Source organism: Salvia hispanica, chromosome 4 (assembly GCF_023119035.1).
Source record: "Salvia hispanica cultivar TCC Black 2014 chromosome 4, UniMelb_Shisp_WGS_1.0, whole genome shotgun sequence".
Taxonomy (NCBI): Eukaryota; Viridiplantae; Streptophyta; class Magnoliopsida; order Lamiales; family Lamiaceae; genus Salvia; species Salvia hispanica.
Genome location: NC_062968.1, coordinates 13665180 through 13719778, shown reverse-complemented (window position 1 = coordinate 13719778; position 54599 = coordinate 13665180). Strand labels below are relative to the sequence as shown.

Sequence of the window (54599 nt, the reverse complement as noted above, 5' to 3'; positions counted from 1 at the left end):
ATAAGAGATACAGTCAAGCTTTAGTGTCCTATTTCAGAAAGACTGGCCCTTTTTAGTTACTCTTTTACCCTTTTGTCTTCTTTCTGTATAGATTTATGCAATTATGCTATGGCAAAAAATGGGGGAAGTCATTAGGATATAGTAGTATATCATATTGTAAAGCAGCTTATAGTTTTTTTCTGTTACTGTTGTAGCTAAAGATTAAAATCATTATTAATTACCTATACTCTCTATTCCTTAGTTTAAAGAAGGAAGTTCAATCTTAAATAGAAGTGTTACTAAATACTACATGGATTACTTTTGCATAAATGATGAACAGGTAGGAGTATGAGATGACTTTTTTTTCCTGAACTACTAATTGTTAGTACATTTACTGTATCTTCATGTTGGAATCATTCCTTTTACCGACATATATTCCTTTTCCTCTTGCAATTATCTTTCCTTTTCAGTGTTGAAGTTTTTGTTCTTGCTGTTGTGTGATTAGATAGAAGAATGTTGTTCATTAGCTGCCTTAGTTTAAGGCTTTGGTAGATAAATTCAATGAGCATTCACTTCTCTCAATAAAAACTCCCTATTCAGGCAGACATGGCTGCGGTGTTCACCAACTTTTGACAGTATCACTACGAAATATCCCATGCATGGAGCTAATTTTGTGGCACAACTTGTACAACCTACTTCACAAAATTATTGGATTGAGTCATAGGCTTGATAGGTTTGCAGTGTGTGGAACGCTTTTGTTGATAAATTAATGATCCAGATGTGTGATTTCTAGGATGGAAAATTGCAGATTAAGTAATAATGTGTGTTATGAATTGTTGTTGTATGCAACACTCATGGATATAATGATGACGCACAAAAAATTTAATTAGCTATTTTACAACTATTTCGTATTTATTGAACTTTTCATTTCAAAGGATATGCTAGGTAAGGGAAGAAAAGGTTGCCTTTTTCGTTGATGTACATGTTTAATGTGTGTGTGCTGCTGGGTTGAGCCACGCATTACTATTTTTTCTTATAAGATTATTTTACGTTTAGTTATATATTTAAGAGAGTGTTACATCAGAAATAACCAATTTTATTTTCCATTTCATCCATTCTTTTGAAATCAGAACTTTGGGTCTTCAGCTCAAAGAATTGATTCCAACAAAAGACCTTGTGCCGTAAATATTATCCTTTTTCATGTATGCCATTTGTGAACACAGCTCAGGCATTGACATTTACAGTCTGACCACGCCTGAACTAAAGCCTCAAATAGTCAAATTTTGCAGAAATAACCAACCTAATATTGTTTGAGGTTTCTGTTACCTCGGGAAAATTGGTCACATGTATACGGTTAATACTTTTTGTATTAGTTGGCTTGGTGGAACAATATCCAGCAACACCATGTCCTCTAATTATGTAAAAAAAGTCAGAGTTTTAGGAGTGTATCTAGAGAAATCCCAATTATTTTCATTCATTGGGCTGTCATGTGACTGTAACTACTTGTTCCGCATTTACTGCTTCAAAAGACAATTACACTTATGCTTATAACAGCCACTTTGCTTGGTAAGTTGTAGCACTACAGAGCCCAGCCTAATATAGAAAGTGACATCAGGGATAGTAATAGATTGAAATATGTTTTGGGGGGGAGGGGGAGATAATGGTGCACTTTTTTTGCCACGGTTATATTTATTATAATAATGTCGTCCAAATCTTGTATTGTGCAGATTATTGCAATCAGAGATGTAATTCCACCACCACAAAGGGAGGTTTTTAATGATGTCTACATTGCATATGAGCTTCTGGATACCGATCTCCATCAAATTATTAGATCTAATCAACCTTTGTCAGAAGAGCACTGCCAGGTTCAATTTAGCATTATTCATGTTATCAGTAGCTATTTTACTGGATCTGTGTTTTCTCATTTAGCATAGTATACAATTTATTGACTGGGCACCATTCCTTTGTTTTCTCTTATGAATCATGATGCAATTAGTTAGCAAGGAATCATGAGTTCAACTTTTGTTTAGGGTTTAGACTGCTTATACACCTACTCGTTGGCTTAACTTTTAGCTAAACTGATTTGGAAAGGTACTTTGCAATTTATTCAAACTAGTTGGACCAAAAAGTGTGCATAATATTGGGTTGATTACAATCATTAAAGATTCTCATTTTCAACTATGGCAAGTCAACTCAACCTTACTCATTGTGACAACAGATAAATAAAGTTGATTTGTAGGTTGTTCCTCCACCTGGCTCTCTGGTAGTATTGAAGTATATATAATATGTCAAAGCAATTGGTTAGTGAGAGCATTGTGAGGTATAATTTGGAGACCCATACGTACCAAAGTGTAAAAAGAAATCTCTCTCATTGTTAGAGACTTAGAGTTATGGATTGAGGAAGATAAGCTGTTGTTTATGTAACACGTTTTATACAGAGAGAGAAATTTTGATTGAGGTCAGAAAGGTAACTCCTTCAAGCGAAGGCTTCGACTTAGACAATGCCTTTCAATAAAATATTCTAAGATAATAATAATCCTCTTCAAAGATTATATAAGATCCTACCAAAAGAAGACAATGATTTATTCAATATTATAAGTAATTAAAGTTGCACTGAGAATCCACCTCTTCTGCTACCATGTAACCAATCTCTCATGCCCACCAAGGCACCACTGCCGATGTCTGCTCCATCATCCTGAAACGTCTCCTAGCCATAACACAATCAGAGCAACAGTCATCAAAACATTCACTTCCATCCACTCTATTTCATACGTCCTCCAGTACCTCGCACATCCTCCACAACATCCCTTCATTTAGCTGAATCCACCACCTTTCGGCCACCTCTCCAGTACACCGACAATGGATGTGTATCAATTGGCTGCCCCTCGGAAGCAGTCTTGTCCTCCAAGGCTGAAATAATGAAATTGTTCTCGCACGTTGATTTCATCCATCCAAGACACCTTCTCCTCCGCCAATCCAGTGCACTTGATCTTACGGAACCTCCTTCCCTTCATGATGCACAATCCTATAGGCTACAGCGGCTTCTAGCAAGAATGGAGGATCCACATCGGCCATTTTCTTCAGGCTACTTTGTCTGTGGTCAACATCTGCTCTAATCGCCTTCTTGAGCAAAGAGACGTGGAACACGGGGTGCACCTTGGACTCGCTAGGTAACTGTAGGCAAGCCACTGATCCAATCTGTGCAAGCACTTCTTCGAATGGTCCAAAAGAATGCAGTACTAACTTGTGAATTCACGGTGGAAACTATGAATATTTGGAGAGCTTGGTGGACCAGGGTAATTTGGTAAAAATCCAAGGCATGGGGCGATGGGGCGCACGCCCCACGAATGAGGGCGCACTAACTGTTCATCTATAACTCAACAGATTATCACTAACGAAGTGAGAAAAAATGTTCAGATTTTGTCTAGGATTGGGTGGGGATGGTTTCATGGAGCCTAAGATTTTTTAGATGGATAATATAGGCTATTTATTACTTTAGAATATCAAAAAAAATAATTGGAAGTGTAAATGATACTATTGAATATATACATTTAATAGTTTATTTCAAACGACATTAATAGTTTAAACGGCAGCCTTAGTTTCAAAAGGCAAGTTTTCTTTTTTAATTGGACAAAGGCTATTAATTAGGTTGTTATTGACGATATCAAAAGGCACATTAGTTAGATATAAATAACAATAATATGAACCTATCTTCTAACTTTCTATGCACACCATCGCCCCAGCTGCTCCCCCTTGCACCCTGCTCACCTTAGCACCTTGGGGCGACAGCAGGCGCGCCCCTAAAAACATTAATATAGACCAACTTCCCCATGTCGATCTGCATTTCACTTCTATGAATGTTAGCTTCCCCAACCATCCTCTGATGTGCTCGTTCTAAAAGAGAATGAAGTTGCTCCAAAATTGCATTCCTTGTCCGTAAGACCTCCGCAACCGATTGCACTCTAACTTCACCCAGTATTGCTAAAATATTGCACTGCTGCCATCGCGCCGAGGTGGTTGTGGTGAGCAGGGTGAAGGGGGCACAAGTGGGATTAAAGTTGATTGAAAAATAGTAGGAATTAAAGTTGATCACTTTCCTTTCACTTTATCAAGCTTTTATTATCGTGGTCAATATTTTCATAGTCATCTTGCAGTCCATAACTTTCTGCGCTTACAAGAAGGATGAAAGATTCTCAATTAGACCATTACCCACTTACCCGCCCTCTTCCCAAACTATGTACTATAGTTGTATGTTTGTGTCTGTGAATAAGTTGTTGTTTCCGTATTCTTATATTTAAACCAAAGTTGTAGTTGTGGTTTTCATGTAAGTTAAGGGATCAGGATTGAAGAAAAATTAGGGGCTGACCTGTGTCTGGGGTGGCACTTACTTTTTTGGAAGAAATTTATGCATTCATTGTTAGAGATTTGATGGCAAAATAACTCATATCTTCATTTTTGCAGTATTTTTTGTATCAAATCCTCCGCGGGTTGAAGTACATACATTCCGCAAATGTCCTACACAGGGATTTAAAGCCAAGCAATCTTCTTCTGAATGCAAATTGTGACCTAAAGATATGTGATTTTGGATTGGCACGAGTCACGTCTGAAACTGATTTTATGACTGAATATGTCGTCACAAGGTGGTATCGGCCACCAGAACTTTTGTTAAATTCATCCGATTACACTGCAGCCATTGATATATGGTCAGTGGGATGCATTTTTATGGAATTGTTGGACCGGAAGCCATTGTTCCCTGGTAGAGATCATGTTCACCAGTTACGCCTGCTCATAGAGGTATCTCTCGTGTATCTAAAATCTAATTTCAGATAAAGTCAGTGAATTATATTGTAAGTCATTCTTTGCCCTAGCATGGGGTTGCCTTTTAGCATTTGTATGTGAAAGTATGACTTTCTTTCTTTTTCCTTCTGGAAACTGCCACAAACATCTTAGATTTTGCATCTTCCATTGAAATAATGAGATAAATAAAAAATAAAGAATATATTGAGTTGATTCTGTAAATAATGTTGCAAAAGAAATTTGCCTCACATTTTTTGATTTCTTAATTAAAGTTTTCTCAACTGTAGTCACTCTTTGAGATCGATTTGTTCAATAACAGTCAGCCTGGTGTTGCATGTCTATTTCTATCGTCGTTGCATTTTTCATCTGCTTTGAATGTGGGTACATTAGGTGGTCATGTAACATGTTAGGTTTCATTGAAGGGGATTTGCTCGTCCATACTCACTCTTTTGTTGGAATGCATGCATTTGATTATCACACACATATATGTGTGTATTAGTTATCCGTGCTTTTGGAATGCACTTATGGATCATATCTCTTGGAAATTAGAACTGCGACTCATTGAAAACCATTTCAGGGTTAGGCTCCGTCAGGGGGGAAGATTGATGGATTTTACTTATTTGTACTGATGTCTGGCTTAGATGTCGCTGAGCTGTATCACTGCTGTCACGACGTATTCTTAAAATTCATTTCAAGCTAATTACTATCTAAGTATGACTACTTGCTTGGTTTGCAGCTGATTGGTACTCCAACAGAGGCTGAGTTAGGTCTTCTGAATGAAAATGCAAAACGATACATCAGGCAACTCCCTCCTTATCGTCGACAATCATTCACCGAAAAATTCCCTCAGGTGCACCCCCTTGCTGTTGATCTCGTCGAGAAGATGCTGACATTTGATCCTAGGCAACGGATCACAGGTTAGAACTGTCACTTTCCTAAGGCCTACAGTCTTGGAAGCTGTATTAATCATCATCGTATAAGGGAGCACATTTACTAAACGTAGTAAATTGTTTGCTTCACTCTCCGTGTTGCCTTAATCAAATCTGTTTCTTGTTGTTTGTGGTGAATATCCATCGTGGCTTCCAGTTGAAGGTGCATTAGCCCATCCATACCTGAACTCGCTCCACGACATCAGCGACGAGCCCACTTGTTCGAGCCCTTTCAGCTTCGACTTCGAGCAGCACGCTCTCACGGAAGATCAGATGAGGGAGTTGATCTTCCAGGAGGCACTCGCGTTCAATCCCGACTACCGGCGCACGTGAAGAAATTTGTTGGTCTGAGATTCTGTATTTAAGTAATGAATGATGTATGTGTTTTTTTATTGGGTAGTCTCAGTGGTGTACATACTCTTCCTTCCCAACTGGATGGCTTCCATTTTTAGAAATATTTAACGATGCCATAAAACAGCCATTTGATGTACTCATGTACTGCTTCACACATTAATAAAACTCATTTCAATTTTCAATTTTAATACCCCAAAATCACAAGGCTATTGTTCTCAACTTGTCTTTTTTCTGATACAGTGGTGAAGTCAGCCTTTCAGTTTAATTTGAAGGGAATTTGTGTTGATTTAATGCTTCCAGATAACATCCGTTACAAGAAAATAAAAACTACTCCATAACCTACTTTTTCTTCTCTGTCATTATTAATGGGCATTTTCATTTTTCTCAACTGGGAGGGGTGAATGAAAAGGAATTTGTATTAAGCTTAGAGTTTACCAAGTTTGTAGTAAGATTGCTATAATGTGCCCATTTCGATTTATGCTCATTGTGATTCTCCCAAAAAACTCATGCACTTTGATCAACAAGACTTCTGTGACATCGATGATGATGAGCGTCAATAATTTTATCTCCTCCAACGAACACTTCTTGTAGCTTTCACCCACAATAGAAGAGAAATCTTATTCTCTTGAAAGGATTGGTTGTGCATCTCATCCACTTGGTGGCGACAAAAAGCGGTAATACCACTTCTTTTAACCATGTGAAAAAAATATTTATAATTGTGCGACGCTGTATTCGGAATCCTTGAATTATATGGATCTTAACCCTTTTGTTGACAAAACGTTATGACACTATGACATCCTAGGCCAAGTCTGAAACTGAAAATATTGAATTATTTAACACTATGAATCTTAAGTATTTACTTACTTTTTATTACTCATATAGTTTTTTGCAAATGAACGTTATACTTACATACTATTTTATTCATTTTTCTTTATATTTTTTATACTAAAATCAAATCAAAATAAAATAATTAATCACAAACAAAGCATCTATATCATAATTGGAACTCCTTTTATTTCATAGCAGTGGAGGCGTGTCTTTTTGGCACGCAATTTAAAAAGAATTATGTTAAGTGGGTTAAGTAATGAAATAATAAAATAGAAAATGGAAAAGATAGAGAGATAAAAAGAGAATAAAGTAAAAAGAGAATAAAATAAGTGAAGAAATATTTTGAGTTTTAATAAAAAGAAAAATTACCCCATTACTATGAAACAGATGGAGTAGTACTCTATCACATGGGGGAGCCAGAAATATACAAAATTATGAACCCACTATCCACAAAAATATACTTCCTCCGTCCGCCATTAGGAGTCCCGGTTTACCATTTTAGTTCGTCAGCCATTAGGAGTCCCGATTCACTTTTACTATAAATGGTAGGTATACCTCACTTTCCACTAACTCATTCCACTCACATTCTATTATAAAACTAATATATAAAAATGGGCTCCACCTTCCACTATCTTTTCTCATCCACTTTTCTTTATATTTCTTAAAACTCATGCCGAACTCAAATGAGACTCCTAATAACGGACGGAGGGAGTACAACATTATGCACACACTATCCACAAAAATATAACAAAATTAGACAGAGTAAGAGAGAAATAGGAAAAAGTAAGAGAGTGAGAGGAAATGTAGTAAAATGAATGTTAGTTGATTATGGTGTTCATATTATAAATGACGTGTAGAATTATTATTTGTTGAAAACTTTCCATATTTACACTTAGTATAATTTTAGTGGACATCCCAAAATGAAATAGGAAAACTAATATAAGTATATTTTTTGTGGGCAAATTGAGTATATAAAGAAATTTTTAAGAAAGGACAAACAAGAAGAAATTTAAAAAAATTAATTCAAAAAGTGTATACCATCAAAATATTTGGTAAGATTATAAGAGCATCTCCACGGGGAGAGGTAAATGGAGGGGTAAAATTATATAACTACCATATTTACCTTTTCTTCATGAAAAATCATTTTCCAATGGGAGAAGTATTTGAGAAGGTATTATACCCTTTTCCATTTTGAGGAGGTATCTTTACCTCTCATCAATAGAGAGGGATGGATGGAGAGGTAAAATCATATAACCACCATATTTTCCTTCTTTTCATGAAAAATCATTCTTCAATGGGGAAGGTATTTGAGAAGGTATTACACTTTATGTTTTTTAATGCATTTTGTACTATTATTTTATTTTTTTTAAATGATATACCTTTATATATATCTTTTTCTTTTGGAATATATTACTTTTTGGAAATATATATTTCACTTTTTGAAAAGGTAAATAGCTGATATACCTCTTTCATTTACCTTTTCCTTGTTGGAGATGCTTAAAGGGGCATTTTCCCCCATCTAACCATAAAGTGGATCCACCCATAACCCGCAACACTCCCACACCATGCATTGCGAATACACTTTTAAAACACTACACATGAATAAATATCAGGACTTTTTAATTTATTAATATCCCAGAAAAAAAATATAAGAATGGTATTATTACAAGTTACTCTCTCCGTCGCACTTAAAATGCGTAAAGGATCACCTACTCCGATACTCCTATTTCATTCCTACTCCAACACTCACGACATAATAAAATGATGTTATAAACATGTAAGTGGCGGTGGGATATTATAACATTATTTTATTATATTATGAATGTTGGCATAGAAATGAAGCTGCAGTGTTGGAGTACGAGATCTGTATTTCCTTTTTAGTTTGTCCCAAGTCCCAACTAAGATGATACATTTCCTTTTTTGAAAATTTTCTCTTCAATTCATATATTCAACCATTTTTTCTCACTCCTATTAAAATAATAGAACTCATTTTTTTTTCTCTCTATTTTAATAATTACACCCATTTTTTCTATCTCCAATTAAACACATTAACAAATAACAACTCCTAAACTCTCGATCGCGAAGACCAAGAAATGTATCATCTTAACTGGGACGGAGAGAGTACAAGTTTATAACCTAATAAAGGATTGAATAGGGATGAACCGAATATTGTTTTACCAAGAACATTAATAAATACTACCAAGACAAAACACATTATAATTTTAGAGAGAACATTTTTTTAGGTCTACAAACTTTGTTAAAGTATCATTTTAGGTCCGTGAACTTTGAATATATCATTTTAGGTCCGTGAACTTTAAAAATATCATTTTATGTCCGTGAACTACAAGTTAATACTCCCTCCGTCCCATAAAAGTTGATACAAAACTTTTAGGCACGGAGATTAAGAATTTATATTAAATAAATAGGAGAGATGAAAAAAGTAGGAAAGATAAGAAAGAGTAAAGTAAATGATGGAATAAAGTAAGAGTGATTTGATGTTTTGTCTTTTGTTAAAAAAGGAAATGACTCAACTTTGTTGGGACGGACTAAAAAAGGAATACGACTCAACTTTTATGGGACGGAGGGAGTATCATTTGAGGTATTTAATCTTTTTTCGGACGAAAATACCCTTAAGGCCTTCAAAGGGCAATTTGGACAATTCTTTCGCTACTCATCTTGCGTCAAAGACCTAGAGTCCAACAATTTTTTTACTACTATTTAATTCAGTTACCATCCAAATTGAATTTAAATATAATTAAAAATTTTCGTAAAAAATGTGTTAGTTTTTCAATTATTAGATGACTAATTACTTAATGATATTGAATTGGAACTTGATACTTTATTTTATTTTTTCAATCTAAACTGCATTTTATTAACTTACTATACGTGATGTGTGAACTATATTTAGTTTATTTTTAAAAAAAATTAGATAGCTATTACTCCCGCCGTCCACGATTAAAAGTCTCATTTCTAAATGGCTCGAGTTTTAAGAAATGTTAAGAAAAGTGGGTGGAAGAAAGTTAGTGGAATAGGAGTCTCACTTGTATATATTAATTTTAAATGATATGTGAGTAGAATGAGTTAGTGGAATGTGGGATCTGTTTACCATTTATGGTAATTATGAACCGAGACTCTTATTCGTGGACTGACCAAAATGAAAAAACGAGACTCTTATTCGTGGACGGAGGGAGTAATTTGGATTGTCATTCGGAGATGAAATTTCAAAATGGAGATCAATTAACATCTAAATTGAATTTAAATATAAAAATTTTCCGTTAAAAATTGTTGGATTCTATGTCTCTCGCAAGATGATTGACGCAAGAATTGTCCAAATTGACCTTTGAAGGTCTTAAGGGCATTTTCGTCTAAAAAAAATTCAAAATACCTCAAATAGTATTAACCAGTAGTTGATGGACAAAAATGATATTTTCAAAATTTACGAACCTAAAATGATATTTTGACAAAGTTCGTGGACTTAAAAAAAAGTTCCCCCATAATTCTATAGGATCAAACACATTGTGCATTCACATAAACATCAGTAGGTTATAATATTACACAAAGGTGAGGAGATTTCCAATTTGCAGCAAATAAAACAAAACATTGTTTCCATATCACCCCACAAATAAATTCAAAATTTGAGGGAGATTATGAAAACACAGCCTTGTCAAATCACTGGACAAAAATCCTAACCATTACACAAATCATCCAACATTTTTCCTACAAGCAAACTCCACACACACACACAGCAACCTACATTACCTAAACCTCATCATGAGAGAGATACTCTACTAGGAGTAATTAGTACGAAACCCTAACTCCTCGCTTGGTTGATCAGTCTACCGACGACCACCGGAGAAGTAGCGTTGGTTCCACCACGTGGTGGATCGAACACCGCCGGCAAGAATTCGGGATTGTCACAACGAAAGGTGGAGCTCTCGAACCTTTTCACTAGCCTCTCTTTGCCCTAAAAAATCATATGGAGTGCTCAATTAATTGTGTATGTATCAAACTGCAGTTAAGCAACTAAAATTCAAATTAAGGTAGTACTCCACGTTATTAATTGTACCTGAATTCTTGCCCATGTTATGGCACAAATTTTCCTAGATGTGAAGATGCCCTTGTCCGTTTCCAAAGGTCCCCATTTGAAACCCTGAACTATTTTCTTGAACTTCAATGCATCTCCACCCTTTGTGAAGTTCACGAACGCATACCCAAGATTGTCCTTGCTCCTATCAATTCCAATTTAATTACAAATTAATATAAATCACAAAATTGGAGTCCAAATCATGACACCAATATTTAAAGCAGAATATTTCCATCATAGTATTTGATAAATAATCTCATAATTTTAAAATAAATCAATAATTGTGATATATAACAGCAATTAAATAAACAGGTTACCTGAAATCCATTGGGAGATACATGAAATCGTACTCCAAAGACTGTGAGGTGCAATAGCTATCCAGAAACTCGAGCATGAACTCCCTCCTAACACATTTACACAATCATGAAAAATCACCAAATTATTCTCAGTTGATATGGAATTTAAAATTTGATTTAAAGATGTTGAGACTCTGAAAAGTAAATTGATCTACTACTAGCTAGGAAGGCCTGCATTTAATCACTTGTGTCACATAATTAAAATTCACACGGTGCATGACATATACAACAGGTGGCATAGAATTGGAAATGAAGAGTCTCGATCTCCTAAAAAAAATACTACTAGTAATCATTTCTTATGATAAATGACAATTGAAACAGAATATTTATGAGATTGGAGATTAAGCGGCTGCCATTAACCTTCATCGGTATTTTTTTCTTTTTTTTTAAAATGCCCCCTTTTTCCAGTGAAATTGAATTTTCCTCAAACAATAGTAAAATACTCCCTCCGTTCTTCCACTGTAATAGACTTCGGCCAGCAATAAAGATATTTTATTTTCTGCACTCATTTTAAAAAAAAATAATAAATAGTTAAAGTGGACAGAAGAATTTTATCTATAATATTTTATCTTTTATTTTACTTTTTCTCTATTTTAATTATATATAATTATTTTTATAGGACGAGGCATTTTATTTTTAGCACTCGTTTTAAAAAAAATGATACTAATAAATAGTTAAACCGAATAGAAGAGTTTTATCAATAATATTCTCTCTCTTACTTTAATTTTTATTAACTTTAACTATTTATAATTATTTTTATAAAACGAGTGATGAAATGCGTCTATTACTATGAATTGAGGGACTAGTGCATTATGGTACTACAAATAAAGCCAAAAATTATGTTACTCCACCTCCTAAGAAAATTCATCTTTTTGCCTTAAAACTATCATATGGCGTAGGAACATTCATTTCATTACTACAATTTTACAAGAACACTCAGCCCTAAAATCCCAGAATAGTTCCAGGAAAGAATTAATTAGATGTCGGAAAAAATACCTTAAAACTTACTGAAAATAAGGTTGCAGCTATTGATTCAAAAAAAAAGAAAAAAAAAAAGAAGAGGATATATATATGTACCTTAACTGATTAGGAATGTTTCGCAGCATAACCGTGGTTCTTGATGAGGATGATGAAAAGTGATGAGTAAGATGAGACGCCTCTTTGTTCTTGGGTGGCTTAGACACACCTGATTTTTGGCCTTGTTTGACGATGGAGCAGTCCGATTTCTCGGAAGCATTCTTCCCCTGGCCGCTAAAGGGGATGGGCGGCGGTGGCGGAGGAAAGGAGTGGTAGAAGAAGTGAGGCAAAGCGCGTTGAAAGTAAGGCATGGGATGGTATTGATAGCAGTGTGGTTGAGGAGGAATATGCCATAGCAGTTTGTGAGGAGGAGAGGGGATATGGTTGAGTCTAGTTGGGCGCCATTCTTCAGCTTTAGGGTTTAGTGGTGGTGTAGGTCTCAACAGTGGAGAACTCTTGCAAGATTTGATACACATGATGATGCGGATGGTGTTAGAGAATCTCAGATTTGAATGTGATCGCAAGGGTTTGAGCTTTGTTGATGGTGGTAGTGATCGTTGCTCGAATATATAGAGAGAGGATGAGTAAAGCATAAACGTTGGAGTAGTAAATAATTAAGTTGGAGTAGTAAATAATATGGCAGATTTTTTAGTTAGCACCAGATTTTAGAAGTTAATTGATTAAGCTTTAAACGTTGGAGTAGTAAATAATTAAGTTGGAGTAGTAAATAATATGGCAGATTTTTTAGTTAGCACCAGATTTTAGAAGTTAATTGATTAATCTGATTAATTGAAGATAGCAAAAGTATATAGAAGTATTAAATAAGGAGAGAGAAAGACAGTTAAATATTTAATTGAAAAGTGAAAAAAGTATTTGGATGTATTAGTTGGAGAGAGAAAATTACTAAAATTAAAAATGTGTCATTTTTTTAGAATAAACTAAAAAGGAAAATGTGTTATCTTAAGCAAGACGGTCACTTAGAGTAGTAAATAATTTAAGTGAGGAGGTGATAGAAAATAAAAATATTTCCATCAAATAAGATAAATAGTTAAATATCATTAATAAGAGAAACTAACCTTAAATAGATACTCCACAAAATAATTTTGACAAACATATTAAATTAGAAACTATGACTGTTTTTTGAAAATAAATTAAGTGTAAAATTCATATTATGTAAGATTAAGCCTAGTTCTAATACGAACTAGCTAGAGTCTAAATTTTTGGTCCGCTTATTCGGCCGGTTCCGGTTCTAACCGGACTGGTTGATCGGTTAACCGATTTTAAATTTTCATAAATCCTAGAACCGGAACCGGAACCGATGTGTAATTTTAATCCGAATTTATTTATAATTTTAAATAGTTCAATACTAAAAAAATAATAAGCCAACATCTATAAATATAACAAATAATACCTAAAAAATCAAGTAAATACACAAAAGTACAAACCAACAATACAATATTCATATATGGATAAGAGTGATGTCAAGTGTAGTAGGTCGGACTAGTTTGTGTTAGCAATTTTTTAATAAAAAAATAGAAGTTCTAAACTTTAGCAATTTTTAAAAAAAATAAGTTTTAAAATTGAATTTCAATTCCCCTTTTTGGCTAAACAAATATTCAATGGAATTTGTAATATTACTAATTGATTTTGTTGTGATTTTTTGGTTTATAACGCAACAGTTAATAAATTTTTCACAAACATGTTAAAAGCGTATGTTAAATGAATTGTTACATATATTTGTTATAAAGTTAAATTTCTATCATATGAAATGATATTGTAATTGTATAAGTTCTTTTGAAAATTAAAAACAAACTTATGATGTTCTACTCATTGTAATTAGTTCATCAAAAATTGATTGGGGAAATAATTGTAGATTCAAAGTATCACGGTTTAAACATTTTAAATACTTCAGAAACAGAGCTCGCAAATCTAACACTTTTTAAATCTAAAAATCACTCAATGTTTCAAATTATTTTATTTTAATTCAAAATTAATTCAATTAAATTAGATTTATTAGTATATTAAATTATAAAAAAATAAAATTGAATTATAATCCGGTTCCCGGTTAGGAACCGGAACCGATTTTATTTAAAAAGTTGGAACCGGTACCGGAATCGGAACCGAAAAATCCGATTTCGGTTTCTTAATTAACCGGTCGGTTCCGGTTCTGATTCCGGTTAACCGAGAACCGGAGAACCGTTTAAGCACCCTTGCTAAATTTCTTCAATTTTAACATTTAAATGATACTTTAACAGTCGTATAGATAAAGTATTTTCCTGTCTTATAAGAATATACACTGATAATAAAATTCAATATATAATAATTGATAATTGATAAATTAAGAGAACAAAAGAAAAAATTATTGAAATATTATTAGTGGTCGGAGAATGCATCCCACCTCAAAAGAGATAAAGAGTTTTTACTGGTGAATACTTTGGCCGTCCACGACTTGTGAAATGTTGATAATATAGACTTTGATGGTAAGTCATTTAAAGAATATAGATCATTGTTTCAAAACACATAACACCAAAAGAAAATAGATCATTGAGCATAACTCATTATAAATCAATCTGAGTAAGAACAGTTTTTAAATTCTATTTTCAGTATATACAATTAGGTCACTTCAGTTTGTTGGATATTGATCAATTAAAGTAGTCTTAAAGTCATTTTTAAAAATGGCCAAAAGACACAAAAGTGTGAAATTTGAGATGGGGAAGAGAGTGGAGTGAAAGGTGTAAAATGAAGTAAAAAAATTAGTGATATATATAGAAAAAAATATAAAAAAAAAATTAAAAATGAAAAATGTGTGCATGTCCGGACTATCGTCTTTACCCCCTGCGATGGGGCGGACGATAGACCGGACTATGCAAAATTGTGTGCATAGTCCGCGGACGATGCATAGGGCACGGACTAGGAAATCGCATAGGGCGGGGTGCTGCAGTGGCGCCCTAAGGCGCGCCCAATGCATAGAGCGGGCTTTAGGGCGCCCCACTGTGGATTCTCTTATATCTCCTATTTTTTTCTCTTTTCTATTTTATTTTACTTCATTTAATCTATTCAAAGCAATTTCTTAACCTCTGTGCCCAAAAGTTTTGTATAAACTTAGTTGGGACGAAAGGAGTACTATATATACTGTTATGACAAATAGGGCAATTGTGAATCGAGAAACAAAAGAACGTAAATAGACACAAAATTTATGTGGTTCACCAACGTTGTGTTGGCTACGTCCACGGGCAAAAACGGAGAACAAATTGTATTATGACTACGGTTTTCAAATACAAATTTATGTGCTCTACTCCCATATATATAGACACACATTAGACAGACTGGGCCTAGGAAACATAATCCTATCCCAATTAGGAAACCTAATCCTATACAAATTCAAGGCATACTAACAAATCTTCACCTTGACTTGAATTCTCCCTTGCAGACGCATCATCATAACACCAGACGAACAAACTTCTCCATTCTTGCCTCAGATTTGCCCTCCACGGGCAACTAACAGCTCATGACATTAAGCAAGTCCAAACAATGTTGGAACTTGCTCTGCGGGACTGACTTAGTGAACATATCAGCAGAATTATCAGTAGTACCTACTTTCTTCACCTCAATTCTCTTCTCATCTCTTAGAAAATGATACCTCACATCAATATGCTTAGTCCTCTCATGATGGACTTGATCCTTGGCTAAACAAATAGCGCTCTGACTGTCACAGAACACAACAGCTTGATCTTGATGTAAACCAAGATCACCAACTAGCCCTTGCAACCATATTCCCTCTTTAGCAGCTTCTGTCAATGCCATATACTCTGCTTCAGTAGTAGACAAAGTAACTGCAGCCTGCAAAGTTGCTTTCCAACTAACAACAGAACCACTAAGAGTGAAAACATAACCGGTCATAGATCTTCTACTATCGACATCTCCAGCGTAGTCAGAATCAGAATAACCAGTCACTAAACAGTGAGTATCACCTCCATAAATGAGACCAACATCAGACGTACCTCTCAAGTAACGAAAAATCCTCTTCACAGCCTGCCAGTGCTCCTTTCCAGGATTTCCCATGAACCTGCTAACAATGCTGACAGCATGCGCTATATCTAGCCTAGTACAGACCATGACGTACATCAAACTCCCTACTGCATTAGAGTACGGGACTCGAGACATGTACTCCTCCTCAACTTCGGATTTCGGTGCAAGATCAGATGACAAATGAATGTTTGTGGCACTTGGAGTATCAATAGCCTTAGATGCAGACATGCCAAATCTTGACAAAATCTTCTCAATGTAGCTCTTCTGTGACAGAGAAAGCTTTTTCTTTTCTCTATCTCTAGAAATCTCCATGCCCAGAATTTTCTTCGCAACACCCAAATCCTTCATATCAAACTCAGCACTAAGCTGAGCTTTCAACTTCTGTACTTCAGACTTCGCAGCTATGAGCATATCATCCACATATAGAACAAGATAGACCATAGAACCATCATCAGCTTTGCTGTGATAGACACAACAATCATACGGACTCCTGCTGAATGCCAGCTTGATCATGTAACTGTCAAACCTCTTATACCACTGCCTCGGAGACTGCTTTAGTCCATACAAGGACTTCTTCAACTTGCACACATAATCCTCCTTGCCCGGAACCACAAATCCCTCTGGCTGAGTCATGTAGATATCCTCCTCAAGCAATCCGTGTAGGAAAGTCGTCTTCACATCTAGTTGCTCAAGCTCCAAATCATAATGTGCAACTATCGCAAGTAACACTCTGATGGAAGTGTGTCTGACCACTGGTGAGAATATCTCATTATAGTCAACCCCCTCCTTTTGCGTGAACCCTCTTGCAACTAGACGAGCCTTGTATCTAATGCCCTCATCTGGTGAAGTGCCTTCCTTCTTCTTGAAAATCCATTTGCAAGTGACAATCTTTCTCCCCTTAGGCCGTGGAACCAGACCATACCTCGTACGGTGTCTTGCAGTCAATGCCAGTGTGAGGTCCACGGTTGATCAGATAACAAGCCGTGTTTACTGCCTCTGCCCAAAACTTCCTAGTCAAACCGGCTTGGAAGAGCATGCATCTTGCTCTCTCCAACAACGTCTGATTCATGCGTTCTGCCGCACCATTCTGCTGTGATATATGTCTAACGGTGTGATGGCGAACGATCCCTTCACTCCTATAGAACTCATCGAACTCAGACGAACAAAATTCCAGACCATTATTTGTTCTCAATCGCTTGATCTTCTTCCCAGTCTGGTTTACAATTAGAGTCTTCCACTCTTTGAACTTCTTGAATGCCTCACCTTTATGTTTCATCATAAACACCCAAGTCATTCTCGAGTAGTCATCAATCATCGACACAAAATACTTGTGTCCTCCAATAGACTCAACACGTGAGGGACCCCAACAATCCATATGAATATAGTCAAGTGTCCCCTTCGTTCGATGAACACCTTTCTTTGGAAACTTGCTGTGATGAAGCTTCCCCAACACACAGTGTTCGTAGAAATCAAGTTTCTGCACCTTATGGTCCAAAAGAAAATCACGATTCGACATGATTCTCATGCCACGTTCTCCCATATGACCGAGCCTCATATGCCACAGCTTGGTCATATCCTTGGTTGCAACCTCGGATGATGCAATATCAGCAGAATTTGCTCGATGGAACCTCTCAGAACATACAAGGTACCTCGTTTCAAAGCTGTCAGAACCACCTTCGAACCTTTCAAAATACGCATTACTCTACCTTCACCTTTGAAACTGAACCCCTCACTATCAAATGTACTCAGGGATATCAGATTCTTCGTCATCTGTGGAACATGCCTAACATCGTTCAAGGTGCAGAAGATCTGCACCCCATCATGAGTCCTAATCCTGATTGAGCCGATGCTAACCACCTTGCAGACTGCAGTGTTGGCCATGGTAACGTTGCCCCCATCTATCTGCTCATAAGTGTCGAAATACTCCCTGTGAGGACAGAGATGATATGACGCTCCAGAATCCAAAATCCACACATCATTACAGTGTGGTTGTTCATCCGCAACCAAGGCCAATTCTTCTTCCGAATTTGTGTCATCAGCTTCTGCCACAGTCGCATAACCGTTAGCATCTTCCTTCTTGCCCAATTTCTTCTTTATCCTTGGACAATCAGCCTTCCAATGCCTTGGTTCTTTACAATATCTGCAGATGTCATCTGGCTTAGGGCCTTTAGGACCTTTTGAACCTTTTGAGTTCTGCTTCTTCTGTCCGAATTTCTTCTGTCCTTTACCCGTACCAGATAATCCCGATGGCAGATCTTCTGTGGCTGAACTCGTTGCCTGTTAACGATCCTCTCTGATGTGGAGAGCAGATCGAACATCCTCCAACGAAAGGATTTCCTTGCCAATCATAAAAGACTCAACAAAATTTTCGTAAGATTCAGGCAGAGACACAAGCAAAATTAAAGCAGCATCCTCGTCTTCTACTTTAACTTCAACATTACGCAATCTAGCAAAATTTTATTCAAATTTTCCAGATGATCCCGAAGGGGCGTACCTTCCTGCATGCGTAACCGAAACAAACGTCGCTTCAAGAGCAACTTGTTGGTTAGAGACTTCGTCATGTATAGACTCTCCAACTTCGCCCAAAGAGCAGCAGCCGTCTCCTGATCCGCAACTTCGATGATAACATCGTCAGACAGGCTCAATATGATGGTCGAGTATGCCTTTTCGTCTAAGGTTGTCCACTCCTTATCATCCTCCGTAGCCTTCTTTGTTTTGAGCGGCTCCCACAAACCCTGCTGCTTAGAGATCACATCTTGATCTGCCATAAACCAAAACTATTTCTCCCGGTGAATTTGTCAACCTTCACGTTCAGAGCAGACATCTCGATTTACCGGACAAAACCCTCGCAGCGGAATTCAAAATCCTAGTTCGAAAACCAAGGCTCTAAATACCAGTTTGTTATGACAAATAGGACAATTGTGATTCGAGAAACAAAAGAACGTAAATAGACACAGAATTTACGTGGTTCACCAACGTTGTGTTGGCTATGTCTACGGGCAAAAACGGAGAACAAATTGTATTATGACCGGTGGTTTTCAGATACAGATTTATGTGCTCTACTCCCATATATATAGACACACATTAGACAGACTGGGCCTAGGAAACATAATCCTATCCCAATTAGGAAACCTAATCCTATACAAATTCAAGGCATACTAATATATTCTATGCATTCACGAATAGTAGTCTTGATTTTCCATATTAGCTTATTCGAGAATCGGAATCTTAGTTCATTTTTAATATCAATGATAATAGAGTCACACATTTCTCTAAGTCATTTCAATCCTATTTCACCAATTTCTTAATATATTTTAAAATTTGTATTACTAAAAAATGAAAATCTTAATAGTCGGAATAAACTAAAAAATTTGTACTGTAATATATTCGCATAGGACAAGGATTCTAAAATATAAATGTTGATATAAAATGACTATCCTGATTTAAACTGACTATATACTCCTTCTGTCCCCGATTAAGAGTCACACTTTTATCGGGCACGAATTTTAAAAAATGTAAAGAAAAATTGGTTGAAAAAGTTAGTGGAATGTGAGATCCACTTTTTTATATTAGTTTTATAATAAAATGTGAGTGAATTTAGTTAGTGAAATATCTGACCTATTTACCATTTATAGTAAAAATGAAATGTTACTTTTAATTAGAAATGGATCGAAGTAGAAAAGTGTGACTATTAATCGGAGCGGAAAGAGTATAAAATTGTCCGTAAATCATAAACAATTTGCGTAAGGCTGTCATTGATTTAGTGAAATTGATCAACCAACACCATGGAGAGAACAGTATAAAATCCTGAAAGATAAATGTTGGGATTACAATCAAATCGAATGATGGCCTTCATTAATTGTGAGCGATGTGACAAAATTTTGATTTGAGATTTGGCGGCCAAAACCTCCCACTTTCCATGCGTAGTGTACGACAGTATTTACGGCACAATCTTCAAGAACCAAACCCCACCCTATTTGTTAACCATAAATATATGCAACCAAATTTTGTCAAAACCAAAAATTAATTTATTTAAAAAAAAAAAATTATTTATACATTTAATTAAAAATTATAGACATATATATAATGTAGGGAACGTGCATAATATTATGATATTTTTGTATAAATTTTAATTTTTTTAAACTATAAAATATAATTAATGTATACTTTAATTCAAATTTGAAAAATAATAGAAAAATAATTCAAATATAAAAATAAAAAATTGAAAATAAGGCCAAAGACTAATAAAGTTTTTTAATTTGTTAACTAACTATATTTATTATTTTAATATTTATTAACACATTAAAATTACTAATATAATCTTAATATAATTTTATTTTGATGGTACTAAATTTGATTGTTTATTATTATTTGTTTATTAATTACACACACTTTAATTTTCTCTATAAAATTGATATACCCCATTTAATCTCGAATAAGTATGTACTTATGTTCTAGGACATGAACATTAAGAATCTGAAAATAAGCTTCGTCAGAATCTAATTTTATCATGTCACATCAATATTTTTTATTTACTAGTAAAATTTAAAAAGGATGAATTAGGGATTGCGGTGGAAGTGGATAATACCACGGAAAGGATGAGAAAAAAGATAAAGTCAGTCTTTTTCAATTTCCAACAGCCTATGCTCTAATTTACTCCCTTCGACCCAGTTCCATTTAGGGTTTTAAAATCTTTTTGGAGTGCGTGTGTGATAGTAAAGTTTGGACCCACTTACTACTACTACTATTACTCATTTTTAAAAGAGTGATGCTAAATGGCCATATTATGGCCAGCCATAATATTAAAAAAATATTGATATTCTGTGTACTTAATTCTAAATTGGTGAAATTTATGCATCTAGAGAATTATGATTTTTTAAATACTAATATACCCTCAAATATTAAATACTTATGTAGTAATAGAATATATTGTATTTGTATCTTCAAATATACTCCTGATATTTCAATTCTATTATTAGTGATTATTTCTGTTTAGCTTCACTTATTTAATTTAAACTAATTTAAAGCACGGAGTATAACTTATCCTATTATTCAAACAAGTTGTGAATAAAATACATGTAAATACTATAACAATCTATTGATATAAAAACAATTCAATTTTAGTTATACTACATATTAATTTACTTACTGTTTAATTATAGTGCAATAATTTCATTTTAATGAAAACACATACTATTATATAATATTAATATTTTGTCAATATAATTCAGATTTAACTATTTACTAAATTTTATAACTAATTTTATTTATAAAATATATTTAACCTTGGTGTTATATCACAACCTACTCACTAATAAGGAAGTGTAATGCCACATATTCACAACTTATTTTGAAATTATATAGAAAATTGTTAAATTGATTTTTGATATTTCAATAGCTTGTAAAATAATGAATTTATATCGACTTTTAAAGTAATAAACTAAACGGAAAAAATGAAAAAAAACAATGCATAGATGGACTAAATTAGAATGGTATTAATGAATAAATCTCATGTAAAATATGTAGCATAGTAACTTAATTTCTCCCTCTTTATTTCTGAGTATGCTATACCATAACATCTTATGGTGTACATAAAATTAATAATTAAATCTAAATCTATTAGAACCCTCCATCTCACAATACTTTATCAATAATTTATATAAAATTAAATAATATAAAAAATTACTTTATTAATATATAAATATCATTTATTAAACAAAAATTATACAATGAAAAATAAAATCCATAAAGGAATCTCCATTGATTTACATTAAGCTCAAACTGATTTTTGAGTATATGTCACACTAAAATCCAACCATATACACTATTTTTGGGTATATGTCTCACAAAATTTTTGTGGTAATATTAGATGTTGTTCCGTAGAAAAACACAAAAATAAGTTTGAGTTTGCAATACGCTTGAAGAAATTTTTTACATAAAAAATGGCCTTTTGGTGTATGCTTGGAGATGATCTAAGTTATAAATTTGTAAGTTCAAAAATTAGATATAAGAACATATTTTAAAATATTCTGAATATAAATAAATTGTAGTATGAAATAATTATGATTAATAATTTCATAAGCGTGAGACATTATATTTATAAAAATTATTTAGTGTGAACACGATAAACTTCTACGACAAAATCGCAAGGAATTAAGTCTTATTGTTATAAACAAATTCTCAATTTAAGTATTGGAGTACTATATAATACAAATTCTCTTTTATCAATTTACTATTCTTAGTCGACTTATGCTACAATCAGTTTGAAGTTATATTAACTGAATAATCCCAAATAATAATTACGAAAAATGATTTTATAATTTTAATCAATTTTAACTACACTAGTACGATTTAATTCTAATAACATAATCTGTCGTAATTAAACACATGCATTAATAATGAAAATTTATGCAGCAACAATTATTTAATCTTCTCAGAATTGGATAAATTCTTTTAATTAATAACTAAAATTTTAGTTTTAACTAATTTTTTATTTAAAATACATATAATCATAATATTCAAGTAAGTTTTAAAATAGTGGTATTAATAAAAATATTATTTTAATATTTTCGAAAAAGAGTATTTCACTTAAAAATATAATGTCATATTTTGATATTTTCATTTAATTTATTATATATGTATATAATATTATAATATAATTTATATATAAATATTATTATTGACTTTTTGTAATATTTCATGATATGGTGGTGTATATACTGATTAGTATACTACATTATAGTATTATGTCACACAGTCACAGTATACTTGCTAGTCAAAAAATATATTATATTATAAATTTAAATATTATTTTGTTTTTATTCATTTTTTAGTTATTGGAAAAAAAAGGACAAAATAAAGTTTGATTTTTAAGCAACTTATAAAAGTAATGAGTTCTATAACTTTTACCAATTCTGTCTTTCTTTCACTTAATTATATTTTTGATTGATCTCTTATTAAATCAATCGATTGTCAATTCAATTTTCTATGTGAAGATTTAAATTAAGCTGATAAAATATTGGATTCATACTTAGTTAAACTAGATGTTTTAATTAATATTATATTGAACTGGTAATTTCAATTAACCTTAAATTCATTTGAAAAAGTAAAAAAATAAACATATTATAGATAACTTCATCATTATCTTATTGATTAATATATTATGGAGTATTTTACTCGTAATAACTAAAATTAATAAAAACTACTATTATTAAGATTATATAATATAATAAAAAATAAAAATAAAGTAGTGAAAAAGTTGAGTACAAATTACTCAAAAAAATAATGGAATTATTAATGAATTAAAAAAAAACAACAATTAAGGAGTAAGGGTAATATTGTCAACTGAATTATGCATTTAATGAGACAATTAAACTATTAATATCCAAAAATACCTATATTTACTAAAATGCCATTTATAGCTAGCCACATTATGGCCACATAGCTTTATCCTTTTCAAAAATAGAAATCATTTGAAATAATTGTCATTTAAAAAAAGCTGTCTTTATTGTTTATATTGGATAATTTCCAACAGCCTATGCTCTAATTTACTCTCTTTATTTTGTAATAGCAGTCCCATTTTAAATTGGCACGAGTTCTGAGAAAGTTTTGAAATGTGTAATAACCGGTGTGTGAATGTGGAATTTGAACCCACCCGCTACTACTACTCATTTTCAAAAAAGAAATCATTTGAAATAATTGTCTTCATTTAAAAAAAGTTGTCTTTATTGTTTATATTGAATGATTGTGTTGGTTATTTTAGAAATAATTAACGTGGCATAGTTAACGTGGCACGACGCATGAAAACATGTGTGGGTTGATTAAATATACTCCCCTTCTATCTACAAAAATATAACACTTTAAATCTGAACGTATAATTAATAAAATAAAAGAAAAAAATAATTAAAATATTATTAATATAGAATAACTCTTTCCAAAGAGTTATAAAATCACAATATTCTACGACTTTAAATATGTGTTTTTAAATAAAGAAATATTAGTCCATATAACTATGAATTTTGCCAAAATTTGATATTTCCCAATAATTTTAACATTGGTTTAAAATATTATAAACTTTGCATTTTGTTTGGTATTTTCTGCGGCATTTCAATCACCATATTTGACTAACTTACGAGGCTTTTTTTATCATACTTGACACGATTAAATCAATGTTGTTTTCTATGTAACTTTTTATCCTACTTGTTATGAACTTAAAAGGTGGTTTAAAATACCATAAAACATATCACAGTTTCCCATGTAAAATAAGATTTTAATAAAAATATCTTATATGGGTCGGTTTGAAAAATACCAAACAAATTGCAAAGTTTGTGATATTCATATTCTAGATCAAATTTAAAGTTCATAGGAAATACCAAATTTTGGGCAGGGTTCATGATTTTAAAGACAATACCCCTTAAATAAATTAATAGAAAGGTGAGATTAAAAAAAAATTGTCTATCATAAATGTATGGTTTGTATATTAACAAAAGAATTGTGCGTAATTAGAGCAATATCTTTAAAAAGCATATTTAATAAAAATTAATCTGATTTCTTAAATTGAAAGGATAATAAATTTAAAGGGTAATAAAGTCTATAAACATAACATAATTTTACGTAAAAAAATAATATAAGGCACAATTATTATCTAATCCTCATTATTGCATGCCATTATGTCAAAAAATCATTTCCCTAATTAATAATCAACCTCATGTCAAATAATGAATACAGAGTTGAGAAAAAATAGGTTAGTTAAATCATTTCCCTAATTAATATTCTAGTTTTCGTTTTATTTCCTTTTGAATTTCCAGAGTTTTCTAAACGGTTATAAATAGCGGAGATCTTTGTTTTGACTATAATTTTATAATATTATATTTTTATTTCAATGAATTAGTGATTACGATAACCTCCCAGTTCAGTCATTCTTTATTCGTATTTTATTTTGCGTCACTAGCATCTTTAATTGTTTACCTCTTCATTTCGCGCTCACTTTTAACTATATAAGTTTGCATGCATGAACCTATTTAATACTCCATTGATCACACCATAAGTGATGTACTTTTTTTTTGCACTCGTTTTCGAAGAATGATACTTTATCTGTGCCATGTTACTTGAGTTGCTTCTTTTTTTTTGCACTCGTTTTGAAAAAAATATAATCTTTTAAATAGTTAAAATGGAGAGAGAGTAAAACAAGAGAGAGAATAAGAACAAGGAGACTCTCTCCTTTACATTATTCTCTTTCCACTTTAAGATTTTATTATCATTTTCTCAATACAAGTGCAAAAAAGAAATGACTCAAATAACGTAGGGTGGATGAAGTATTAATATAATAATTAAAATGAAGAAAAAGTAAAGTAAGAGATCTCTATATTATTCTCTCTCTTACTTTACTTTCTCCTATTACACTATTAAATGCTATCATCTTCCCTATTGCAGAAAATAAACATCTTACTATGATTCAACACTCCATCATTCCGATTTTCCTCTCCACCGTATGCCCCACACTTCTATATATAGATGCATTGATACTCTCATTTACCGATTCCCACTGACCAACACATGTTTTCTTACTCAAAAAACACATATAATGAGAATGAGCAAATGAAGATATTCATCCGAAAAAACATGGAAATAGTAAAAAATTACTTCGATTGATATTAACTCATAGTTGACGAACCTCAAATGATATTTTCAAAGTTCACGGACCAAAAAAGATAATCACTCTAAAATTTAAGCATAACAAATTAAATTAGTGAGCCTAAGAGAGTTTAATGATCGATATTATCGTTACTTATAATGACTTTATTATTTTTTTCTGATTTGGTTGCGAAGATTGAATATATTTTTTGACTTGAAAAGGATGGGATTAATAAATTTTAAAGTTGTGATAGAATCGTTAACTAAAGTTCATTTTTGGTCTCCTACATTTATCTCAAAAACTTTTTGGACATTTGGTCTTAAATAATAATACTTTTTCCGTTCTATAGTAATAGATGCTTTTCTTTTCGACATGAAGATTAAGAAAAATTGTATTAGGTGAGTTAAGTAAAGTGAGAACAAAGTGGAAAATGAAAAATGTAGAGAGATGAAGAAAGAAAAAAAGTAAAAGAAAGTAAAGTAGGTGTGGAAAAATGTGTTGACTTTTACTAAATGGAGAAATGACTCTATTAGTATGGAACGTACCAAAATGACAAAATGACTCTATTACTATGGAACAGAGGGAGTATGTTTTAGTCAAAATTTAATTTTTTCGTTAAAACTAACGGTCGTTTGACCAAATTAATAACTTAATTATAATCTAATAAAACTAATTAGCTTAATTAATTTAATATTAAAATTTATAAAAAAAAAAATTACTGATAGTCTCGAATTTCGGTCGGGTGTGTAAATACAAGATGTATCCAACTGATCAGGATAAGATTCCCAACCTAGCTAAGTCGTTGGCACGACAACTGGAACCTGGTATCAAATAAATTTCCTCAACCCACTTCTACTGGTTAGTATAGTGGAGGTAAGGGTCGAATCCCACAAGGATGGACACGTTCGGATAACTGTGGTGATATTCCTGGGTGTTTTTGGTTAGCTATCACGCTTTTGGGGTTGAGATTCTATCTAGGCGAGAAATAAAGATGATACTCTACTGACTAGTAGGCGTGAAAACGACAGACATGTGGTTGTGTTCGTGAAAATAGGGGACAAGGTATCTCAGAGACATGTGAAAAGTAAACATTTACTAAAAGAGTAGACAACAGGAATATCTGGTGGCTGGGTGGCTTTCTGACAGGTCAGGGAGGTACAACTGAAAAGTAAAAGACAAAAACAAAAGTAACTAAAAAGCAAAAGTGGTCCAAGGCAAAAGTTGATTTTGACGTTTTCTTCTTCACCAAGTATTGACAGAAATCATATGAACACAGACTCCATGACTAAACTCAGATTCATAAATTCAAACTCAAGATCCATTAATTAAAATGCCCAGCTTAAGATGAACAGCTGAAACTGCAGACTACTTCTACTGACTAACATGCATGGTGGTAATAACTATGCAGAACAAGAAACTCATGTGCGAAAACTTAAACTGAAACATAACTACAAATTTCGATCAACAACTTCAGATCTAGCCTACTCGAGGGAAAACACATGCAAACACTTAGAAATTAAAAGCGATAACTAAATCTAACTTTCTTAGGCAGAATGAAGCAAACTCAAACCAAAGAGACATATGAAATAGAAACTTCATAACTTAAACGTTTGGATCTTCACCAAGTACTTCAAAAGGCAACAAAGATAAATGTTTGCAACAGATCCAACGAAGAAAGCAGGTAAAAATTAAACTAGAAAGCAAATAACGATTGTTTTGCCACTCCGGGCGGTGAAACTGCTAGACTACTACAACGAACTGGCTGGATGGAATGATAACTTCTCCGGCAGACTTCTGGACGTCAAGTGACCATAGCTGTGGCGAGCAACGAGAGAATTCTACTAAATGTAGTGATTGAACTCTTTTTTCGAACTCTAAACTCCAGAACTCTTTCTCTCTTTTCAAGTGGCTTCTTTTATAGGAAGGCTTGCCCTTGCTTTTAGGGTAGATTTCCTTCACAATTTGCCTTTTCTGCCCTTGTTTATGATCATCCCAGCTATCCTTCTTCTCCATCTCGAGCCCTTTCTCTGGCAAGCATCCTGGTCAGTATTGCACCCGTCTAGCGCTCTTTTCACCTGCGTCGCCCGAATCGTCTCCTACTGACTTGGATCCCTTAATCCTGCACACTTAAGCAACTGTTTTGCAGATAATACATGCATTTCACGACATACTGACCAATAACCAAGGCTTAGAATACGACTTATCAATTATTTAAAATAAAAATGAATTAAATTAAGAGTGATTAAAGACCAAAAATGATCCTGAACATATGACGATTTTATAATTTTGATCGAGAACATTATCTATTGAATTAAGGTGATAAGGCCTAGTTAAGGTGCCTAAATGACCAACCAAACACACCCATACTAATTCTTTAACTTAGAATCAGGATTCTGATCCACTCGACCCGATTGGTATAAAACAAAACTGGGAAGCAATAGCCTATGCTGAAGCTCCCGTTTCTGGTGGTTAGGCCTACTTGTCTAATTTCCTCACCTCAAACCTCTGTATTTCGAGTTCGTATATCTACTCAAAAGGTAAATACTGCTCCAATCTTTAATTCGTAGTTGTCTAATTATATAATTCACGCACTTGCGTCGCGGAAATCTCTGTGTTGCTTTTGATAAATCGAACTACCTTTTGTTAGGGGGCATAGTTCAGTGACTTTGGATTTCACTGCTGTTTCTTCTTAAATCATTTTGTGAGATGTGTCTCAGAGCTTCAGCTTTAACCTTTTTTATCAGGCCTCGCATTCGATTATGTGAGGAAATGTGATGTTTGTTTCCCAAATAGATTTTGTATTTTTTTTGGCTTTAGGAAATTGGGTTGTGGAAGAATGGGAAAGACAATAATGATAGAGTGCTATGCAGAATTGATGCTTTAATTCTATGGTTAGTTCAGTTGTTTTGCTGAAATTGAGGGTTCAATTCTTGTTTGGTCCAAATGAGCAGGGCACTGGATGGCAGTCATTCCTTGTGGAACTACGCGGGTTGCGCTGTGGGGTGTTCAGCCTCAGTTTGTATTCGGATCCTCTTCTGTAACTAGAGCATCTGCACCTACGTGGTAGGCGTTTTCTTTGTTGTTTTTGAAAAACTTTAGGATCAACTTATCTAAGTGCCTAAGGCTATCTTTTGTTGCCGAGTAACTGCAGTTCCCGGTTCTTATGATTTTAGACGTTTGCAAACAAGCATCTGTTATTGATACTTATCTTTTATTTGTTTAGTAGCTGCAGTTGGTGATGCTTAGTGTTTTACCATGTTGCTCATAAGCATTTGATTATCAATCCTGGGGCAATTCGGTGTTTGTTGATGGCTTTGTGCTTTCTTTTCCTCTTATAGCTAGTATTAGTAAGTGCAGTTTGGTTTTTTGGCTCATCCCCGGGTAGCGTGTTGAGATTTAGGATTAGATATTTTGTAGAATGTGAGACATTAGAGTCCCGCTGGATCCCCACTTCCAATGCACGACTAGTTACTTACTAGGTCATAGTTATGCTGATTTGCAATTTGCAAATAACTATTTGTTGCCATCATACTAACATCTTTCTGTCTTCCTCACTTTAATGCTCATGCTTCTACTTTCTTCCCTACGTATATGTGCCTCATTCATGTGCACCCTGACGCACTATTGGCACATGTATAAAATTCATCCTCAGATTCTTTCTCTCATCGATGATCTCGTTGTCTATTGTGTGCAGTTTGTCCAAAAGATCTGCATTTCTAAGTTCAACAATTTTATATCAGAAATCCTTGGGTGAACATTTTGGTTTAGCATCACCCGCCAAACAATGCCAGAGAAGAGGTGCCCGCCTTGTTGTTCGAGCTGAACGAGTTAGTTGGCTACTGTTTATGGTTTTGTAGTCTTTCTAATAGTATTATGCTATCTGTTGGAGTTGACTAGTTGGCCCGAGGAGAACCTTAATTTTTACCGCATATCCCCACATCTATCCACATGCTCAAATCTACCATCAATTACTAAAAGTAAAATGAAGGAAAGTAATGAAAGAAAACCACAGAAAACTACACATAAACCTCTAATTTTATGCAGACATTGTTATGCCCATGAAAAGATCAAGTAAACTGCTACAGCTATCCTACTTGCGAATTGCAACAATTTTTCTTTACCTTAACAAAGAAAAAAAGGGAACCATTCACATCTTGTCACGTATTTCCCATATATATATATAACCTTTTCTATGCAGGATTACTACTCTGTCCTTGGCGTCTCTAAAAATGCAGACAAGTCTGAGATCAAAAGTGGTTAGTGTTATCTTGACTCTTTCTTGTGGTTTACTGTTGTCTACTTCTGCTTATCTAGCGACCTTGTTACCCAAGCTCTTGATTTAATGCTGAACTCCATTCAAGAATGGCTACCTTCATCTCTGCGTCCCATTTAACCATGTTTTCCCCTCCACTGACCTTTAGATCCAGCACATCTTTTGTTGGACTATGATATTTATGTTTGAATAATACATAGTCCTGTCTAAATGAGTCAATCGATTCAAAGACATATTTTAGTCAATGTTTTATGGTGACCATCAAATCTCTAATTCCTGCCATGCTATTTACTTCTCTGTTGACTTCTCATATTTGGGAATTGACATAAATATGTTTCATTCAAACTCTGTATATCATCATTTGTCATTGTTTTAGCCTCCCATTTAATAAATGTTTTTGTTACATGTTCCTTTCATTTTTTCCAATCTTCTCCGTTTGGAATTATATGCATGTTTAGTTTCCATTGTTTCTTTGTATCTGAATAATAATTATTAAGAGCTGTAGGCCGATTTAAGTTAATTTTACATGACAAATGCCTATTTTAATTAGTCAATCTGAATCCTCATATAATGCCATTGAACTAGTCTTTTTTTTTTTTTTCCTGATTTGCTTTTAGCGCTCCTATGTTAGTTTTTTTCTTATGCTGCATATGATTTAATTTATATCTCATTTGTTTTACTTTCTTCTTCAGCATATCGAAAGCTTGCTCGTAACTATCATCCAGACGTGAACAAGTAAGTCATAACGCATCTTTTGTTTTTATTGGATTTCAAATACTACTTTTTTTCATTTCTCTATTTATATTTGTTGTTTATAAGTTGGTTTGTTGTTCAATATTCATGTTCAAAATCAGCATGTCTTTGGTTCTGAAACTAAAAGCATGTCTTTTGTTTGTTGTCATTTCTGTGACCTTGTCAAGGAATAAGCTCTGAAACTGATGTAGAAATGATTTTGAAAATGAAATACTACTAAAACTGCTGGCGTTGAATATTTAAGCTGATATTAAAAGCCATTAACATGCGATTCTGTTGCTGAAGGATGCTTGTTTTAAGGTACTGCTGCACATAAATCTATGCACGTTTTGTAATCTATGGTAAAAAAATCTGCATCCTTGTGGAGAACTCTGCTAGATTCTCATCAATGTGATAGGGAAACATATAGTAGCGTACTATTATTATGCCTTTCTTTTTGTTATGTTTGAGGTTTTCTGTAATGATATGAAACTCTGTAAATTTAAAATACTCTTATTAAGATATACATCTGAAACGCAGAGAACCTGGAGCAGAAGAAAAGTTTAAGGAGATTAGTAATGCTTACGAGGTAGGAATCTGTTCCTTGTAAAATATACACACTTTACGCATTTTACTTGAGCATTCAACATACATCAATTTTCTAAATATTAAATTCCGTGACAGGTTTTATCAGATGATGAGAAACGTTCCATATATGACAAGTATGGTGAGGCCGGGCTTAAAGGTGCCGGCATGGGTATGGGGGTAAGTTATGTTGCCACTATTGGAATTCGTTAGCCATTAAAATAGTGGAACGATAAATATGGTTTAGGCACAAAACACCCTAGCTATTAGGCTAATGTTGAGATAGTCCATTTAACATATGCACTACAATCAATATTTTTTGTTGAAGTTATCAAATCATATATGCTTAACAGTATTAGAAATAGATGAATGGTTATTCGTAAATTTTAAGAGTAAGCTATCAATATAATAGAAAGTACATATTGGAATTGTTAAAGGATGTTTATATATAGTATGTAATGATATATAGAGTTTTAACTTTATAATTATTAAAGTACATGGCCTCTTATAAAAACATGAAACGTAGATGTAGAGGGGCTTAGTACATTAGCCACCTTCTATTGTTCTAGGTGCGGTGCAAATCACCCTTTATTGTTTGACATTGTTGGTTCGAGGGTGGTTATTTGCACCTAAAAGAAAGCTCCTTTATTGTTTTCACTTCAAGAGAAAAGAAGAAATTCAGTGGAATATACTCGATCTAACTGATACGCTTATTTTTGTACCTTAGCACTAAAGAATGTAGCAAAAGCAGATGTTACTTAATGGTGGTTTGTTATTGTTGCAAGTATTCTAACATTTGTCTACTTTCAATGGCAGGATTTTAACAACCCATTTGATATATTCGAGTCATTGTTTGAAGGCATGGGTGGCATGGGTGGTATGGGTATGGGAGGAAGGGGATCCCGCAGCCGAGCCACCGAAGGTGAAGATCAGGTCTACAATTTGACCCTCAACTTCAAAGATGCAGTGTTTGGCATCGAGAAGGATATTGAAATAACTCGTCTTGAGAGCTGCAGCACCTGTGATGGTTCGGGGGCGAAACCGGGAACAAGTTCGACCAAATGCAGCACGTGCGGAGGTCAAGGGCAAGTCGTAGCATCCACGAGGACACCACTTGGTGTCTTTCAACAGGTCATGACTTGTTCGACATGTGGTGGAGAGGGAGAGATATCGACTCCCTGCAACACATGAGGGGGCGAAGGCCGAGTAAGAAAGTCAAAGCGTATCAGCTTGAAAGTCCCAGCCGGGGTGGATTCTGGAAGCCGTTTGAGGGTGCGTAATGAGGGAAATGCCGGACGCAAAGGGGGTCCTCCCGGAGATCTTTTCGTCACCATTGACGTCCTCCCCGACCCCGTCCTGAGAAGGGACGACACCAATATTCTTTATACGTGCAAGGTTTCTTATACAGACGCCATCTTAGGAACGACAACCAAGGTACCAACGGTTGATGGAATGGTCGACCTCAAAATTCCGTCAGGCACGCAACCAGGGACGACCTTAGTCATGGCCAAGAAAGGCGTGCCTCTTCTTAACAAGAGGAACATGAGGGGAGACCAGCTCGTCAAAGTGCAAGTTGAGATCCCGAAACGTTTGAGTGGCGACGAAAGGGAACTCATTGAACAACTGGCTAGCCTAAAGAAGGAGAAGGCTCCCAGCGTGAGGTAACTGTTTTTGCGATATGTCATTACTTTAGGCTAGAGTAATAGATGTTGTATTTATAGGATTACAGCCATTTATAACCCACATTTCTACCTCAGAGAATCTAATGAGAGCTAAAGAATGCTTGAAATTTTGGTGCATATGTTTTTGAACAAATACCAATCAACATATAGTATACTATAATATATTTTGGATGTGAATTTGTATTGTGTTTAAAACATTACCAAACTAGAAAACACCTTCAAAAGTTGCATTAGACATATATGTTGAGGTTAATTCAACAAGTTTTCCAAAGAGTTGTGATGATCAATGTAAAAGCCATCATCATCCACTTGATCCCATTTACCCTCAATCCACTTGCTGCTGCACACACTAATTTGTCGTTATGGTATGAGCAAGCAGAATGGTTCCTGCCAAGAACAAGATCGAATTCTGACTGAAATAAATGTGACATTGGAATGTTGATAAGATTTATATATATTGGCATGGAATGTTGTTACCTGGACGAGCAGAAGGAGACGACGTAATCGGAGGCGGAGCAGGTGAAGATGCTGCTTGGATCGTCGTAAGCGTAGCTATAGGCGGTGGGGCAAGCCTTCTTGAAGATCTTCGAATACGACGTCGGTTGGCAGGTCACCGGATTCGCGTACAGCCCTTTGCAGCAGTACTCGTCTGTGCTAAACACGTCGCACGCGCTCCTGCACCCCACCACGCGGCCCCCTCCTCCCCGCACTGCCAGCTCCTTCGGGCAGCTCGGCCGGAGGTCCCCGTCACACCCGGCGGCACTGCAGTTTCCGCCGCTCCCGTTGATCGGCGTCACCGTGATCGGCAGGTTGAACCCGTCCACCAGGCTGACGTCATAGAAGTCCGGTGAGGCCAGGGTGAACTCCGCCAGAGATGCCGGCGTGTTGCCGGAGGCGCCGCACTTGAAGCTGGTGCCGCAGCTGCCGGTCTCGCATGATCCGTTGCCGCTGCTGTCGAACTTGCAGCCGGTGCGGCCCCATATGCGGCCGGACCAGCTTACCGGGGCGGTGAATATGCGGGACTCCCCGGTTTTTAGGGTGAATCCGCCGCCGTTGAAATTTTCACCGGGAAATACCGCCGGCCAGATTGTTTGGCCGCAGTAGTTGACGATGGTGAAGACTCTTGCGCCCTCTGAAGATTTCGGCCCTGCAAATCATGCAAACTCATTACAAAACTCCACCTCTCCATAAAAGTAAAATTATTATTTAATTTTATTGTATTGAATCATATAATTGAAAGTGTTAAAATAGAAAAATGAATGTAGCTGCTCATAAACATACATAAATATTATTACCTGATATGAAAATAACTGAAACCAGAAGTAATGGAAAAAAAAGATTTTTGACGAGTTCCATGATGTCTCCAAGTTCTGTTTCAACAATTATAGTAATTTGTGAAGATTAATGTGGACTATGATAGAACCATATATATACAAATATTTCGTTTATGATCTGTAGGTAAATGTGAATAAAATTATATATTTATGCATATTAAAGAGAAGAATACGTGCGGTGAAAAGCAATGGCAGTAGAAGTTATGAAAAGATTTATTTGTGATAAAGGGGAGAAGCATTCTTATGCTAATTGTGTTGCGTCAAAGTTTAGTATATTCCATTCTTTCGACATTCCTATGACGTTTCTCTTTTCATCATCAAAATGGAAGGCAAAGTTTCTTGTATTTCCCTAGTTATCTATGGTTAATTACACTACCTTTGAAGTTTGAATCATATTACAAAAATAAGCCCACATTCGTTAAAATCACGATCATTAAATATATGAATATTGATCCTTAAAACCATGAACTTTGGTAAATTCTAGTATTTCTCACAATCTTTAAAATTTATCTAAAATATCACAAACTTTATGTTGTTAGTTATTTTCCAACTAAACTCAAGTAAAAACTTATTCTAAGTGAACAACTGTGAAATATTTATGATTATTCTAAGCCACCTTTTAAGCTCGTGGAAAGTAAGATAAAAAGCCACGTAGAAAACCATAGTAATTTAGTAGTGTCAACTAGGATAAAAAAATGCACATAAGTGATCGGATATAATAATTGACCTGCCATATAAAATAACATTCAAATCATAAAATTTGTTATATTTTAAAACATTTTTAAAGTTTGTGGAGAATAACAAAATATGACCAAAGTTTATAATTCTTGAGACTAACATCCCTTAAATAAAGTAGCAAATGCAATTATGGAACATAGAAATTTGATAGACCGAGGGAAAAAGATTTTAGGTACCTTTGTGCATTTTTAAAAGACCAGACCATTTATGCAAATCAGTTCATAGTTTGGACCATAAACTATAATTAACTTTTGATATAAATTATTACTTATTACTCCATATTGTAATTTATGATACTATAAGATATGTCGAATTAATAATTTTATACTACTATACTACTTTTGAAGCTCAATCGCCTTTAGTCCAAGTAGGGTCGTTGAGCTCCTAGACAGATTAAATAAGTGATGGATTTGTTCTCATTATGTAATTAAAATAATTGAATTAGATTTCAAATGTTTCTAGCTCAGTTTGGTTAGGTATTTAGTTTTAATTACATAGTCTAGTTTGGTTTTAAATTCACAAAAAAAAAACTTTGTTCGAGAACCTAAATCATCCGGGTTCAAGAAAATAACAATTTCTCAGGGTTTCGTGAAAATAACAATCCGAGAACCACCAAGCTCAAACCCAGTGTTCCAATAATTGGATCGGATCAGATCGATTAGTTTGGCCGAGTCCGCTTTGCATGTTATAACTAGTTGAATATTGGACAGAATTGAATCGGAAAAACTGGCCGGTTTGACTGTGAACCGGCCAGCAGTCGATCGGTTCAACCATTCTCTCTCCTGATCACGCCGTTTTTTTGTTTATGCAAAAAAACGGGGCTGGGCTGTTCTGGACTATCAAGATATGATTTCACTACTAGTTTCCAAAACTAACTGTGTAGAAAAAACACACACAACATACCTAAGTTGAGCAACTGAACCGGGGCAACGTGACTTTGGGCTCGTGTAATCTCCAATGAACTGTCTGTAATGCTTAAATTCATATAATTCACACACACTGCAGCATTTCAGAATGATAATATATACTCCATACAACTGCAACAAGATACTAATGTTGCAAGTCATAACCTAAACACGATAAGCGACTAGTCACAACTCACAAGTTTATCCGGCTTGATCAGGAAATTAATGCAAGATCAAGACTTAAATCAGAATACGATGATCAACTTACAACTCTTAAATACTTCATAAAACGAGACTGAGCAGGATGTGAGTATGATACCTGCAGTGTTGAAGTACTCATCACACAAGTGATCAGCTCCACAGCCTACACGTCTTGTTTTGCAACGGAATCTCCATCGAAGGAACTCAAAAATCTGATTACATGCTCATAAACCTTAATCCCTTCTAAATAGACACTATCTTGGAGAAACTGTGGATGAAGAAAAATTGTTATCTCAAACAGCATGAATATACACTTGCACAACACAACACCTTACCAAAATTAGTAAACAGTAGAGTTACCTCATTGTGATCATGAAGCAATATGGGTGTATTCTTCATCGGAGAGAATCCAAAGGTAGGAATTCCTAACTGTCTCAGAAACCTAGCATCAGTTGTCGAAGCTAAGATTTCAGGCTTTGCAAGCCTTCCCCCAGCTGCTGCAATGGCTTGGTTGAATACGGTCCACCATGGATTAGAACCATCAGTTGCTGTCATCAGAGGGCGCCCTTTGAAGTCTCTTAGAGGACCCTTTTCTGTTATCTACAACGCAAGAAAAGTGATCAAGGCAACATAACTTCCCATTAAGGAAACACAGGTAAGGTATACTATGGAATTCTCCGTGGAAGGTCAAGCTTTGTTTTCTGGTTATTCTATTCAATTTAGCTTCTCATAGCCTTAGAACTCCTATACTCTTTTCTTGTAACAACCACCCAATTTTCCAGATTCTTGACCACAAGAAATAGAATTAATGATTCTCTATATAATAACTCAAATAAACTTATCAAGTTGCCCAAAAACAACATATTCACCACGTTGACCAAGAAAATCCAAGTATAAGTCATTTGTTCCAACTCCAATGGCAAATACCCTCAATAATTATCATATTCATATACATAACAAGAAAACAGTCATCTTGAATCTAGTCAATGACACACATTTGCACACCACTCTCAACAAAAAGAATTCACCTCATAAGTCATGTTCCTCCAAGTCGGCGCCCACTCCTCCGCGATCCTCCTCCTCATTAGATCGGGATCTGCACTGGGTGTCATCCGGATATCGAATCCAGCCTCTGCCTCGGATGGTTGCAAATTCATCACATACCCCTAATCCACCCAAATCACCAACATCTCCACATTAGGACAACAAAACACAAATCAACAAGAAACAATCAAACAAAACAAAAACACTCACATCATTAAACTTAATCCCAGCATTCAAGAACACAGGATTAACCGAAATAACCTCCGAATTGGCAGCCAAACCGGCCTTAACCAAATCAAAGCTAGTCTCCCTAAACTTCATCATCATCTCCACACTCTTCATCAAATTCTCCATAGCTCCACCATCGAACATCCTCGAGCCGTGGCCAGGCTCGCCCCGCGCCCTGATCACGACGTGCCAAGGCGAGCGATCAGCGTAGAACACCCTGAACTCATCACTAACAGAGGCCTGCCCTTCATCCAACATAAACCCAATATTCAATTCCTCAAACTCCCTGGTCTCAACAAACTTCATCATCCCATCAAACCCACCGATTTCTTCTTCCGGTACGTAGGAAATGTGCACGGTGCGAAGAGGGGTGTGATCAAGATTCGATTTTTTTAGCTCCCTGATGGCTTCGAGATACTGCATACCGATGCACTTGTCGTCCTGGGCGCCGCGGGCGTAGATTCGGCCGTCGGCCGTGCGGTGGGCGGCGAAGGGGGGGTGGAGCCACTTGGAGGGCTCGGCGGGGACGGAATCGAGGTGGGAATTGAGGAGAATTGAAGAGAGAGAAGGGTCGGAGCCGGGCCAGGTGATGAGGAGGAGGGGCTTGTCGGGGGTGGTGAGGTAGAGGATTCTGGTTTGGAGGGTTGGGATGGTGGCGGCGAAGGAGGTCAGATACTCCACTGCGGCGGTGTAATTTGGTTTTGGGTGAGCGGTGTTGATTCTTAGGTAGTTTTGGAAGCGGGATATGGGGTCTGATTCTTTGGCGTCGCTGGCGGAGAGTGGGGAAAGAAAAAGGAGGACCATGGCGGCGGAGATGAGTGGCTGACGGCGCGTGGTCATGACGTCTGGATTTGAGCTTCGATCACCTGTGACAAAGAGAGATTATTTCTAACTTTATACAAAAAAGATATTACTCCATTAAATTTTGTAATTAGTGTGTTACTACTCCCTCCCTTCGTCCCGCTTAAGAGCATCTCCAATGGCTTTAGGCCAGCCACAGGCTAGCCACTTTCTTTCCCTTACATCATGCACTAAAAATCCACCAGTCACATCATCATTTTAATCAAATAAACCGCCTAAGGCTAGCCACAGACTAGCCGCAATAAAAATAATTCAAAAACAACTACATTTGCGGAATTAAACACAAAATATAGAATTAAATTTACGACACATATATGAGAAAAATTAGTTAATTTTATTTAAATAAAAAAATTACATTAACTAAAAATAAAAAAAATTACATAATAAAAAAAATCCGGGCTTCCACACACGAGCCACCGCCCCACTCTACTCCTCACTAATTAATTTTATACTCCCTCCGTCCCAAGATAAGTGACCTACTTCTTTTGGACACGGGATTTAAGGAATGATATTTAAATAAGTTAAAGTGGAGAGAGTCAAGTATGAGAGTGGGAAAAGTAGAGGAGAGAAGAGAGAATAAAGTAGGTGGAAAATAAAGTAAGAGAGATGACTTTTTGCTAAAAATGAAAATAGGTCACTTATAGTGGGACACCCCAAAAAGCGAATACAAGTCATTTATCTTGGGACGGAGGAGTATAAATTAAAAAAAGGTCCATCCTAAAAAAAATTACATAATTAAAAAAATTCATAAAAAAAATACATTAAAAATGCAATAAAAAATGCATAAAAAATACATTAAAAAAATGCATGAGAAAAAGACATTAAAAAAAATTCAACCGGCTAGCCGAAATTGAGCCTACAGTGGCGGCTAGCGGGATCGGCCAGCGGCCGGCTAGCGCCCGCAAATCGGCTAGCCGAAATGCCGCTGGCCGGTTCCAATGGTTCGGCTAGCCGACCGGCTAGCGACGCGAATCGGCTAGCCGGTGGGCTAGCCGCTATTGGAGATGCTCTAAGATGACACGTTTTCCTTTTTAGTTTGTCCCAACTAAGATGACTCATTTCATTTTTTAAAAACTTTCTCTCTCCAATTAATACATTCAACCACTTTTTCTCACTCCTTTTAAAATATCCATCTTTCTTTATCTCTCTACTTTAATACTTACACCCACCTTTTCTCTCTCTAATTAAACACTTTAATCAATAACTCCTAAAATCTCGTGCCGGTTAAGGAATGTGTCATTTTAGTCGGGGCGGAGGGAGTACTTTTTAATTAGATGCGAATTAGATATTTTTAATAAAAACTTATTCTGTGATGAAACGATTTTGATATTTTAGTTCGTTTTTAAAGTTTGTGATGAGTAGGATTTGCGATTATACTAGAACTATATTCTTATTATTCATTTTGGCATAACCAAAAACATACATATCATAATACAAATTATTTATGACAAGGTAATACTTGAAATAAATAAATGTAGGATTTTTAAAGAAACAATAAAATCACATTTTTCAATCATTTACTTTGTACTTGAATTTAATGTGTAAGATATAGATCCCACTCTGATGCTTTCCAATTCAAACAAAAAATCAGAATCGATCTACACTTCTTGCGTTAGCTCTTTTTGAAACAAAATGACAAGCTAATTAGCTTAAGAATATTCTCAAATAGATGAAATATTCCATTGGAGATTTGCATCATATACTTCATTTTACTTAGACGACTTTAGTTCTTATATTCAATTAAATCAGAAAATTTATTTTCTAAGATAAATTAATCCAGAAATTAATACTCCCTCCTTATTGCTCTTAAAAATCGAATGTTTAATTACTTTAGATATTCTTGAATCGAAAAAGTCAATCAATTGAGGTTAATTAAACCAAGAGACTAAATATGTAACTATATCTAAAAACTTAATTGTAACAAAATAATTAATTAATTACAAGTTAATCAAATTCAACATTTATTTTTGGATAGATTATTTACCACACCCACTTACTTGACTAAAATAAGCAAGCCCAAGACCATAATATAGAACCCATCAAAGCTAATTAGTCTTGGCCCAGTTACCTTCACTGTTTTCTTATAGTCGTAACATTTTTTATCCACGCAACAACCAGAGGAAAGGCATGCACAAACCAAACCAAACCGAACCGTCGCTTCACAAACTGGAACCGGCGGCGGCGGCGGTTCGGCGATTCTAGCGGGCCAGTTCAGGTTCAACGAAATTTGAAACTGGAACCACCGGTTCCGAATCGTCAATTCAACAGTTAAACTGGCGGTTCAATTATTAATTTTTTTTATAAAAATTGATTTTTATATATAAAAAACAATTGTTACAAATAATAAATGAATATAAGAAATTCATAATAGCCCATATATTTGATGGGATTGTGAATTCTATGAAACCATTCTTGGATATTTCTTATTTATAGAGACATCATTGAATGTTTTATGTTAAATTTTCGATGTGAGACAAAATGTGTTGAAGCATTCATTCATCTTTTTCTAATGTGGGATACAAAACTTACTTTTATCTTCCACTTTTCTTAATTTTTTGTATAATATATATAAAAATTTATTATTTGAATATATTCTTGATTGATAAAAAAAAATAATTATTGAGAAATATGATTTGTATATAGAAATATAATTATTTGTATAATAGTTATCATTAGATTTATACAATTTGTATTATAATTATTCTTTTTTTGTGTATAATACTCCATCCGTCCCATTAAATATGCAATATTTGAAATCGGCAGGAGTTTTTATGTAGTGTTGTTTTGTGAGTTAATGAAAAGAGAGTAAAGTAAGAGAGATGAAAAAAGTAGAGATAGGGATGTTTCAATTTGAGGAAATGTTTCATTTTTTAATAGGACAATCCAAAAACGACAACGTTTCATTTTTAATGGGACAGAAGGAGTAGTATTTATTAGTTACCATATACATAAATTTAAACATAAGCAAATTGATATCGATAAAGAACTAATGAATAATAGTTCATGTAATAATATTTGTTGTTAAATAATAATAATAAAAGATAGAGTATTAATATAGACAAAGAATGATGAGACATGTATCATATATAGTTATAAATAATGACTTTTATTCCACATTGAAAGAAAGAGTAACACATCCAAGAATGTGTAACTAAAAAAGAGAATAATCCAATACACTCTCTTCCAAATTAAAGCCTCAAATCCAACTTTAGTATTGACATTTTATAAATCAAAAGGTCTAACTTAAAGTTGTAACATCCCTAACCCGAAATATGCATCATTTTGCATACTGATATAATTTTATTTATCATTGCACATTTATAATATTATTTGCATAATTATATGTTGTATATATATATATATATATAATTATATGTTGTATATATATATATATATATAGTCTCATTATCCACAAATCCACTCTTAAAGACCGAACCACCGAACCCTACCAAATTAGGGCTTTTAGATCTAGTTTTTTATGGATAAGATACATAAATTTATAAATTATTTTCGCCTTCATCACGAGCCTATTTTAATTCATCCGAAGGTAAATAAGTCATACTAACATGTTACGAAGATTTAACTTCGTTCCAGAATATATTACTTCATTCTATTAGGTTTTTACTTCATTCTAGTAGGTTTTTACTTCATTCCAGTAGATTTTTACTTCATTCCAGTACGTAAATGTGGTTTCGCCGTCGCGTGCCGTTCTTTCTCTCTACAATATCTATCACCACCACCATGGCGCTAATATTGGTTTAATAAACACATGAAATAATGTAATAAATTATTGGAATGAAGTATGTGTAGAAGCATTTGAAGTCCTACTGGAATGAAGTAAAAATCTTATCCAATGAAGTAATAACGTTCCTGAATGAAGTAATAAACTCACTTGAATAAATTGCATTTTTAAATGTTAATCAAGCAAAAACCCACGCCAATGAATTTGAATGAAACATATGTTGAATCATTTCAAAACCTACTGGAAGCAAGTAAAAACATGTTGTAGTTTCAAGGTATTAGGTACAGAATGAAGTAATAAACCTATACAATGAGGTAAAATGGGTTAGTAATGAAGCAGAAAAAATTTTCACAGCAGCACATCTCATCAAAAAAACTAGATCTAATGGCCCAGATTTGGTCTCTAGTTCGGTCTTTAAAATTGGTTCAACATTGATCACAACTCTTATATATATATATATATATATATATAGGGATGTATTCATATCATTTTCTAATATTATGTTCTATTGTCCTTTTTAATCTTGGCCTTCCATTTTAGAGATCTAATGGCCCAAAATAGAGGCTGATTTATTTATTTTTAATCATTGAATTTGACGAAAAGGGCTGATTAGGAATACACAATATAGTTAGTTATGGTAAGTCCTTGATTTTCTCTTCTCATGATTGTATCGGTTTTTTCTACAGAAATAAACGATTCTACCCAAATTTTATGTGCAATCTTTTCTCCCTTCTTCTCCGTTGAAGATATTTCATCGTCCAGAAAAAACGCTGTTGAAACATTAGTACGTAAACTATTAATTTTTGTTGCTCGTTGAAAAACGTTTTTGGCAGCAATCGTTGATTGATTTCGATTTCTACAAAATGGAAGAAGGTAATCATATTTCTCCAATCAGCGATGATTGACTAGGGTTTAGTTATTGAGTCGACGCGCTTCATTGTTTTGACTAGGGTTTAGTTATTATCTCGGCTACAGTGTGGTATTAATCGTCGTATGTAATGTTCAAATATTCTATTCTAATGCACTATTTTTTAGTTGTAATGTACGATTTGTATCATGTAATGATAATAAATTCTGATATGTTTTTTCTTTCGTTTTATGTATAGTGTTCGTTATACCTGAATGATCTCCACAATTGAAGCCTGTGGTTGGGCAGAAGTTCCAATCCATAGCTTTTGCTTTTGCGTTTTATGATGTGTATGCCCGCGCTGTTGGGTTTGATACGCGCAAACAAGGAATGAGGAAGGCGTCGGACGGTGTTACTACTTGGTATCATGTGGTATGCAATAGGGAGGGCTGCAAGAGGTCGAACGAGGAAGACGAACTAAATCCTTGCATTAATAATGATATTCTATGCATCATTCCCTTTATTTATTAGATTACTGGAGTACTTTGTTAGTGCGAATTATTGCGCTTGTAGCCTTTTATTAAAAATGATATTCTACGCAGCATTTCCTTTATTTTTCCCATTACTTGAGAACTTTGTTAATGTGCATTTGCGCGTTTACGTCATTGCATTAAATATTAAATTCTATGCATCATTCGCTTTATTTATTCCATTACTGGAGTCATTTGTTAATGTGCATTACCATGTTTATATTATTGCATCAAATATTATATTCTATGCATCATTCCCTTTATTTATTCCATTACTGGAGTCATTTGTTAATGTGCATTACCGCGTTTATATCATTGCATTAAATATTATATTATATGCATCAATCCCTTTATTCATTCCATTATTGCAGAAATTTGTCAATGTTCATTACCGCGTTTATATCATTGCATTAAATATTATATCCTATGCATCTTTCACTTTATATATTCCATTACTGGATAAATTTGTTAATGTGCATTACCACGTTTATATCAATGCATTAAATATTATATTTTATGCATCATTCACTTTGCCGGGAAGTCAGCTTCTGTCTACATGAAATGAACTCGGTGGGGTTCTGTCGACAATACAGGTGGTCGGCTTTCTTCCCCCTCGGTTTCTTTTTATCCACGTCTTCATTGCGTAAACTTGTTCCAGCTTCTTCCGCGGCTAACCTTTGTCGAAGTTTCTGAGCTAATGCTAAGGGAATAACATCGTCAACTGCTTGGTCGAACTCAATCCGATGGTGCTTAGACCCTGTCCAGAACAGGAAAAACAATGGTTAACAACAAATAATCTATGCGTTACAGTAAGTAATGCATAGATCTGAAGATGTAATGTACAAACCTAGTTATACTACTCAATTATTTGCTACAGAAAATGAACACCTTTTCCAACCAAAAAAATGAACAATAACCTACAGAACAGAACAATCACCTACCAAAAATGTTGGAATGATGCATAACCTAAGCTAAAGACAAGTGATGCACGACCTCTATTCAACAATGCACAGATCTGAAGATTTAATGTACAAACCTAGTTATACTACTCAATTACTAGCTACAGAAAATGAACACCTTTTCCAACCAATAAAATGAACAATAACCTACAGAACAGAACAATCACCTACAAAAAATGTTGGAATGATGCATAACCTTGATTGGGTTCTGGCTGGCTTTTGTAGGCGCGAGCTCTTTTATTCATTCTATATCTGCGCGACGAGAGTGCCAAAATCGGTTAGTTTTCAACCATATATCAGTGTGGTATCGCCCAAAAAAAATGACCAACAGTGTACATATTGGCCAGAAATCAAGCATTCAGTACATAGAAATGCTCACAATATCGACTTCTCCAACAAAAAAACAACAACTTTTGTGCATTACACCAACTGTAAATTAAACCGATGAAACCCAGATCCAACTGGGTTTTCACGAATTTTTATAGCAAGTATGAGCAAAACCTTAACTCTAATAACCACAAATTCATCTTTTCCAACAAAATCGCGCCAAACACTTTTGTGAATTATTACGATTATAAACTATAAATCGCTGTTTAAGAGTGTTTCTGACTTCAATCGATGTTTAGGAGTGTTTTTGCCTACCAAACAAAAAAAACAGAACCAAACCTTTTTTTTGGAAGGCGACGCTTCGCTTTTCAACGGAGAGCGCGTAGTGATTTGACGGCGGGAATCGTCCACCGACGTAGATTCCACGGCGGGAATGGTCCACCAACGGAGATTTCGCGGCAGGCAGCGTTGGTAGAACTTGATTTCAACTTGATTTCGCGGCGGCGGCTAGGGTTTTGTGGAATTGGGGGAGAATTTTTGAGAAGAGAGAGTTGATGGGATGGAGTGAGAGAGAGGGGAGTTGAGAGGTCGATGAAAATGCCGCGTAAATTTCGGACCTGCCGTTTCGAAACTGATTGTGTAGTGTGTTATTTTACTGCTTTACCCTTTTAATGCACGAAAATGCACAAATAATGCAATACGGGATCAGATTGGCCCTTTTAATCTAGTCCATCCATTCCATCAATCTAATGGTTGATATTAAGAAGAGGAAAGACTCTAAGAGTGTAATAGGACCCTAATGCAACCCTATATATATATATATATAGGGTCTTGTTAGGTTGAGATTATTTAGCTAAATTGAGAAATGAGATGCAATATGGGCCACTAATCCACAAGATTAACAAAATGTCAACAAATACCACATTATGTCAACAAGGGGGTATAATTGTCTTTTCATTAAATTGTGTTTGAAATCATTTTCTAAAATCCTCTCTAAAATTCTAGCTACAAAGTCTTCAAATCTTCAACATTCAAATCTTCAAATCTTCAACATTCATATCTTCAAATCTTCAACATTCAAATCTTCAAATCTTCAAATCTTCAATATTCATATCTTCAAATCTTCAAATCTTCAACATTCATATCTTCAAATCTTCAACATTCATATCTTCAAATCTTCAACTCTTCAACATTCAAATCTTCAAATCTTCAAATCTTCAACATTCATATCTTCAAATCTTCAAATCTTCAACATTCATATCTTCAAATCTTCAAATCTTCAACATTTATATCTTCAAATCTTCAAATCTTCAACATTCAAATGTTCAAATCTTTGAATCTTCAAATCTTCAACATTCAAATCTTCAAATCTCTTCAATATTCAAATCATCAAATCTTCAAATCTTCAACATTCAATAAAATAACACTTATAATTCACATATCAATACCGAGAATATCGAATATCAACAACTCGTATTAAAATGTCAACAACTAACAAATAACACTTACAATTCACATATCAATACCGAGAATATCGAATGTCAACAACTCGTATTAAAATGTCAACAACTAACAAATAACACTTACAATTCACATATCAATACCGAGAATATCGAATGTCAACAACACGTATTAAAATGTCAACAACTAAAAAACAACACTTACAATTCACATATCAATACCGAGAATATCGAATGTCAACAACTCGTATTAAAATGTCAACAACTAACAAATAACACTTACTATTCACATGTCAATATCGAGAATATCGAATGTCAACAACTCGTATTAAAATGTCAACAACTAACAAATAACACTTATAATTCACATATCAATAGCGAGAATATCGAATGTCAACAACAAACATTATTTATGTCAACTACAATGTCAACAACAAACTTTATTTATGTCAACTACGATGTCAACAACAACTTTATTTATGTCAACTATTATGTCAACAACAAATATTTTCATGTCAACGACGTATATTGTTTATGTCAACAGCAATGTTTTTCTTATAATTCATGTCAACAATAATGTTTTACATATAATTTATGTCAACAACATTTTTCATAAAAATTATACCAACGATCTATATAATTCATGTCAACAACAAACGTTATTATGTCAACGAGCTATATAATTCATGTAAAAAATAAACATTTTCATGTCAACAACTTATATAATTTATGTCAACAATACTATTTTAGGCAATATCACAAACACCTTATCTACACAACTAAAAAATTCCAGCAACATAATCGAATTAAAAACTGCATCCATATATTTCACAAATTTCATCGTACAATTAAACACACGCAAATTTAAATCTACAAATATTGACAAACACCAAACCCAGCATGGCTCCGAACAAATACACAAAAAATACAACCTAAACTCAACCCTTCTCACCATCACCCACAGCTCCATCTCATCCACAACTCCCACACCTTCCACAACATGACTCCCCACATCTTTCTCCACCACCAATCACACTATTTCTATTCAATTTTTACAGTGAACAAACACTTCATTTATTGCTCAACATATGAACACAACAATCACTTATTATCTCTTTGCATCATCAACAATCATATACACAATAATTAATGTCAACCACAAATATTTTCATGTCAACAACCTATATTATTTATGTCAACAACAACGTTTTACGCATATCAACAACAATGTTTTACATATAACTCATGCCAACAATATTTTTCATAATATTTGTGTCAACGACTTATATAATTCATGTCAACAACAAACGTTATTATGTCAACGAGCAAATGCAAGTGATTTACGAAGCAGATTTGAGAGGCATAAATCGAATTAAATAAAAAATTGCAAGATCTGTGCTGAAGTCGCGAGATAAAAGCGAAATTCAGCATTGAAATGAGCAGAAATCAGTATTTTCAGATTTTTTCCCAAATGTTCAAGCATTTTGATAAAAACAGCGAAAATCGTGAAGATGAACCTCAAAATAGTCGACTTTTACACAGAGCTCCGGCGAAAAAACAGAGGTAGCAATTTCTCTCACTAAAAATCAGTTCACATCCAACACAATTGATAATGCAAAGCTTAATACCTCCAAATCCATACTCGAATCAACAATTAAGCTTCCGGCGAAGCGACGGCGTGAGAAGCGAAGCTGTTCGGAGCTTCGTACAGCAGGAGCGGCGAAGCACGGTGAACAGCGGCGGCGTTAAACCGCGCGCGAGAGAGAGAGGGGGCTTGTCTGGAGGCGTCGAGGATTTTCCTTTGATTGTATTTCGAGGATTTCCTTCGGATTGGATCCGGCGGAGCTGGATTTGTCGCCAGAATTCGGCCACCTCGCCTCCTCCTCTTTCCGCCACCGTCCACATCATGATCCTCCGCCTTCGCCGCGCCGATCTCTATCTCCAGTTTCGCCTTCTCCGCATCGTCTTCTCCGAGCTTCGATTTCAGCTCGCAGATATGCTCAATTCAACACAAATTCAAAAATTGAAGCTCAGTTTTCCCTGCCGCCGTCCAGATCCTGATCGTCCGCCTCCGCCGCGCCGATCTTGATCTCCAGTTTCGCCTTCTCCGCATCGTCTTCTCCGAGCTTCGATTTCAGCTCGCGGATCTGCTCAATTCAACACAAATTCAAAAACTGAAGCTAAGGTTCGTGAGATGGAGATCTTCGTGTAATTGAGAAGAGGATGAATCTAAACCCCTTTCCTAACTAAAACATGGAATTTGACAACTAACAAATAACACTTAAAATTCACATATCAATATCGAGAATATCAAATGTCAACAACTCGTATTAAAATGTCAACAACTAAAAAATAACACTTATAAATCACATATCAATACCGAGAATATCGAATGTCAACAACTCGTATTAAAATGTCAACAACTAAAAAATAACACTTATAATTCACATATCAATGCCGAGATTATCAAATGTCAACAATTCGAATTAAAATAGCTTAAACCAAAGTAAAGTCGACACTGATATTTTTGTTTTTCGAATTAAGAAATAGCTTAATTAGAAAAAAAAATCATGGAAAAAGTTTAACAAACTGTATAGAATAGTAGAATACCAATAGTTTAAACAAACAAAAGTCAAACCTAGCTAAGAATAGCAATTTAGAAAACTTCCAAAATTACTGTAGATTGAATGAAAATGATTCTAAATGACCTGTGATGATTCAATAAACATGAGCTCAGTAAAATTTAGATATAAAATGAAAATAGTTAAAAAACTGTGAAATTAAACAGAGCAATAACTTCAAGTGAACTGAACTAGAGAGCTACGCTCTACTTCAAAATTAGCTTCCAATAACAAAAAATAAAATTATTTCAGTAGCACGTTTCCAGTAAGCATCAACAAATCAACATACAAATTTGATATTGTACGAAAATAAACAGAATTCCGATCGCGATCACCTGGTGCTGGTAATTCCAGTAGCTGTTGGATCCAGCGAACAGGACAGCCCACCGAGTCCCCTCGGAGTCGTCGGCGCTCAAATCCTCCTCGCTCTCCTCACACTCTCCGCGTTTTTCCTCTCGCTCCACGCCGCGGCCGATTCGGATCTGTCGAGGTCTCTGCTCCAGAATTCAGAACCGGAGAGAATAGGTGCGGATCCTCCGTCGGAGGCGGAGGCACCGGCGGTGTGGGAGAGCAGGAAGATCGGGAAGCACCACCGCTCGTCGGACAGATCGGTAGCAGTTTGAACGTAATCCGCCGAATTTTGCGCCGCTGGAGCCTCGGAGCAGCCGCGGCGGAGGCCATGTAGTGTTGATTTAGGTCGCCGTTGAACGGATTGTGAGGATCCGATGGCTGATAGAGCTGCACCACAGCTCTGCCGTTGAGATCCAAGGTGAATTCGGTCATGCTCGTAGTCCTCTTCATCGGCGGCCGACCTCTCTTCCCCACCATCATGTCTACTCTAGAAGCTTCCTCTTACAGATTTATGATTCAATCTAGGCGATTTGCGAAAGTTAGGGAGAGTGCAGAGAAGGGGAAGGTTGGGGAAGATAACAAAGAGCCAGAAACGACGACGGATTTGACGGCGACGAAATGGAGGGGAGAAGTTGCTGCTCTTTGTTTTCAATTGGGTTTAAACCAAATTACCATTATGCCCTTTTATAATTAATTAATCTAAAAATATTTATTGTGTGGCAAAATCTGGACCACTCATTTAATAAAAATGAGTGGCTGATATTGCATCTCATTTCTCAATTAGCCTAAATAATCTCAATTGATCACAATCCTATATATATATATATATATATAGAGTTGTGACAATGTCGAACCCTTCTTAAAGACCGAACTAGAGACCAAATCTCATCCATCCATTAATCACATCTAATGGTTATTAATAATTACATATTATCTTATTTTTTTATTGATAAAAGGGTAATTTTGGAAGATCAAATCTCTCTTTCTCCATCCTTCCTTCATCTCACTGCTGCCTTCCCTTTGCTACGCCACTACTGTCTCGGAGAAGGATACCGCTCCCGATCCTCGCCCCAGGATGGATATCCACCGCGAAGGCCTCCAAAACCCTGTTCTGTATCAGCGGAGCCAGCACTTTCCTGCCTTTGCACCATAGATTGTACGCTATTCTATGAGATTGAATTGCGGAGAAGCCTTTGAAGTTTAGGAAACAGTGTGCGAAACTGATGCAGGCAGGGTCCCTCTCCTTCACCACCCTCAAATCATCAACTAAAATCCCTAAAATTAAATCGTAAAGGATGTCGCTGGGGAGGCTGTGGTTGCTCAATTTGATTGAGACGTGATTCGCCAAAGCTGATTCTATCGAATCAAGGCACAAAATCGAAGTATAATAGTAGCCAGATAAAATCGGTTCCTGCTCAATATCTAATCTGGACTCCTCCTTCATCTGTAGCCACAAATCGGCAACCAAATCGTTTTTGCTTGTACGCGATCGGCGAAATTAAGTCTGCAACAGATGGTGTAGTTGTTGTCTGTGGTAGAGAAGATGAAGAAACTGCTGAGCGGTGTGGAAATCATCATTATTTCGATTTCGATTTTACTTCATTCAGCTAGGCTATAACTTCATTCAGTTAGATTATTAGTTCATTCAACTAGGTTATTACTTCATGATTTAATTTTCTATATTATTTCATTTGACTAGGTCATCACTTCATTCAAATAGTTTCATCACTTCATTCAATTAGGTTATTAGTCTAAATGATTCTGGAGCAGACGAGGAAGAGTGATCACTACTTCATTCATACGTGCATTTGCATCATTCAACAAGTATATCACTTCATCAAAAGATTTTTATTTCATTGAACTTCAAGTGCGTTAGTACTTTAGTTCACTCTCTTATTATGTGAGGTTATAACTTTATCAGTGGGGTTATAACTTTATCAACATTGACATATGAATAAATCATAATAAAGAAAAAAATACTTCGTTTTTAAAACACTCCATACAGTCAATTCGCTTTAAAGTAATAATACATAATAATGAAGTAAATCATAGTAAAAATGAAGTAATAAAATATTATAATGAAGTAACATCTTTAACTGATGTGTTGTTTGCACATTAAAGTATGCCATCAATTCGACTCTTATTGAACTAAATTGTTGTTATAACACATTAAAATGAACTACATATTCTTTTTGATAAAATAGTAAATTGATAAGATGAAGTAATAAATTATGATAATAAAGTACTCCCTCTGTCCCAGAGAAGTTGGCATACTTTGAAAATGGCACGGGATTTTAGGAGGTTTTGTTTTGTGTGTTAAATGAAGAGAGAAAATATAATTTTTATATTCATGTGAGAGAGAACTTTTTCCAAAAAGGGAAATGTGACATCTTTGGTGGGACAAACTAAAAAGGAAAGTGTGCCAACTTCTCTGGGACGGAGGGAGTAATATAAATGATCTGTTTTCCTATTAACTATAATCTAGTTAGTATGAAGTATTGAATTCATATAATGAAGTAATAAGTTATGATAATGAAGTAATATAAATGATCTATTTATACAGTAGGTTTTATTACTAAAATGAAGTAATAATACATAATAATGAAGTAAATCACAGTAAAAATGAGGTAATAAAATATTATAATGAAGTAACATCTTTAACTGATGTGTTGTTTGCACATTAAAGTATGTCATCAATTCGACTCTTATTGAACTAAATTGTTGTTATAACACATTAAAATGAACTACATATTCTTTTTGATAAAATAGTAAATTGATAAGATGAAGTAATAAATTATGATAATAAAGTAATAGTATAAATGATCTGTTTTCCTATTAACTATAATCTAGTTAGTATGAAGTATTGAATTCATATAATGAAGTAATAAGTTATGATAATGAAGTAATATAAATGATCTATTTATACAGTAGGTTTTATTACTAAAATGAAGTAATAATACATAATAATGAAGTAAATCACAGTAAAAATGAAGTAATAAAATATTATAATGAAGTAACATCTTTAACTGATGTGTTGTTTGCACATTAAAGTATGCCATCAATTCGACTCTTATTGAACTAAATTGTTGTTATAATGAAGTAATAACACAGCTGAATGAACTAAACTGTTGTTATAATGAGCTAAATTTGTAGGCATAAATTGTTTGTTAATTTTCCACTAACAATAGTTTGCATGTTTTATATCAGTGGCATACTTACCTGACTGTCCATCCCAACTGATCTTCATTTATATTACTTTATTTATATTACTTATTACTTCATTTATATTACTTATTACTTCATTTATATTACTTCATTATCATAACTTATTACTTCATTATATGAATTCAATACTTCATACTAACTAGATTATAGTTAATAGGAAAACAGATCATTTATATTACTTCATCTTATCAATTTATTACTTCATTATCATGTTTTATTACTTCATTTTGGTAATAAACCTAACTGTATAAGCAAATCAATTACTATGAAATTGATGGAGAGCTTCTCGTGTCAATTCAGTTAATCTCCACTTCGCCTCTGTACAAATTTCGGTCGACATATCAATAGGCAAACACGGAATATTCTCGTACGTTCCACCGCAGCTAAGAAATAGGATAATCGCCGGAGAATTCGTACGGCGGCGATCTCAAATTCGGCAATGGAGTCTCATGGCTCCGGACTCCGCCGCGTATTGCTCCTGGCATTTTGTATCTCCGGGATTTGGTCGGCTTATATTTATCAAGGCGTCCTGCAAGAAACTCTGTAGGCATTGCCATTTCATTTTTTATGCTTCGATTACTTTCTATATTTTCCATAACTGATGGAAGATGAAGATATGAAGATGAACTAGGTTTGGAGAGAAGTTTTGAGAGAGGAGAGAAGAAGATGCAGCGAAATTGCGTGAGCGGGCATGAGTAAATTTTTTAATTTTTACCCTAATTATGAAATTACAAAAATACCCCCGCATTGAAGTAAATTGAGTATATAATGAAGTGCGAAAATTAACCTTTGATTATCTAATCTAATCCATCAAATTCAAGATCATGTGGTCAAGATTCGGTCTCTAGTTCGGTCTTTAAGAGTGGATTTGTGGTTAATAGGACTCTATATATATATATATAGGGTTGTGATCATATCATAACCCATATTTATGGTGATAACCTAATAACCCTCATTTTATGGACGAAAAATATCATTTTATGGAACAGAATATCATTTTATGGAATAAAAGTATCATTTTATGCATGCTGAAAAAATATCATTTTATCGTGTATAAATATCATTTTTAGTAAAAATGATACTTTTGACCCATAAAATGATAGGGTTATTAGGTTATCACATAAATATGAGTTATGATATGATCGCATATATATATATATATATATATATATATATATATATATATATATATAGTTATATTTATATCATATATCTAGGGGGGTAATCAAATGCTAACTAATTCCCAATCCAGAACCCAGAACTTCAACATTATGTTGGAAATTTCTCAACATATAGATATAACTTTATCAACATAACATGTAAATTTAAATCTCAACACAAAGATATAATTTTATCAACACAAATTTATTGAGAAAGTTTTGTCTTTGTGTTGATAATTTTAATACATAATATTGAGATAGTTCTGGGTTTTGGATTAGAAGGTTAGTTAAATTTTAGACCCTATGTAGGTGTACTCTAAAATGCTAAATAATTAATTTTAAGTGTGTGCATGTGTAATAACGTGAATGTGGCATAGACTAGTGTGATAATTTCTTATATTTATCCTATTAGTTAATACAATAATAGATTAATAGTATAAGTTTTGTTAGTAGTGCACGTGTGATGAGTATAGGTAAAGATAAGCCAAGTTTTTTTTATATACAGCTTAGTCACTGATAAGTCGTATTCTAAGCTTTGGTTACTGGTCAATATGTTGTGAATTGCATGCATTATCTGTAAAAAACAGTTGCTTAAGTGTGCAGGATAAAAGGATCCAAGTAAGTAGGAGACGATTCGGACGATGCAAGTGAAATGAGCGCTAGAAGAGTGCAATACTGACCAGGATGCATGCCAGAGAAAAGGCTCGAGATGGAGAAGAAGGATAGCTGGGATGATCATAAACAAGGGCAGAAAAGTCAATTTGCAAAGTAAGTCTACCCTAAAAGC

The 54599-nt window shown here is 34.5% G+C and overlaps 5 protein-coding genes and 1 pseudogene across 8 annotated transcripts in view; 2 read left to right on the top strand and 4 right to left on the bottom strand.

Moving 5' to 3' along the window:
- Positions 1-6247, top strand: part of LOC125223450 (mitogen-activated protein kinase homolog MMK1-like) — a 7232-nt gene extending 985 nt beyond the window's left edge. Inside the window, exons 3-6 of the mRNA XM_048126606.1 lie at positions 1707-1844; positions 4441-4773; positions 5513-5693; positions 5863-6247. Of these exons, the coding sequence (XP_047982563.1) occupies positions 1707-1844; positions 4441-4773; positions 5513-5693; positions 5863-6038 (828 nt within the window). The 3' untranslated portion in view covers positions 6039-6247. The remainder of the gene's footprint in view (positions 1-1706; positions 1845-4440; positions 4774-5512; positions 5694-5862) is intronic.
- Positions 6248-10416: 4169 nt separating this feature from the next.
- On the bottom strand, positions 10417-12851 carry LOC125217626 (protein terminal ear1 homolog). Its single transcript, XM_048119147.1, has 4 exons — positions 12405-12851; positions 11289-11375; positions 10954-11116; positions 10417-10851 (listed from the first exon to the last, which is right to left on the bottom strand). Exons 1-4 carry the CDS (start codon positions 12818-12820, stop codon positions 10699-10701), a joined length of 819 nt encoding a protein of 272 aa, XP_047975104.1. The 5' UTR covers positions 12821-12851; the 3' UTR covers positions 10417-10698.
- A 15775-nt stretch (positions 12852-28626) lies between these two features.
- Positions 28627-33786, top strand: LOC125223198 (annotated as a pseudogene).
- On the bottom strand, positions 33364-36389 carry LOC125223200 (pathogenesis-related thaumatin-like protein 3.5). Of its 2 annotated transcripts, XM_048126223.1 has the most exons (4): positions 36255-36336; positions 34575-34649; positions 33757-34426; positions 33364-33666 (listed from the first exon to the last, which is right to left on the bottom strand). In XM_048126223.1, exons 1-4 carry the CDS (start codon positions 36334-36336, stop codon positions 33534-33536), a joined length of 960 nt encoding a protein of 319 aa, XP_047982180.1. In that variant the 3' UTR covers positions 33364-33533. The 2 variants fall into 2 exon arrangements, with proteins under 2 accessions (XP_047982180.1, XP_047982181.1); XM_048126224.1 differs by lacking the exon at positions 34575-34649 and having other exon boundaries at positions 36255-36389.
- LOC125223199 (aminoacylase-1B) lies at positions 36305-38626 on the bottom strand. 3 transcript variants are annotated; one of them, XM_048126220.1, is made up of 5 exons: positions 37712-38626; positions 37486-37623; positions 36818-37057; positions 36576-36725; positions 36305-36421 (listed from the first exon to the last, which is right to left on the bottom strand). In XM_048126220.1, exons 1-4 carry the CDS (start codon positions 38567-38569, stop codon positions 36621-36623), a joined length of 1341 nt encoding a protein of 446 aa, XP_047982177.1. In that variant the 5' UTR covers positions 38570-38626; the 3' UTR covers positions 36305-36421; positions 36576-36620. The 3 variants fall into 3 exon arrangements, with proteins under 3 accessions (XP_047982177.1, XP_047982178.1, XP_047982176.1); XM_048126221.1 differs by having other exon boundaries at positions 36305-36350; XM_048126219.1 differs by having other exon boundaries at positions 36305-36725.
- Positions 38627-50430: 11804 nt separating this feature from the next.
- LOC125220401 (serine acetyltransferase 1, chloroplastic-like) lies at positions 50431-50871 on the bottom strand. The gene has a single exon (XM_048122575.1). The coding sequence runs from the start codon at positions 50869-50871 to the stop codon at positions 50431-50433; it is 441 nt and encodes a 146-aa protein (XP_047978532.1).
- Positions 50872-54599: the final 3728 nt, after the last annotated feature.

Coding starts and splice junctions, on each gene's coding strand:
- LOC125220401 (XM_048122575.1), bottom strand. CDS start 50,871: ATGAAGGAGGAGTCCAGATTAGATATTGAGCAGGAACCGATTTTATCT.
- LOC125223199 (XM_048126219.1), bottom strand. CDS start 38,569: ATGACCACGCGCCGTCAGCCACTCATCTCCGCCGCCATGGTCCTCCTT. Junction 37,624..37,711: donor CTGGGATTAAGTTTAATGAT/GTGAGTGTTTTT, acceptor TGGGTGGATTAG/GGGTATGTGATGAATTTGCA. Junction 37,058..37,485: donor GGAGGAACATGACTTATGAG/GTGAATTCTTTT, acceptor CTTGCGTTGTAG/ATAACAGAAAAGGGTCCTCT.
- LOC125217626 (XM_048119147.1), bottom strand. CDS start 12,820: ATGTGTATCAAATCTTGCAAGAGTTCTCCACTGTTGAGACCTACACCA. Junction 11,376..12,404: donor AACATTCCTAATCAGTTAAG/GTACATATATAT, acceptor TAAATGTGTTAG/GAGGGAGTTCATGCTCGAGT. Junction 11,117..11,288: donor TATCTCCCAATGGATTTCAG/GTAACCTGTTTA, acceptor TGGAATTGATAG/GAGCAAGGACAATCTTGGGT.
- LOC125223200 (XM_048126223.1), bottom strand. CDS start 36,336: ATGAATTTAAGCATTACAGACAGTTCATTGGAGATTACACGAGCCCAA. Junction 34,650..36,254: donor GGTTCAGTTGCTCAACTTAG/GTATGTTGTGTG, acceptor TTGTTGAAACAG/AACTTGGAGACATCATGGAA. Junction 33,667..33,756: donor GTCTCCTTCTGCTCGTCCAG/GTAACAACATTC, acceptor TGTTCTTGGCAG/GAACCATTCTGCTTGCTCAT.